Source organism: Patella vulgata, chromosome 5 (genome assembly GCF_932274485.2).
Source record: "Patella vulgata chromosome 5, xgPatVulg1.2, whole genome shotgun sequence".
NCBI classification, from domain to species: Eukaryota; Metazoa; Mollusca; class Gastropoda; family Patellidae; genus Patella; species Patella vulgata.
The window spans coordinates 73,722,917-73,795,005 of NC_065883.2; the positions used below are offsets into that span (position 1 = coordinate 73,722,917).

Genomic DNA, 72,089 nt, shown 5'->3' on the forward strand with positions numbered 1-72,089 from the left:
AATTTTTTTTAATTTATCAATTTCAATTTTTAAATCAATAAGCTATGTTTTAATGCCTGGTAAATGAAAAAAAAAAACAAATATTTATTTAATCAAAAAAAAAATAAGGGGGGAATTCATATTAATTATATTCATCTGTGCACTGTCTTTATAGAAATTACTCGGTGATAGATGTCGGTTATGTTTCTTTTAAAGTTTGGAGTACTTTGTTTGAAGTTGGCGTCACATGGTGAACTTGATTCAAATTGTGTACTACTACTAGTTTATGTGGTGAATGATATAATGGGAGTAATTCCTTAGGCCTGGGGGGTTTCAGAAGCTAATGGAAGATTGTCGCTGGGGATATTATATAGATCTTTACTAAATTTTTGCTTGATAGAACTTTGATATGATGATTAGAACTTAGCCTTAGGTTCCCTAGTGTAAAAATCAGATAATGACAGATGATTTTAATTAAACTAATGGTTGATAAGTGGCAGTGCAGTTCTCCTTGATCTTGGAAATACCTCCTCCAGCCTACTGTTGTTCATGTTAAACTGAAATGAACCTTTCCTGATTCTACTCCTAGTCAGGAGTAAGACAAGCTTAAAGGGACAATAACACTCTTGCTGGCTCGACAGCTCCAGAAAATAAAAAATAGCCTTATTCTAAGTACTCGATGTGTTAGTGTCCTACCTGTTGTGTAAATTATCCATTAAATCCTATTTTACTTGTCCAAATCATTTAGTTGAATTTTTCCAATTTTTTAAATTAGGTGAATAGGTGTGTTAAGATGAAATTTGTTTTGTATCATCAATTAATTGGAATATTGGAAAATAGTACAATTTGTTGACCAGAATAAAGATTGGGACATATTATTCAGTTACAACAAGAGTGGTATTGAGCCTTTAAGAATAAGAGTCTCTAGCTAACTGAGAAATTGAAATGAAATTGGGTTTAACATCCTACTGTTCTGCTCCGACTGGGCTAATGAAGACGGACATACACCAAGGGATCTTTTACGTGCATGCCAATGTACACGGGACCTTGAACAATTATACGTTGTCCCTTGCCAGGCCCTCTGTCTGTCCCGCACCACTGACATAATTAGTGACGTGGGGAACACGCCTGAAAATCTTGATCAACTTTCTCGGCCAATGCTGGGATTGAATAGGACCTACACGACCCCCAGGCTTCCGAGCCAGCGTCTTACCCGCTGAACCGCCGTGGCTCCCTTCTCTAGCTAACTGAATGATTTAGAAGCATTAGGGCGGCCTAGGTAGAATATTTTGAAAACTTAAATTTTAGATTATAATGAGGTCACTACCTGAAGTGCTGCTAAGGCAGCTGTTTGCATTCTCAATCCAGGAAAATGTGTTTCAGTAATATCTTTTACCAATCTCTGGAATGGTAATTTTTTAATCAGCAATTTTGTACTTCTTTGGTTAGCTCTAATTTCTTTAATAGCTCTGACCCCGGGTCGATAGCGTTTTGTTTTCTTTCTAGCTTTTATTTCAACATCTGACCTTCTTTTGTTGTGGGACTTAATCTTTGAAGCAAATATTTTCTGAACTAGATTCTCAGGAGTATGCGCATTTCTGTAAGGAGCTTGCTTTGTTCTGGCCATGACGGTTGTTTGTAACGTCTGTCAAAAATTCAGCGTCTTGGACTTGTCCTGGTTGGTCCCACGAGAGCTGTCAAAAGACACGCGTCGTCTGCTAAAAGATGTCTTGTTTTACCAGACGTGTATAATTCACGGGAGTAATCTCCCTTGCTATATAACCACATGACAAACGAGACTACAAGTACCTGTTAAAGGAAGTGACGTCAAAATGTAAACATTTGATTTGCTCCCGACTGAGAGTTTTAAAGAACGCAAGAAAGTTTATGAATTTTGACATAGTTGAGATGGATGAATTGCAACTTTTAAAAGACGAATTGTCAAAAAGAAATGCAGAAATCGCAAAACTGAAAATGACTTTGCAGGAAAAGGTATAAATCTCATTTTATTTAGCCATTAAATTTAAAAAGGAGGCATTCTGATTCATTTAATCATTACTGTCTGATTCATCGTAAATTTTAAACGGATTTCTTCGATTATGAACAAACTACTTAACGTTGGTTATTATAAACTTACCTGTGTGTTTGTAATGAACTCCCGTTCGATAAAATCCATTGCACAACTAATTATCACAACGATGAAAACAAGTTCTCTCTTGAAAAATTGAAATATCACAAACTTTTCCCAGAGAAAAATACCAATATGGAAGATGGTTACGTCACTCTGCGGAAGATATCATTTCGTATTAGGGGTGACAGTATAGGAAATTCAAGTACAATTACGACAAGAATCCATGACCACTCGGACCAAAGATCACTCGGTTCAAGACCAGTCGGACCAAGTGATAGACCACTCAGCCCAAACAAATAGACTACTCGGACCATACAAAAAGACTATTCGGACCCAACAGAAAGACGACTCGGACCAATAATAAAATGTTGTTTTAATAAATTGATAATTGCGTTTGTTTTAATATAATTACTCGAACCAATAATAAAGTGTTATTTTAATAAATTGATAATTGTGTTTATTTTAATATGACTACTCGAACCAATAATAAAGTGTTATTTGAATAAATTGATAATTGTGTGTGTTTTAATATGACTACTCGAACTAATAATAACGTGTTGTTTGAATAAATTGATAATTGTATTCAAAATCGCAAAATATCGAGAACCACACTTGTAGTCACGATTAAAAAGGGGCATATAAACGTCCGGTCTTCGTATTATTATGTGCTGTTTATATTAACGCATCAAGGGCGGATAACTTGAAAACGTGTCTCCACCCCCCCCCCCCCATATATAGTAACCCAGGGGTTAGTGGGGTAGAACGGAATGAAACCACTGGGGATACCGCGAATGTGGAAAAAGTAAAATTAGGCTATCAGACAAGAACAGTATACCCGTATATGTAGAAACTGTCAAAAGTCTGGAAATACCGAGTCTCATTGCAAGAGTAAAGAAAAATTAGATTGATATTTTTTTTTTGCACCATTATTAATTAATTTTAAAACTAATCGTTGATTTATTTACGTACACAAAATTGAACCAAACAACTCTAAATATAAGAATTCCGTATAAGAATTATTTGCTTCTTTGTATTGTGATTTAATAATAAATAAATAGCATATTGTCTAGCCTTATAATATAATTTAATTGGTCCGACTGGTCTTGTTTTGGTCCGACTGGTCTTAGTCCGAGTAGTCTTTGGTCCGAGTGGTCTGGATACCTACGACAATTGGCATTGAGTTTGAGCGTTCGCACACATAACTAACCGCATTCCTGTATTTAGTTACCGTCTTTTACATTCTAGTAAAATCTCTGCAAATTTTATAGCTTTACTTTTTGAAATATTTTGTTCTAATTATTTGATTAGCGACTCGGATGGGATTATTTACTTTTGAACACGCATGCCGCACAAACACAACTATACATTCGTTTTACGGGCTTTATCACACTTCGGTCAAAACTGTCGAATCGAGAATTAATGTTCCGCTTCTTACGGGGTCATACGGGCTTAGTAGCATTATATACCCACCCGGGCACCCAATACGGCAATAGACACGCTGAGGGCTGCCGCAACACGCTTAAAGATGTTACTGAAGCGGTTATTATTCGATCGAAAGAATGCGTATAAAATTAAAAATACACTCAGAGAATTCGGAGGTAAGCTTCATGATCCTTGTTAAATTATTTATAACATAAAGAAGATAGGATATTTATAGTTTATTCATGACTTTATTTTTACGAGTATCCGTGCAATCAGTGATATTTTAATTGTGAAGAAAATTTGATAGACTGGCGATCAATGGTTTCCATATAAATCTCCTATGTAATTGCCTTCAATTGATATTTTTCGTCGCCCAAACCCATATACGATCAAAATGATCGCGCTGTCAAACTATCTTTCAATGTTAACCAACCCCCGCAACAGGTATATTGGATTCGACCAATACGTCACGAAGACATTGTTGACATCGCCTCTGTCGAAATTACAAGTAAATTTTCAAATTTTTCAAAAGAGAAATTGTTCTCATCGTTGTGATAATTAGTTGTGCAATGGATTTTATCGAACGGGAGTTCATTACAAACACACAGGTAAGTTTATAATAACCAAAGTTAAGTAGTTTGTTCATAATCGAAGAAATCCGTTTAAAATTTACGATGAATCAGACAGTAGTCATAATTATGAACTTAAAATAATTTCAATTTGTTTCATGTACTGTAGTCTACGTGATCAAAATAATCCTAAATTCAGTCAATCGAAAATCCAAGAACTCTCTGGATATTGCTTTTTTTCATGACCAAATGACAAACATGCTGTTACTTTACAAGGATTTAATTTTTACTTTTTGTTCAGCTGCATGTTTGGTGGGGCTGGATGGCCGAATGGTTAGCTTGTGTTGCATCAAGCCTTCAAGGTCTGTCATTGAGTCAACTGGCGTGGTTTCGATTCCCCAGTTGTATGTGACAAGGTGTAGAGTCGCCTTCCAAACTCGTGGGTTTTCTCCGGGTCTTCAGGTTTCCTCCCACTGCCATAAAGACCTCTAGCACAAGCGAATTATTGAAATAAAATTGAACCAAATGTTAGTCCCAAAATTACCTTGTTTGTGTCGAGTGGACGTTAAACCGTATTCCTCTCTCTCTCTTAGATTAAGAAGGCCCATGTTTGATTTAACAAATATCTTGGAAGATTTGTAAAATGCCCAGAGGAGCCTCCGAGTGGAAAGAGGTTGTGAACCATTGTTATATAGCGTTAAAGTCTGTCTAGATCAATGGAATATAAAATACATTATGGTCAAAGGAAAGGGGTCAAGTGTGATCTGACCAAAGGGAGAGAGAGAGAGAGAGAGAGACTTATTAGTTAGAGCCGGAACAACCGATATGTATATGCTTGACAGTTGCAATTCTAAGAAGAAAAAAAATGTTACCATAGAAGAAAAACAATCATGTATATTGTCTTGAAATGTCTTAAAATGAGTGATAATTACATAAAATCAGATTTCGTTCCATGCTTAAATCTTTTCTTTTCCCGCCAGGAAAAACAACTGTCATTAAGAACTGACATTACAAAAGAGGCCTTAAAACCTTTAGATAAAGTAAACAAGTTATCCAATGAAAGTATCAGTAGATATAGTCGACAATTGATATTACCAGAATTAGGTGTTACAGGTGAGTTGGTATAAATCTCACTCGCCATTTTATTTTGTTTGTTATCAATGTTTCTTTCCACAACCTTACTGCAGCAAGTGCTGGCACAGAAAACGTAATTGTACACATTGACAGTTGGAATTCGATAAAAAAGAGTAGACAAAATTTCTCTCATAACACACAGCATCTTTAATACAGGTTTTCTATATTCTGTATTGATTGAAATGGACCAATATTGAATTTTAATCGTGTTTTTAATTTTGAATTTTATGCCATTGGATGATATATGTATCATTTTGCCATCAGATTTAAAGATGAAGATCAGTGTTATATTTTCTACTAAAGGGTCACATGTAAATGTTAATACAAGTTTTTTATATTTTGTATTTTAAGGTCAAGTGAAGTTAACTAACAGTAGCGTATTGATAGTTGGAGCAGGAGGATTGGGTTGTCCGTCTGCTGTTTATTTAGCGGCTGCTGGCATAGGTTAGTTTAACATTTTTTTTTTTCTGTGGTCTTTAAATAACTCTCATAATCCTAACCCTAACCTTGAAAATGGTTTTTGGATAGTTGCAATATTTTACTTTCTACCTGATAGAAGCCTGGAAATAAACCTCCAGTCACAGACAATATCAGGAACTAAGAGAGACGGAGAGAGAGAGAAATGGGTTTAAGTCCACTCGACACAAACTAGGTCATTTCGGGACTAACATGTTTTTAAAAAAAAAAAATTTATTTCAATAATTCGCTTGCGCGTAGGGGTCTTTAGCAGTGGGAGGAAACCGGAAGACCCGGAGAAAACCCACGAGGTTGGACAGGCGACCCTACTTCTTTTCACATACGACCGGGGAGTTGAAACCACGCCAGTTGACTCAATGACAGGCCTTATGATACAGCGCGCGCACGTGCTAACCATTCGGCCATCCACCCCCCCCCCTATCAGGAACAAATGCAGGTACATTTCCACTGTTACCTGTCATTTGTCTTTTTATACCTACATTTTCAGTTTCGCATTCCTCTCGCACTGCACACATTTGTGAGGCTAGGTTTTAACTTTTCTACTGAACAATAAGTGACAAATGTATTCAACACACCTGTAATTAACTACATGTAATAGAAAATCAGGTACAATCCCACTGTTGTCTGTCATTTGTCTGCCACATATTTGTCTGTTTATACACCACCATTTTCATTTTTCGATTCCTCACTCTCTATTTTTATCTGGATTCACATTTTCCTGTGGACGTATCATGTAGTCACCCATGTAGCTACTTGTGTATTGAGTTATATTTTCCTGTGGACGTATCATGTAGTCACCCATGTTGCTACCTGTGTATTGCGTTATATTTTCAGGTAGGCTAGGTATTGTAGATTATGATGAAGTAGAATTAAGTAATCTACATCGTCAGATACTTCATACAGAAGATCGTGTAGGAATGTCTAAATCACAATCAATTGCCACTTCTTGTCACAGGTAGGACAACTCAAATAGCCAGCTTGAAAAAGAGAGAGAGAGAGAGAAATGGGGTTTAACTTCCACTCGACACAAACTAGGTCATTTCGGGACTAACATATGGTTTAATTTTATTTACATAATTCGCTTGCGCGTAGGGGTCTTTAGCAGTGGGAGGAAACCGGAGGACCCAGAGAAAACCCACGAGGTTGGACAGGCAGCTTGAAAAAGAATTGGATATTAATACCTTGAGGAATGCCATGTGATTTAAAGAAGAAATCATCATTAACAACTCAAGGGACCTCTGCACCCCATATATGGACTGGGCAACTAATTTGACACCGGTGAGCCACGGTGGCTAAGTGGGTAAGACGCTGGCTTGGTAGTCTGGAGGTTGCCTGTTCGATCCCTGCATTGGCTGAGAAAGTGAATCATGGTTTTCCGACGTGGTTTCCCTTGTCAGTGGTGCCGGACGGAGGGTCTGACAAGGACAGCTGTCTAGTCGTTCAGATGGGACGGAAAACCAAGGGCACGTGTTTACATTGGTGTGCACGTAAAAGATCCCTTGGTAGTTGGAATTTGATATAAAAGTAGGCCATAGTGCCGCTGCCCGGGCAAAATTTCACGCATAGCACACTGTATGGCATATGCCCGTCTTCATTAGTCCAGTATAGGAGCAGAACAGTAGGACGTTAAACCCCATTTCATTTTATTTCATTTTGACACCATCTAGATAATTACCACCCTTGAATCAACTGACAGAATTTGTTTCAAATGAAGCGAGTCATTTAGAAGACGTCGAAGATATCCCAAAATTAAAATTTGCCCAACTATCTGACCATGACAAATTGGATTCAATCGTATTAAAAAGAGCCTCATCAAAATAATTGGTCACTTGGCAAGAACTTGTCTGTGTTTTTTGAATCATGGTGTTTTCAAACATTAAGTTTATTTAATATCATTTATTGTATAATATGTGGGATATGATTATAATTTTAGTATATTCCGTATAAAATTGTAGCTATAATTCTCAAAATTGTAGCTATAATTATCAAAATTGTAGCTATAATCATCAAAATTGTAGCTATAATTATCAAATTTGTGAAATGAAATGAAATGAAATGAGGTTTAACGTCCTACTGTTTTGCTCCGAACTGGGCTAATGAAGACGGGCATACGCCATACAGTGTGCTATGAGGGAAATTTTGCCTGGACAGCGGCACTACGGCCTACTCTTATATCGAATTCCAACAGTCAAGGGATCTTTTACATGCACGCCAATGTGTACACGGGACCTCGGTTTTTCGTCTCATCCGAATGACTAGACAGCTATCCTTGTCAGGCCCTCCGTCCTGCATCCCTGACAAGGGGGAACCACGCCGGAAAATCGGGATGAACTTTCTCACCCAACACCCGACCTCCAGGCTAGCGAGCCAGCGCCTTACCCACTAAGCCACCGTGATCCCCCTATCAAATTTGTAGCTATAATTATAGAAGTATGGTTAGAATATAGAAGTATAGTTATGAATATATTAGAATGATATAAACTAATATTTATTACATGTATAGTGTTTTAATAATGATGTATATCAGGTATTTGTGAGGTAGGCAGAAAAGCTTTGTAAGTGAATTCACTTGTCTTTCATCCCTTTAATGATTTATGATCAATAACATATGTTTAAATTTAAAATATGATTATAATGACTATGTTTCAGGTTAAATTCTGGTGTGGAATATGTACCTTATCACCTAGCTTTAAACAGTTCTAATGCTCTACCTATAATATCACAGTATCCTTTTTATATCATTATCTTTTAACTAAAATCTTAGTTAGATCCCCTCTGACAAAAATCATTCTTTATCCTCTAGTCTTATCAATCAAACATGTGCTGTTTGACATGTTTATTGGAAAAGGTAATCCTTACTATAGAGTATAAGCCTTATATTGGTGGTTTTGGTCCTCTAGTAAATGAACCTTAGCAAGCCATAATAATTTGTTTTCATAAACCATACAAATTGTTGAATATGAATATCAATTCCCAAACTGTAAACTGTATTTTCAGTATTCTCTGACAATGACCATTTTTCTTCTCTTAAACATACATTATGCAATAGCTAAATTTGGCTATTACAGGTCTTTCTTTAGGCCTGAAATGTTATATAAACTATTAATTAGACATTAATTAACTTATCCAGACCATAATCAACTATGATGGCATTGGATACTTGAGATTTTAACTAGATTAGAATGGTTCGCCATTTAAAAATGGGAAAGCGAGGCCAAGTCTTGAATATACCAGTTCTCTGGTTACCACAATGCACACATCTTGTCAACACTACAAACGGTGATAACCTGGCTCAGAATGAAGTAATTTAAATGAAATTTTCAATATTTTCATTATCTATTTTCGAACTATTATAGTAAGAATGATCAGCTCTTTATCTAAATCTTAACTAATGTTTCTTTAATTAGGTCACTTACTTTTAATAAATGTTAATTTCATTTCCATCTAAGTTAAATGTTATTTTGAACTTTTTAGCTTGCATAAATGCTACCTAAATAAAAGGGAATGGGTCAATCTCTTTTTATTTAATGTTACCCTACTAGGTAGGGTTGAAAAAATTGTCTATAGACTCATTAAATTGTTCCTCCCCACGGAAATCTTTAGTAAAAGGCGAAAGATTTACTCGATATATGAGGAGAAACCAGAGTAAAAATAAAAAGTCATGAGATGGTATACTATTTTTAGTATGTTGTTTTATCAGCGAGTTTTCTGGCCAAGGTTTTTGAATTTTATAAAATGCATTTTCCATTAAATTTTCTGTCTGCGAATACATGTTAATTGAGTATTAGAATTTGTACAATTTGATTAAAATGTTTAAAATGAAAATTGTAAAAATAAAAACTTATTTGCAAAAGTCATTGAAACATATGAGGCAACTGTGGACAGGAGTTCCTTCCCCTTAAATTTTAAATACCTACACTGTTGTTAGTGACCTAGTTTTTCTGAGGACAGTGAGTAAAGTGGGTCAAACAGCTTGAGGGTATATTAGCTAGAATGAATGTATGAGCTCTGGTGTTAGGTCACTTACTCTACAACCTTACTTTTTGTCATTATAAGTTGCTGTTCATCTTTGGCATCATATTTCTTGTTAAAATGTACTCATTGGATTTAATTGGATTAAAACGACCTTTATCAAAAGATTTCATATAGCTACCAGTAATCATATGTGTTGATACTGCATCCTAAATATTGTCTGCAGAAGTTTTGAGAGAGAGAGAGAGAAATGGGGTTTAACGTCCACTCAACACAAACTAGGTCATTTCGGGACTAACATATGGTTTAATTTTATTTACATAATTCGCTTGCGCGTAGGGGTCTTTAGCAGTGGGAGGAAACCGGAGGACCCGGAAAAAAAACCACGAGGTTGGACAGGCGACCAGAAGTTTTGATTAAAATATATATATTAATAATGTTGTTTAAAGAAGACAAATAAATAGTAATTTAGACAATTACAACAAAAAATAACAGTATCAAACAACTGTACACTAGTCTTGAATCTTTTATATTATTCGGACAATTAATACCTAAATTTCAAGGTTTCTACCTGAAATATACTCAAATTGATTATTTAACATTTAATTAAGAAAACAAATCTCCCGGCTTTGATTTAAACAAATTAAGAAGCTGCTCTTCGAATGATTTCAGGGAAAATTATAGGTGTTGCTATCTGATTTTGGCCATATCTTATTATATATCGTGCAAGGATGGCAAACTTTGACATATAATCAATTCAACATAACCTTTTTTTAATGAATGGAATTGAATGACTTTTGAACTGACATTTCTTTTGAGTTCAACTTTTAATAACGGTGTTTAATCCTTTTAAACAGACAGAGGTTAATGGGATGTAACGTACATTTCAATAATTCGTCTGCACATGGTTGATCAGGCAACCCTTCTCCTTGTGGGGGGTAGGATGGCTGAATGGTTAGAGTCTGTCATTAAGTCGACTGGCGTAGTTTCGAATCCCCGGTTGTGCGTGACAAGGAGTAGGGTCGTCTGTCCAACCTTGTGGGTTTTCTCCGGGTCCTCCGGTTTCCTCCCACTGCTAAAGACCCCTATGCGCAAGGGAATTATTGAAATAAAATTAAACCATATGTTAGTCCCGAAATGACCTAGTTTGTGTCGAGTGGACGTTAAACCCCATTTCTCTCTCTCTCTCCCTCCTCCTTGTGGGGAATGAAAACCATGTCACTTGACTCAATGACAGACCTTATGATCTAAAATGCGCTCGTTAAACCATTCAGCTACTCAACCCCCATAAGACCCTTACCCCTTTTATACAGCAATCAATATATTTGATCCTTAATACCTGACTAGATATGATATAGTATTAGATGCTACAGATAATGTGGCTACCAGGTATTTACTCAATGATGCTTGTGTTATAGCAGGTAAAACTCTCGTCTCAGGTAGTGCTCTTAGATTCGAGGGACAGGTAGGAACATTAATAGATTACTAAAACTTTCAGAATTAATACATCTCACAGAATTTTAATTATATTTCAAGAAAGAGATTGTAGTAAAGGAATTAAGGAGATATTGTAAGTTGACAAATCAATTGATGAAGACAATATAGCGATAATATTGTAAACAGTCTCGATTCCGAGAGACTGTGTCGCTACTTCAGTGAAGAGTCTACAATGGAGACATATCCAAAAATACATGTCTGATTTAAACAGATACCAATGTACTGTGGACAAGTAACTGAGTATGAAGACATTGCATCCATCTTGGAATTGTGACGTGCAATGAGTAGCGCTTCAACTTGAGGCCCAGTTCATGGTAAAATAAACAGATATTGCGTTCTGTTATTTATTTCTATCTTTATAAATTGGTTTAACTATGTTTGTGTAAGATTGGTAAAAATGTTGTTTATGTATTACAGTTAATTGTACATAATTATGAGAATGTAACGGTATATAATTATGAGAATGGACCATGTTATTTTTCAGTTAACTGTATATAATTATGAGAATGGACCATGTTATAGATGTTTGTATCCTAAACCCCCTCCACCCCAAACTGTTACAAATTGTTCTGATGGTGGAGTCGTAGGTGTAGGTAAGTTTAAATTATGATAATGATATTTGTATTGCAAAAACTATTCCATCCACTAGGGAATGCTCAAGACCCCAACTTTTAGAACACTTTTGAACCACTTCTGGAAATTTTCTGCAATGCAATCTGAATACAGCTATGGTTAAAGAGAGAGAGAAATGGGGTTTAACATCCACTCGACACAGACTAGATCATTTCGGGACTAACATATGGTTTAATTTTATTTCAATAATTAGCTTGCGGGTAGGTGTCTTTAGCAGTGGGAGGAAATAGGAGGACCCAGAGAAAACCCACGAGGTTGGAGAGGCAACCCTACCCCTTGTCACGTACAACTGGGGATTCGAAACCATGCCAGTTGACTCAATGACAGGCCTCATGATAAAGCGTGCACACATGCTAACCATTCGTCCATCCAACTCCCCAACTATTGTTAAAGATACAGAACACGATTTTCTTTATGCTCTTAGTTTAGAGATTCCCTGGTTGTACGTGGCAAGGAATAGGGTTGCCTGTCCAACCTCGTGAGTTTTCTCTGGGTCCTCCAGTTTCCTCCCACTGCTAAAGACCCCCTACGTGAATTATTGAAATAAAACTGAACCGTGTGTTAGTCCCGAAATGACCTAGTTTGTGTTGAGTGGATGTTAAACTCTATTTCTCTCTGTCTCTCTCTTAGTTTAGAAAAGTACCATGGCTGTCTAAAGTCACTGGTGCTGATGGTCAATTTTTAGGACAATGTCTATTTTTATATGCCTTAGTCCACGCTAAAATGTACTCGGATTGATTATTTGACATTTAATTAAGGAAGGAAAATCAAAATATCAAAGAGAGCTTATCTCGCAGCTTGGATTCAATTGAATTAGAAAGAGGCTCATCAACAGATTTTAGCCATTACTTATAGGTGGCACTGGCTTGTTTATATCATCTGCAGAGATTGCCGAGTATAGGGCTGTTTTCAAATCATCATAATATCATGGCACTGTTACCATTCCCTATCACAGTCCCTAACAGCTCTTACAGCGGGGGATGGCCGAATGGTTAGCATGTGTGCGCTATATCATAAGGACTGTCATTGAGTCACCTGGCGTGGTTTCGATTCCTCGGTTGTACATGACAAGTTGTAGGGTCACCTGTCTAACCTTGTAGGTTTTCTCCGGGTCCTACAGTTTCCTCCCACTGCTAAAGACCCCTATGCGCAAGCGATTAAATGAAATAAAATTGAACCATGTGCTAGTCCCGAAATGACCTAGTTTGTGTCGAGTGGAAGTTAAACCCCATTTCTCTCTCTCCTACAGGTGTTGATAATTTCTCTAAAAACATTAATTTTATTGGATGATATGGTGACAGGTCTGTTGCGTGTGATTTAAAAAATCATAGTTGTTAAATGAGGACAGAAATATTGCAAATATGTTTGGATATTTAATTTCTTTATTTCAGTGCCAGGAATAATTGGATGTATGCAGGCATTAGAAGCAATTAAAATAGCATCTGGAATAAAATGTATCCTTCTGTTGATGTAAACATTTCTATAAATATTTTAAAGGGGCATTATGGTAGATAAGATAAAGAGCTGACAGTTCTCACTATAATAGTTAAAAACTAGATAATGTGAAGGGAATTTGCTGAAAATTTCAGTCACATTGCTCCACTCTGAAGCGAGATATTAGCAGTTGAATAATAGGCCTATCCTTGATCATCATTACTAAAGTCGGTATGATAAAAAAACATAGTTTCAATTATTTATTTTTGGATTTAATAATCAATGAGCATTGAGCAGCAAATCGGATTCAAATCCATTGAAAATCTGACACATAAGATCACATCTAGAGTTGATTATGGTCTGGATAGGTTAATTAATGTCAAATTAATAACATTTCAGGCCTAAAGAAAGACTTGCAATAGGCAGATTTAGCTCTTGCATAATGTATGATTAATAGAATCTGAAAACTTTTCACTAAGCATACATCTATTGATTCCCCTATTTTAACAGTAATAGGTCTATTTAAAGTTGGTCCCCTGCTTAGGTCATTGTGTACCACTGTTGAAAATATTAAGTTAATTAAGTTATATTTATAGCACAGCTTTCATGAGTTAACAGGTTTAACCAGAGGCGTGCTATAAATGACTTGTAACATTGGCACCTGCTCAACATGCTTGTTGTTATTGCATAGGGAACCCACCCCACTTCTCTATATGATTTCTACTAAAACTAGTGTAAACCAGCAAAAGAGTGCAATAACATTGAACATGTCTAGTTATTGCACGGTTAAGCTCCACCCAATCTACTAGAGGGAAAACAATCTGCTTATTCAACGAAAAGAACAAAGGAAGATCTCCCGTCCATGTTACAATATAAATTATACCTTATTATAAATTAGCATCGTTTGGTCAGAGAATGTTGTTATTTGATGCTATAGACGGAACATTCCGATGTGTGAAACTACGAGGAAGGCAGCCATCTTGTCCAGTCTGTGGTGATGCACCAACTATAACTCAGTTAATAGATTATGAACAATTCTGTGGAGCAAAGGCATCAGATAAGGTAGGCCCTTTTTTTCAAACATGGACCAGAAACTGAGTATGACATCATAAAAGCCATCTTGGAATTGTAACGTCATATAAGAAATCGAAGTCTGTCAGTCAATGCAAAATTATCCAAGGAAAAACCCTGCCAAGTTTCATGTTGATCGTACTTGTAATAGGTGGTGTGTTTTTGTATGAAATATATTTCTCATAAGAATTTACTCAACTTTCAATCACTGTTTATGAGAAATATCTTTGATCCAGAAACATAGAACTTTGTACATAGTTTCTTATTGATGTATTCGATACATTAAAACAACAAAAGTTTTATATAGGGTTATATTTTAGTTAAAATAAGGCGAACAATTTTGAGTAAAATCATAACTTAAGTCTGAGAATGTTTTGAGTAAAAGTGTAGGAATGTGCACTTTTTGGAAGCTTTTGAATTGATGTTTGAATTTATGATTTTTAGGATAAAGCTATGAATATTTTAGAGAAAGAACAAAGAATGTCTGCTAAGGTTAGTTCACAATTTACTTCTTTCAACACAGCTTTTCTCTTTTCATGATTGGGAGCCATGGGTCTTTAATGTGTATGACACTGGCTCACTAATTAGGGGGTATGGGTTCGACCCCAGTGTTTGTCCAGAAAGTTCTTCCATATTATCCAGACTGATTTCCTGTAGGATGGAGAGCTTGGCAAGGAAAAAGTGTCTTGTTGTTTGGAAGGGACAAAAAAACGAGATCCATCTTTTTAATTGTTGGCATGTACCCTTGGAATTTGTTGAAGAGTAGTTGAAAATACTGCTGCCGTGGCAAAATTTCTCACATGCATAGCGTATGCCAGTCTTCATTAGCCCAGTTGGTGCACAGATCTTAAACCCCATTTCATTTAATTTAATTTTATTTCGGGGGTTGGATGGCCGAATGGTTAGCACGTGAGTGCTGTATCATAAGGCCTGTCATTGAGTCAACTGGCGTGGTTTCGAATCCCCGGTTGTACGTGACATGGAGTAGCGTCGCCTGTCCAATCTCGTGGGTTTTCTCCGGGTCCTCCGGTTTCCTCCCACTGCTAAAGACCCCTAAGCACAAGCAAATTATTGAAATAAAATTAAACCATATGTTAGTCCCGGAATGACCTAGTTTGTGTCGAGTAGACGTTAATCCCCATTTCTCTCTCTCTCTCTCTTAATTTTATTTTATTTAACTTTTCATAATTGACATATATTTACACTATTTCCCAGCTCCACACAACACTTTTCATTATTTTAAAAATACTAGTACTCTTAAAGTTGTGCAGACGTTTAATTTATTATATGTCTATTTTCAGGAATATAAAAGTATGTTAGAAGAAAAGAAACCTCATATATTAGTAGATGTACGACAACCTGTAGAATTAGAAATATGTCAACTACCAAATACACAAACTATCAGTATCCTTTAACAAAATATGGCTTATATTTTTAAACTAGCCATCCCAGATTTCATAGGATTTATTTTCATACAAATACGGTAGTCAATACGATTAAACTGACAATTGTAATTCATCAGCTTCTTGATATAATAATCCCCTTCATCGACCCCATACAAATACAGAACAGTCCAGTACACTGGATAGTATTCCGTGGATTCTCCATATGATAAACTTCCTGCCGTATTTTTCGGTGTATTAGGCGCATGCATAGATAAGGCGCAGGGCAACTTTGGCAGGTGTTTAAGGTAAAAGTGCATGGTTTAGGCCACCCTTCTCCAGCGCCTTGTGAAACACGTGCCATACCATACACCTGCGATCTCCAGTAACTGGGCCAAACTCTATTGTTTACAGTTATATTAATTACCGATATTTAGCCGTCCTCGCTTGCTGTAGTCAGTGAACGGTGGTTACGTTTGTTTTGAGTGTTTGTTACTTACTTGATTATTTGAAGTCCCTCTTCAAAAAAGCCACAAATCACCCAGCCTTGTTACATACTGGTCAACTGGTGTGGTTTCGATTCCCCAGTTGTACATGACATGGAGTAGCATCACCTGGCCAACCTCATGGGTTTTCTCTGGGTCCCTCGGTTTTCTCCTACACTGCTAAAAAACCCTACGCGCAAGCAAACTATTGAAATAAAATTGAACCATATGTTAGTCCTGAAATGACCTAGTTTGCGTCGAGTGGATGTTAAACCCCATCTCTCTTTCTCTCCCTCTCTGTGCTACATACTGCTCAATAAACCAGCAATTGTACAAGTAGGCCTAATCATCATTATTAGCATTACTTTTCCCTATTGTGTCAGCGATGTCATGGATTTGGTAGGCATATTCTATTATTACGGTTCGTTACCGAATACAAAAGGAAAACATAATTAGCTTAAGTAGGCTTATTGGAATAAGAAAACAAGAGTTTATTTTATTTAACCAATATTTAGACATTCCAGTTTCTTCACTTCAAAAAGAAGAAAAAATATCAGAAGTAAAAGACAGAATTAATCAGTTGAAATCAAATGGTGATGATAAAGTGCCAATTGTTGTTGTTTGTCGCCGTGGTAATGACTCTCAGTCAGCAGTTAATACATTAAAGCAACAGCTATTGGACAATAATATTGAAATTAAAGATATAAATGGAGGATTACATTCATGGAGTAAAAATGTTGATCATAATTTTCCTCAGTATTAATAAAATTTCATTTGTAAAAGTAGAGTGTGTCTGGGAGTTAGTTGTATTTTACGTTGGCTTCCACCGGTGTGGTTTCGAATCCCTGGTTGTACGTGACAAGGAATAGGGTCGCTTGTCCAACCTCATGGGTTTTCTCCTAGTCTTCCTGTTTCTTCCCACTGCTAAAGACCCCTACGCGCAAGCGAACTATTGAAATGAAATTAAACCATGTTAGTCCAATGTACAAATTGGCGTGCAAGTAGAAGAACCCTTGTTGGTTGCATTTCGATATAGGAGTAAGCAGTAGCACCGCTGTTTGGGTAAAATTTCCCTCATATCACACTGTATGGAGTATGCCCGTCTTCATTAGCCCAGTCGGAGCATAACAGTAGGATGTTAAACCCCATTCCCTCATAGGAATAATGGAGGCAGTGTCAGAAAAACATACCCCTTATTGTGGACACTACATGACAAAATTATGTTGGGGAGGGGTAACGACCTAAAGGCCAGGATGTTAGGATCACATGGACAGTTAGCTAAGCTGATACACATCTGTCCAGGGAATGTTCCACTAGGTGATGCGCATTGCAAGGTAGGCATAAAAATATCAGAATGCAAATGTTTTCTAACAACATTAAAATTTTATTTCGAGTTAAAATAAAAAACTTAAAAAATATATACATTATATAAGTTGAATAAAATGTGGTCTGTGTATATTTTAAATAAACTTCATAAAATATGCTCTTTTTATATCATTAGTTACATTTTAAAACATCCATACATACCGGTAAATTACATTTTATAACATCCATAAACAAGTTTCAAGAACATAAATAAATTTTCAAAACTTGCAAAATAAATTTCATAAACAAACTTTTAAAATGTCCATAAACAACAACCATGTATTTTTCACCAAACCATAAAAAGCAGCCAGGCCAGCACACACAAAATATTTCAACTAATATCAATACTGTCCTTTACTGTACTACAACAAGACCACATCTGTATTTTGAAATTGGTTATCAACTGGTTTATAAGTTATAATTCTTCGGTCTGTTTGTTTGTGGCTAATTATAAACTTCTTGGACAAATCAAACTGTAGTAGGCCTACTATATAGTTTATGAGTCATTATTCTACGACCTGTGTATGTTTGTCACTAATTATAAACATCTTGGACAACATCAAACGTGTAGTAGGCCTACTATAAATTATAAACATGTTGGACAACATCAAACTGAAGTAGGCCTACTATAAATTATAAACATCTTGGACAACATCAAACGTGTAGTAGGCCTACTATAAATTATAAACATCTTGGACAACATCAAACATGTAGTAGGACTACTATAAATTATAAACATGTTGGACAACATCAAACTGAAGTAGGCCTACTATAAATTATAAACATGTTGGATAACATCAAACGTGAAGTAGGCCTACTATAAATTATAAACATCTTGGATAACATCACAAACTGTAGTAGGCCTACTATAAATTATAAACATCTTGGAAACATCAAACGTGTAGTAGGCCTACTATAAATTATAAACATGTTGGATAACATCAAACTGAAGTAGGCCTACTATAAATTATAAACATCTTGGATAACATCAAACTGTAGTAGGCCTACTATAAATTATAAACATTTTGGATAACATCAAACTGAAGTAGGCCTACTATAAATTATAAACATGTTGGATAACATCAAACTGAAGTAGGCCTACTATAAATTATAAACATGTTGGACAACAAACTGAAGTAGGCCTACTATAAATTATAAACATCTTGGATAACAAACTGAAGTAGGCCTACTATATAGTAGTGTAGCTTCAAATGTTCAGTACCAGTATATTATAAGAAGCACCTTGATAACACAACATATACAGCAATCGTTGGCATTTTGGCCCTTTGAACATAGGTCTCTTGAAGTTCCTCTCTTTTGATCTCATAATTTCCTAAGAGTACTTAACATTACTTATCGTTAATAGAATTTATACTGAACGCTGGGCTGGTCTGTGAACGACCAAAACCTAGTTTATGAAAGAACGAATTTCCTTGCACTGTAGCTTTATTATGGACAATAACTGTATTAGTCTTGTCACTGGCACTAGAGTTATCTTCCCCTGAATCAACTGAGTTGCAATCAGAACTTTCACTAGGTGTCTCTGGTATGTCTAACCAACTGTTCGATAGCGAATTACCGTATCTAGAAAGTCCTCCGGAATGGTTTGAATCTGGTGATAAGGTGTCGTCTCCGTCGGAACCTCCTAAATACTTTAGCTGATGTGGACAAGATGTCGATATGTGTAGTTGGCTGGAAAAATAAAATAAATATTTATTAAACAAACTTTCAGGGTTTCACGAGTTTCTGATTATCCACTAAATACCTCTGTAATAGTAAGAGCAGAAGAACCATACTGCATACAAAAATATAGGTTGCCAGGCAACGAAACATACCTACACCCACAGCAGTTAAATAGTCTGGGCGCTCGACAATGGTTGTCGCATATTTCTTCTTTTGTAGGTTATGGAAGGCAATTTCATACAGTACAGATCATATTATAATTTTCGCTAAAGGCCATACTAAAAGTAAATATTTACAATAAGGGAGGTAACCCAGGTAAAGGCTAATTAGCTTTCAAGAGTGCCCAATTTCCTGTCACTGCCTACTACGCCTACATATAGATTCCCCTATATCAACATCATATTAAACATTTGTAGTTACCTTCCATGGCTATTTTTTTTGCCGCTCATTAACCAGACTTGATTGAGATCGTCTTCCGACAAGTCCCCGTTTAAATAACTGTCTATATCTTCTGTCGTTAAACTTGTTTGTACAAACAGATGAAAGGTCACGTCTGATAAGTATAACATCTCATTCTGTAATCTATAAATAAATACAAATATTTCATATTATATTAAGTTGTAATTTATATAAATGTCTCTACAAGGTTTAAACATTAAAATTAAACTATTATACATACAGCACCCTCTTGTATCTCAAAAGCAGTGGACACACTGAGAAAACTCATCGGCCATTTTGAATATCACATGATTTATCCTTCTGTCGGTTGCTTCATAAAGATGCAAAATGGTGGCTTAAACTCGTGTTTCTTCAGAAATTTCACGTTTTTAGCCGAATCACTTGCTTTTTTCGCTATGAATGAACTTTTGATGTCAAGATGTGGAAAATGTTCCAAGGATCATTAATATATAACTCATGCAACAAATCGATGTACACATGTACACATTGGCGTGCACGTAAAAGATCCCTTGGCAGTTGGAATTCGATATAAGAGTAGGCCGTAGTGCCGCTGTTCGGGCAAAATTTCCCTCATAGCACACTGTATGGCGTATGCCCGTCTTCATTAGCCCAGTTCGGAGAAAAACAGTAGGCCGTTAAACCCCATTTTATTTCATTTCATTTAATTGTCTAGAAATTGGCAGATTTCATTCTAACAAATCCTGCCAATCAGTAGCCACTGGAGGCGGGGCTTAGGAACCGAATTCACACTGATTAATGGCCGGTAAGTTTTACAAGAGATAAACGAAGGGTAAAGTTATCTCTGTGATCGAGATTGATGAGTTTTTTAATTCTGTCTTCAAATATCATAATGTCATATGTGGGTTAGGGTAAGGGTTAGGACCTGCAGATTTCGTCAAAGTCTTAAGATGTTAACAGGGCTAGAGAGAGAGAGAAATGGGGTTTAACGTCCACTCGACACAAACTAGGTCATTTCGGGACTAACATATGGTTTTAATTTTATTTCAATAATTTGCTTGCACGTAGAGTCTTTAGCAGTGGGAGGAAACCGGAGGACCCGGAGAAAACCCATGGGGTTGGACAGTCGACCCTACTCCTTGTCACGTACAACCGGGGATTCGAAACCATGCCAGTTGGCTCAAGTAAAGAGGGCTAGCGCTAATCCTATAACTGGACCAATACAGTGAACAATAAAATACCTACTCATTTAAATAATCTTCAAGACCCTTTCTTCTATCTTCCAGGAACTCTCGACCAAATGTATTCCAGAAATATCGCTTAGGTGGTAACGGAGGACATTTTCTGGAAGTAAAAGAATTTGTATAAATATAAATTTATTTATCAGAGAAAATGAACAAATATTGATATTATAACATTGATTTACAGTCCAGTTTAGGACAAAAAGCTTTGGGGTTTAAAATCCACTTGACAAAAACTCGACTAATTTAGGACTAACATATGGTTTAATTTTATTTCAATAATTCTCTTGTGAGTAGGGGTCTTTAGCTGTGGGAGAATATACCAATTTTTAGAATTGTTCCAAGTTTTAAAATATATTGTACAAGTACATGATGGCTCCCATATATACATACTTTAAGCTATATTGTACAAGGCAGAGATATAAAACAATAATTAATCATAAGAGTACTACTATATTAAAATTTTATGTTAACATTTATTATAAGGGTGACAAAAAACAAATACATTATTTTATTATTTTATTAAAGGAGCTAAATCGCTAATATTTTGGACCTAGGAATTGACCCAAATGGGTCGCAACGCATATAATAATGTAATATGAATGTATATAAACTGATTTACATTCAATCATTTTATTTTTACTATAATTTCAAATCAGTTAATTATGTACGGCGAAATAAGCCAAAAGTCTCAATCGAATGGCTATCTCTAGCGTCTGCTTATTCCAGTCTACACCGATAGTATTTATTGCGCATGCTCTCCAGATAAGAATATGATGTCACCGTTTGACACGACAGGTTGAATATGTCCAGCCTCGTTCTTCGAGTCCTTTGTTACCAATGGTAAAATGTTTATTTTGTCTTAAATATTGGATATCAGAAGCCCATCTTTTTCCGGTAAGGTCACAACATAAATGTTGATTTAAATTGACAAATAATTTGTGTTTTCATTATTGAAGACTTTGGATGATATTGAGTTAGAGACTTAGCTACTTTAAAATCATGCAGGCTTACAATCACATGGCTCCCTTATAATATAAGGAGATATAATAAAAGTTGTATAATAAAATTTAGGTTTACATTTATCATAACTTCATAAGGGTGACAAAATTAATTAGATTATTAAAACCATGTAGACCTACAATCATGTGGCTCCCGCATAAAGTATACATGTATAATAAAAGTTGTATCATAAAATTTATCAAAAGGGTTACAAAATGAATTATATTATTTTGATAAAATCGTGTACGTCTATAATCATGTGACTCCCACATAATGTTTTACGGTATATAATTTGTACCATGTGGAGATATAATAAAATTGATAGTAAGTGTACAATATTAAAATAAGTACATGCTTAATAATATGTACTTTGCAGACGTCATTTAAAAATAAGGTTATCAGTGAAATAACTTTTATCTGGGGTTACTTTGAATTTGGTCATGTTATCTAAGTTGGTTTGTAAGTGCATAAATTATCAGTGTTTTTAATAGAAAGAAATGAAATGAAATTGGGTATAATGTCGTACTGTTCTGCTCTGACTGGGCTAATGAAGACAGACTTACGCCATGCTGTGTGCTATGAGCGTAATTTTTCCCAGAAAGCAGGGCTACGGCCTACTCTGGTATCAAATTCCAAATGGCAAGGGATCTATTACATGCACGCTCAGTGTACACGGAACATCAGGTTTTTTTGTACCATCCGAGTGACCATCCGAGTGACCAGACATTTTGCCCGGACAGTGGCACTACGGCCATCTCTTTTTTCGAATTCTGTCAAGGTTTCTTTTACGTGCACCTTTTTGTTCTATACCTTGCCCTCCATCTTCCACTTCTGACAAAGGGGAAAGTCATCGGAAAATCCAGGATTCAATCAGATATTCTGGTTCCCTCCCACTGCTAAAGACCCTACACGCAAGCGCATTATTGAAATAAAATTGAACCATGTGTTAGTCCCGAAATGACCTAGTTTGTGTCGAGTGGATGTTAAACCCCATCTCTCTCTCTCTCTCCAATCAGATATACTTACACTGAGGGATGATGTGTTTTCAATTTTTTCCGTAACCATAAAAATTCAGAGTATCTTCTCGCACTACAGGATGTCTGAAGTCTGTAAGCATTGTTTTCCGTCTGAAACAAAATATAAATTTTATGTTGAAAAATAATGTTACAAAACATTGGGTGTTTTTTTATTGTAAGCAGGTTCACACAATATGGTCAATAATAGGTTCTCATCTGAATTTCATGTGTATAAAATGAACAAGGGGAATAACTCTGGGCTTCTTCGTTTAAAGAATCTAAACAATACATATCAATTTCAAGTAGACTGGATGAAAACTTCTGTCAAATGATATGGACAATAGGCTACATAGGGTTTTGTTGACTTTCGTGGAATCTATAAATTGAACAAGGGTAATGACTCGGGCAATATAGTAGGAGGTATGCTTCTTCATTTAAAGAATCTGAACAGTACATATCAATTTCAAATAGATTGGATGAGAACTGCTGTGACAAAGAGCAATAACATCTCACTAATGTAAGCAATCCATATAAATTTTAAACATATTGTAAACGTGTTAGCAAGAAAATGTGGAGGATGGTTGAAGGACAGATAGAGCACTGGATCGACGGACAGATGGGGGTGTCAGCAATATACCTGCTCAGCTACATAATTTCTTGGGTAAATCAACACTTTTTATGGGAAAAGTTTCTCTGCCGTGTGCTTTATCATCAGATGTTGGGACAGGATGGGCACTCAAAGCACGAGATAATGATATAGACATTATGTGATATCCCAATTAATGCTTTGCATCCATGAAATTGAATCACAATGACATTGTATTAATTCATAATAAAAATTGATGTCAAACGAGGTGTTGAATATCTCTTTTTAAGAAGCTCAATGTGTATGTATATACGCCAAAATGACGATAGAGACCATGCGGGAGGGGGGGGGGGGGGAGAGATACATTGTCTCAGGAATCTGACAAACCCCCTCCTGCAAAAATTCCTTGATCCACCCCTGCATCATGCTAATTATAAACATTGCATGTCACACCAAAAACATCAGATATTAATGAGGTCTCTATGGGTATTAGCATGAATATGTAAATGATGGATGGACATATGACGCCTGTATTAAATGACTAACATGCACGATTAATAGTAAATAGAAAATACCATACTATTAAATATATTTTGTATATGAAGTGTTCCTATTATAATTGTATTTGTAGTATATTTATTAAATAAGGAGACGAATTAATATAAGCCTTTGGCTTGTTTTTGAATCCTTACCTTTTGACAGTGTATGTAGGCCTATTTGAATAAATATTGTTTAAATCAAGTCAGATGTGCAGCCGTATAATGAAACTGACAATGATGACATACCTGTATATGAATATCGTAAGTTGCGTAACGACCCTCTTCCCACGTATTATGTGTCCGAGGATTCAATACTCTAATTTCTGGTAACATCTGAAAAAAAATGAAAATTACACCTGTTAATTTATAATTATACAAATTATAATTATTACCTGTACTGTCTATAATTAACCATTAAAATAGGACATAAAATAAATCCTGTTTCAATTCATTTTATACCAATTTTACATGTTCACTATATAAAATCTGTAATCAGTTCAACAAAGAAATCGGTTAACTTTTTAAAAAAATGAAAATAACAAAAGATAAGTATTTACTACTTATTGTTTAAATTACTTGAACAAATTATAAAGTTTTATAATAATTCATTAGTATATTAATATTAAAACAATGTACAATTTGATAGACAAACAATTACTGAGTTTAATACTAAGCGACGTTTCGAGAGTATACTCTTGTCTTTATCAAGAATTGTGTATCCATAAAATTGTACCAATTTGTCTTAATATGTTCAGTTACTAAATGTCAATAACAATACTGTATTGAGTAATATTGTCCTACTTTGGACTGGTATTTTAAAGTATGATTCATATTATATAAATACTGTATCATGACTAGGAAATCTATTTAATTGTATGTATGCTGCACTATTAAAGAGATAAGTAATAACAAAAGTATGTTGCAGTCAAATCAAGTCAAATTGAAAACTGCGTTTTTTTTACCAACAGCCAAAAGCCTCCAAACTTCAAAGCACTAATGTTGAAAAGAGACAATGCCATTGATAACTGCATATAACTGATCGAACATAAAAACAAAAAAAACCCATAATAATGCACCAGATGCTATCACTAAATACAAAGACAAGGTTAATTCAGAATTGGAAGTTGAATGACATTAAAGATACATTATGGGAGATTATATATATAAAGAGCTGGCAGTTCTCGCTATAATAGTTAAAGGGACTATCCCGATTTTAACATAGTCTCAAAACTAAAAGTCCGAGTACGTATGAAATTTAAGCGCCAAAATATAGAGGAATGGTATATTTACCCTATCTCAAAATTTAAGCTCAAAATATTCAGTCGTTTGGACGTGAACGACAAAACTGCTTATCCGGACAGGTAACACTTTTAAGATTTCAGGTCAATCTTTTCGTGGGTGACCTGATAATCGATTCCAATGAATGGCCCATGTGCTGTACTTGATAACAAAAGATAAATTTCACCTACGCACTATTGTTACAAAGTAAAAGTCTGGTTTTATCCAGACACCGCATAATACAGCTTGGGACACCGGTCTTCATTTCCAGATGAAGACTGACAGGTTTAAGTTGTTTGAAAACCAATCACATATATTGAGTTAGTTGCTCGGCCCTAAGGTAGAGGATTTTAAGACAAAATTAAGCAGTTTTATTCTCCAAAATATTATCGGGATTGGCCCTTTAAAAACTAGATAATGTAAATACAATTTGCTGAAAATTTCAGTCAAATTGATCCACTCTTAACTGAGAATTTAGCGATTTAGCCTAGCCTCGATCATCATTACTAAAGTCGATAAGATAAAAAACAGTCTTGATTATCCATTTCATGATTAAATTATGAATGGAAGTCGAACAGCAAATCGGAACCTAATCCAATAAACATCAGCGGCTAGCTATGCCATCGAGAGTTGATTATGGTCTGGATAAGTTAATTAATGTCTAATTAATAATTTATATAACATGTCAGCCTAAAGAAAGACCTGCAATAGGCAGGTTTAGCTCTTGCATAATGTTTAACATAGCATAACATCTTGATTCAGTTCCATCAGATAACCCTAGGCCCGACATTAACAGAGGATAACATCTTTATCCAGTTTCTTCAGATAACCCTAGGCTGACATTCCCATAGGATAACATCCTTTATTTAGTCCCCTTAGGTAACTCAATTGGCCTATACCTAGCAGATTTCATAAAAATGCACTTTCAGGATTAAATTACAAACAAGTTATAAGAAAGGACAAAATATAATTCTGATAAACTTACACCAAGGAATCTAACACGTTTTGTTTTGTACATGGCGTCCAGTTAATCTCCAAACGTTTTTTAAACTTATAACTCTATCCCAGTTAATCCCCACAGTTCTTAATTTTGTAACTGGGAACCCGTGTTCCTTTTTTCCGTTCAGTTAATCCCTACACAACTTGAAACTGGGAACCAGTGTCCTTTTTCCCCGTTCAGTTTATAGCTACACAACTTGAAACTGGGAATTCAGTGTTTCCTTTATCCGTCCAGTTTATCCCTACACAACTTGAAACTGGGAACCAGTGTTCCTTTTTCCTGACAGTTAATGGCTACGCAACTTGAAACTGGGAACTAGACTTGAGAATTGTTAACTAAAGTTTCTCTTTCCCAGATCTGTTAATCCCCTGCACAGATTCTAAACTTGTTACTGTAACTTGTAACTGTAACTTCCTCTTCCTCGTATGTGTAAATGACATGTGAACAACTATTTCTGGCATATGATCAGCAGTTATTCCCAACCCACCATTGACTCAAGAATATATACCTGATTTACCCTGGGGGGTTTTACCTGTACTCATGTCATCATACAGGTGTCAACAATCTAATTTGACCAATCGTTTTGCTCATTAATCACAGGTGGACATACATTATTTGAATAACTGAAATGTTCCTATTGTCCAGTAATGTTTTTACTAGGATTTTATAAAATGAGTTATTATTCAGTGCAAAATTATAATCCTTTAATTAATTAAAGGTGTTTTTTTGTCTCTTTAATCCTTGAATGGCATAATTTAACAATTATGAAATTCTAGCTTAATTGGTTACACAGAGTGAAGGTTGAATTATGATAACAATTAAAACTATTAATGAGTCGGCTGGGTGGCCAAGATTAATGGCTTTGTGTATAATTTGTATTAAAAGAAAGCTATTGAAATTTAAATAAGTTTTTAAAACAACACTTTGGACATTAAAATGAAGGAAAGAATTAATACAGGGATTAATGACTATATTATCATTATACTGCTACAAGTAAATGATTAAAAGATGATTGGTGAGAACTCTTACATAAAGACATTTAAGATATATAAATGAACATCAATGGGGCCCGGCTGACAGTCCTACCGACCAAAAAGGTCAGAGCATCTATGCACCCTATATCTAGGTCGGACAGGCGGCGGGCCCGACTGACCGTCAGACCAACCTACTTACCCAAATAACGATTGTAGCATTAATGGCCAAGCGGGCCAGATTGCGCCCGCTCGACCATCCTTCCTTTTCTACCCCAAAACTTTCTCCTGTCCTTTCGATGAGATTTTTAACTTGGGCATTCCCTGCTAAGAGACTAGAGACTATGTCTCAAATTAAACTGGACCAAGCCTAATCCCTACGGCTTCCTGCAGCAAGTTTCTTAGGAAACATCTTTGTCTACGATATCACCCTAGGTGGAAGTGGACGTTAAACTCCAGAAACAAACGAACGAACGAATGAAAGGGAGAAGATGACCCGCCCTCTCTTCTCACGACAGCGAATCTATAAGTGTGCTTTAAGAAACTTTGGAATCTGAGGAACTTTTTTTTTTCTTTTTTTTGTGTGTTTTTTAACAATTTTCAAGTGTAAATAATTTAATTAAATCAACCTGTCCATAATATCATATTCATTGTATTGGACGTTTAATCTGTAATAAACAACAACAACAATATCAATGGAACTACATATCAAGTTACGACGAAGGGAACTATTGTTGTAGGACAGTATGGCGGTTCAGCCTGCTGCATGATTTAATATAATAATATACTAAGGACTTTTTATTTTATGTTTTTACCAGTTTTAAGGTGACTTTTGATATACACAGATGTTTTTATTTTATGTTTCTACCAATTCTCAACCCATTATTTGTAAATAATTCAATTAAATCAACCTGTCCATGATATCATATTTCATGTATTGGACGTTAAATCTTTAATAAATAACAACAACAACATCAATGGAACTACATATCAAATAAAGAAAATAGTACATTGTTTCTTTGACATAGTATGTTTGCACTTTTGTTAAAGGAGCTAAATCGCTATTCTTTGGCACCTAGAAATAGACACAAATTGGTCGCAACACATATAATAATGTAATATGAATGTATATAAACTGATTTACATCCAATCGTTTCTGTTTTTATTGTCATTTCTAATCAGTAATGTTTGGCGAAATATGTAAAGAGTCGAAATTGAAAGGCAGTCTTTGGCGTCTGGTTATTCCAGTTTACACCAGTAGTATTCTCCTGTGGGGTATGTTTAGCCTCGTTCATTGTGTCGCTTCATTACAAATGCTGCTCGAAAGCAATCTGGTACGCAATTCATGTGCCAATTTTAAAATTTTCATTTTGTCTTAAATATTAAATATAACAAGCCCATCTTTTCACAGTTAGATAACAACATCAATGTTGATTTAAATTGACCAATAAGTACTAAATTCAATATCGATGACTGTTGATGATATTGAGTTAGAGACTTGCCTCCTTTAAATTGATAAATTAGTTTACTGATGCTTTTATTCATCATTTACAAATGAAATAACTTTTTGGTATTATCTCTGGAGGATCTTCAGCTGCCAACAATCCCTGGGCTAAAACCCCTAAAGCCGATGTTGCTTCACTTTGGATTTGACTAAATAATTTTGTACAATACATTGTATAATAAAATTTAGGAGACCCATCATCAGTGGTCGAATGGTTAGCATGTGCCCGTTGGATCATAAGGTCTGTCATTGAGTCAACTGGCGTGGTTTCGATTTCCCGGTTGTATGGCAGAATGGTTAGCATGTGCGCACTGTATCATGAGGTCTGTCATGTGACAAGGAGTAGTGTCGTCTGTCCAATCTCGTGGGTTTTCTCCAGATCCTCCGGTTTCCTCCCACTGCTAAAAACCCCTACACGCATGCGAATTATTGAAATAAAATTGAACCATGTGTTAGTCCCAAAATGATCTAGTTTGTGTCGAATGGATGTTAAACCCCATTTCTCTCTCTCTCTCTCCAGATAAAGATCTAAACAGCATACCAATATCTAATCACCCAGCATACCAATATATATCCCATAGAAATTAAGCAGCTTTTTATATTAAGTTGTTTTTATGTCATGAACTGTCAGTAATCTGTATGGATCATGAAAGTTATGTCTGTAATTTAGATGGTGGAATGTGTGTTGATCTATCTTGACCTAAAACATCAAAAAAGAGAGAATCCCCAGACTTCACAACACTGCTAGATGGTTTTTAAAAATTATATTCTAAGTCCAGTACATGTTTCGGGCTAATTGCCCTTCATCAGCCAGAGTTGAAAATGATATAACAAAAAATAATCCAAGTTATTTATACTAATTTTGGCGCATGCGCCTTACTCTAATAAAAAATAATCCCTGGACTGGGATTAAAAAAGTGAATGTTTTTTAAAAATAGATTAAACGCAAAAAAAACCTATACTGGGAATCTTCCGCCCTCCTTAAAGTATCTAGTGTGGGGGTTTTATCGTCCTCCACTTGGATTTTCTATTTTGACCTAAAACAGTTAATACAAGGACATATCTACTGGTCAGTATGTGGGTTACTGACCTGTCTTATCATATTAATTAACCGATGTTGTCATGTGACTTATATCAGAAGTCATGCCATCAATTGATGTCACTCTGTATAATCATGTATATATATTATGCAGATGAAACAGTAGCTAAAGACCAGAAAAAGATCCACAACTGACATTAAAGTGAGAGAGAGAAACATCCACTCGACACAAACTAGGTCATTTCGGGACTAATACATGGTTCCATTTTATTTCAATAATTTGTTTGCGCGTAGGGGTCTTTAGCAGTGGGAGGAAACCGGAGGACCCGGAGAAAACCCACGAGTAAAGTAGTTAGGTCTCTAACTCAATAACATCCACAGTCTTCAACATTAAAAACACAAATTATTTGTCAATTCAAATCAACATTGATGTTGTAATCTTACCAGGAAAAGATGGGCTTGATATCCAATATTTAAGACAAAATAAACATTTTACCATTAGTACACGAATGGTGTTCAGAATGCGTTTCAGCGCCATTTGTAACGAGGGACTCAAGAACGAAGCTAGACATTTTCCAAAGTCATGTCAAACAGTGACACCATATTTTTATCTGGAGAGCATGCGCAATAAATACTATTGGTGTAGACTGGACAGACACTAGAGACTGCCATTCGATTGAGACTTTTTGTGTATTTTGTGGAACATAAATAATTTGAAATTAGAGCAAAAACGGAAACGATTGACTGTAAATCAGTTTATATACATTCATATTACATTATTATATACATTGCGACCCATTTGTGTCAATTTCTAGGTCCCAAATATTAGCGATTTAGCTCCTTTAAACTAAAGAGAAAATCCAGGCACACACAAATTCTCTGCCATATTTGGGATATAGTGCTATTAAAGATACATTATGTCAGATTTAGATAAAGAACTAGCCATTCTTGCTATAATAGTTCGAAAGTAGATGATGTAAAATGAATAATTTGAAAATTTCATTCAAATTACTCTATTGCAAGCGAAGATATTAGCCTTTGAAGGTTTGACAGACGTGTGCAATAATTTCAACCACCGTACTGGTTGATCGAAGCAAAGTCTCGGTCCTCCATATTTGATTAAATCAAAGTATCGCTGAACCATTCTACTCTATTTAATATCGGAGAAATCTGATGCCATCAAGAGTTGATTAAGGCCTGGATCAGTTAATTAATGTCTAATTAATACTTTAGAAAACATTTCAGGCCTAAAGAAAGACCTGCAATAGGCAGATTTAGCTCTTGCATAATGTATGTTTAAGTGTTGGAAATAACTTTTAGAAAATAAAATGGATCCAAATATCTACACAAGGTATGATAGATGACGGAGAAACTCCTTTTGTTCAGGTTTTGATGACAAGAAACTCTTGGCACGTGCATTGTTTACATAAGATGTCGTAGAGTAAACTGTGGTCCGGGAAGAATGGTGCCTTTTACACTAAATAACAATCTGATTACAACACAGATCCTATTTCGTTTCGTTTTTATAGTTCAAAATTTCGTTTTACTTGTCTTTACTACACTAGGATCTGGAAGAATTGTTATCATTTACGTGTTCTGAATGATGTGAGGGAATAGTCAATGAAACGGTCTGTTACGGCAAGCTTTAGGCGTGTCTTGCACGGAACTGTGGGTAATCTACTAGTAACATGAATGCTGATTGGTTAATCAAAAGTCTGACGTCATGAGGTCAAAAGCTGCTCGTATGACCCCTGACCTGACCTATCGCAACAACCAGTCAGATACTCGTGTAATGTAGGCCATCGAAAGTATAAAAAAACGAAACGAAATATAGATCTGTATTTTAATCACATTGACTAAATAGGAAATATTTTTTATCCAGATATATTTCAAACACCTTTATTTAATTTTCTAATACTTCCAAAAAATATTCTAAAAGTTAATTTGCAAAAGGGAAATAGTTAATATGGATAGTTATTAATTAAACCAAGCCTGGAAATAAGGCACCTGTCACAGACAATGTCAGGCCCAGATTCAGGCAATGTCAGGCAGTAAACCTCTGGTGCCTGTAATTTTGTCCGGCACCAATTGCCTTTTTTATTGATATTATTAATACATGTCTGGCACTAAGTTGAAAATGTCAGGTACATCTATAACCGTTATTTCCTGGCCTGCTATTAACCCACATCGAATTGGCCGAGAAAGTTCATCCAGATTTTCCGGCGTGGTTCCCCCTTGTCAGTGATGCATGACAGAGGGCCTGACAAGGACAGCTGTCTAGTCCTTCGGATGAGACGAAAAACAGAGGTCCTGTGTATACATTGGAATGCACGTAAAAGATCCCTTCATTAGCCCAGTATAGGAGCAGAACAGTTGGATGTTAAACCCCATTTCATTTCTTTTCAACCCACATGTCATCCCTCCCAGTGACTGTAGTGGCCTAACGAATATTCACTGCTGATCAGTGTGCCTAATTTCATGTAATTCATAAATTAACAGCATTTCTTTTCTTGTTTAAAATGATTTAATAAAAGGCTTTGGACTTCCATTTTGACTTCCATTTTAAAATTTTAACGTAATTTTGACATCCATTTTAGAATTTTGACTTTCATTTTAGAATTTTGACTTCTATTTTAGAATTCTGACTCCCATTTTAAAATTTTGACATCCATTTTAAAAGTTTGACTTTTGTTTTAAAATAACAAAAAATTGCTCAATTTATTTTGTGATGCGTACATCAGTCATAAGACAAACATGTGATGTCAATGACTCATGTAAAATAATTCGAACAAAGATAAAAACAAAAACGAGGAAATATAATACGAGTTTAATATGAGGGTGTTAATATCATCACCTGTATTACTTCTTAATCTTTTCCCACCTGATCAACTCAATCAGCTGATAGGTGAGATAATGATTAACTGACATTACGCAGGTAACAGACAAGCATACCTCCACAATTCATTAGACAAAAAGATTATACATGTATTTATGGTTACCCCAAAAATTAATGTATTCTTTTAGCTAAAATTGCTAAATCGGAATCAGCATTATTTTCACGATTATTCCAAGAACACTGTGGCACACACATTTATGAGAGTTAAAACGAGAGGGATGGGGTTTAACGTCCACTCAACACAAACTAGGTCATTTCGGGACGAAAAACATGGTTCAATTTTATTTCTATAATTCGCTTGCGCGTAGGGGTCTTTAGCAATGGGAGGAAACCGGAGGACCCAGAGAAAACCCATGAGATTAGACAGGTGACCCTACTCCTTGTCACGTACAACCAGGGATTTGAAACCACGTCAGTTGACTCAAATACAGCCCTTATGATACAACGCACACCTGCTACTAACCATTCGGCCATTCACTGTCCATATTTCCAAAGAGACAGTTTAACCTCCACTCGACACAAACCAGGTCATTTCGGGACTAACACAAATAAGAAGAGGTACTAGGTGTTCTAGAAAGATTATGCATACCTACAGGTCAATCCTAATGGCTAAATGGAGCAATAATTAGGATCCAGGTATCAGGAGTCAAAAACATTGTCATTAAATTTTACATTTGTCATTTATAATATTACTAACAGGATACCCAGCTTCGCCCGGGGCTCAAATTGGCCTGGGACTAAATACGCCAGGGTAAAAATTTTGCACAGGGTCAAATTCGCCCAGGGCGAAATTTGTTTGGGAGCCCAAATTGGTACTGGGTCAAATTTGCCAGGGCTCAAATTTGATGGTCTCAAACATTCACAGGGCTGGTTAATTTTTACCAAAAATATGGGGGTGGATCGCGGTGACGAAGTATGTTTGGCGAACACGCACACAGATATCTGTGATTCTATTTATGTAGATTAATAATCCCTTCCTTCCTTAACGTCATGAGTCACATAATTGTTTTTGGGGAAAAGAGTCAAACAAAAGCAAGCTTTGATAATAAATGAAATGGGGTTATACTTCCTATTGTTCTGCACTGACTGGGTTAATGAAGGCAGTTTTAAAGATACATTGTCACGAAAGTATTTATCAAGTGGTTATTTCCAATAAAAGTATGGCAAATTTGGTATATATGGATTACCCGAAAAACACCCATGGGACAAGTACAATGTATAGGGTAAAAATGTCAGGGTATCACTAACTGCCAACCCGACAGCTTGTGTAACGGCTTATGGTATGCTAGCTTGATTGTGGGAGTGGTTGTTATTTCTTGATCGAATGGTTAGGCGGTTTTGGGAACATTGAGGGATGTATAACATATAACAGATTCTCCAAATATATGGCAGAAAAAGCAGTTGACAGAAAATAATTCAAGAATTTACTTAGGCCTCAATATGTATGCTAAAAGGACAGTAAGTAATGACAAATACATTCTGAAAAATGGACCCCCCCCCCCCCTCAATCAAGTTAGGTGACAAACATGGCTTCTAAAAACAGATTTTTTTTTATAGCTTGGGGTACCTCCTCGCAATGCACAGTTTTGAGAGGGATTTGAAGCAAATTTTTGATAAATTAATTAGTTTGAATATGTTTTTAGACCAAATACAAATGTATATCATCAAATCACACAGGTTGTATGTGGGAAAGTATCTTTAAATAATTAAACTAAATTAGCAAAAAATTGTAATTTGTATCAATTCAGTAAGTCACTGCCCTGACGATTTTTCTATAGGACTACCGGTATATATTTGAATAATTCAGTAATGCCACTGCCCTGATGATTTTTCTACAGGGCTGTATTTGAATATTACCAAAATGTAGTTACGTTACACACATATAAAAAAATTATATTTTAAACATACATTATGCAAGAGCTAAATCTGTCTATCGTAGGTCTTTCTTTAGGCCTGAAATGTTATCTAAATTATTAATTAGACATTAATTAACTTAACCAGACCATAATCAACTCTAGATGGCATCGCTAGCCTGCGATCTTAAGTGGATTGTGATCCGATTTACTGCATAACTTTCCTTCTCGATTAAACGATTAAATGGATAATCGAGACTATGCTGTTTAACGTACTGACTTTAGTAATGATGACCGAGGCCAGGCAGAAATTTTATTCGCTTAGTTCTCGGTTTATAGTGGATCAATTTGAATGTAATTTTCAGCAAATTGCCTTTACGTTATCTAGATTTTAATTATTATAGTGAGAACTGCCGACTTGTTATCGAATCTCCCATAATGTATCTTTAAATATCGCCTTGCTATAAATAAAATGAAATGAGGTTTTAATGTCCTACATTTCTGCTCCAGGTGGGCTAATTACTCACTAAAAATATCTTGGAGCAACATAATATTCAGAGAGTGTTAAAGAAACTAAATCGCTAATATTTCGGACCTAGAAATTGACAAAAATGGGTCGCAACGCATATAATAATGTAATCTGATTGTATATGAACTGATTTACATTTAATTGTTTCTGTTTTTACTGTAATTTCTAATCAGTTATGTTCGGCGAAATATGCCACAAGTCTCGTGTGAATGGCAATCTTTAGCGCCTGGTTTTTCCAGTCTACACCGATGGTATTTATTGTGCACGCTCTCCAGATAACAATATAGCGTCCCCATTTGACATGACTTGTGGAATATGTCTAGCCCTGTTCTTTGAGTCCCTTGTTCCAAATGGCGCTGAAACGCATTATGGTACACGATTCGTGTACCAATGGTAAAATGTTTATTTTGTCTTGAAGATCACAAGACCAATGTTGATTTGAATTGACAAATAATTTGTGTTTTCAATATCGAAGATTTTTGATGATATTGAGTTAGAGACTTAGCTATACTTTAACCAATCAGGGGCGTGGTCACCTATGATTTTGCACAAGGAACAATTAAAGATCGTGTTCCAGCCCCCAAAAAACAATATATGTGTGTGAAGGAGGAGTCTAATATACTTTGCACCATTTAAAGAATATGGAATTTGTTTAAAGTCTGTTTGGTGGAACTGATAAATTGCCACTGCATCAGTAACCACCACACCCTAAATAAAGAGAAAACAAAAGTGACAACAGTTACTACAATCCAAAATTGCTTGCAAAATGAATCTTTTGTTACTATTAAGGGGGGGTTGGATGGTCGAATGGTTAGCATGTGTACGCTGTATCATAAGGTCTGTCATTGAGTCAACTGGCGTGGTTTTGATTTCCCGCTTGTCGTGACAAAGCGTAGGGTTGCCTGTCCAACCTCGTGGGTTTTCTCTGGATCCTCCGGTTTCCTCCCACTGCTATTAAAGACCCCTATGTGCAAGGGAATTATTGAAATAAAATTGAACCATATATATGTTAGTTCCGAAATGACCTGGTTTGTGTGAGTGGACCTTAAACCTCATCTCTCTCTCTCTCTCTCTCTTGTTACTATTAAACATCTGTTAGTATCAATATAATATACGGTACAAAGGGATGCAATAAATCTATCGACCACATTAGATCAAAGCTACTTTGATTTTAAAAATAAAATGAATACGTAAGAAAACTAACATTTAACTGTCTTAAATGATGCAATGTCATATTTGATATTTTGGCTGGTTTAGACCAGCTTGGTTGTAAACAAAACTGAAATAATTACTAGTTTCTTTTTAATAATTCGTTGCGTATATGCCGTATCTCAACAATATATAGTACATATAGGGCATGGGCTACATTAAAATGTGTCCAAACTCACCTCTGTCATCATGGTGCTCCCCCCTCTTATAGCTGGATTTCCAATCATTATCATAAATTCTTTAAAACCCTTTCCTGTCCGTAATTTCCTAGAAGACGTGTAGACGTTAAATCTACTATGAAGTCTAGCGCCCAGGTTTCTTTATTTGACAAGTGGTTGATCTATCTTTCACGTGATGAGTCTAAAAATAGAAATCATTGATAATGCACGGCAATAACCCATGGTTCTTGATTAACCAGACGTGATTGACTGATGATTTGATCATGGACAGTTCTCGGTTGACAGGACGCATGGTTTTCCCGATTTTATGAGTGCATGTATTAGGTTTTTCCAATTCAGCGATGAAGGCCGTCAAATCGAATTACCTTTTTTTAAGAAAATATAAAGAAAGCACCAAGTTGGGTTAAACCAACGCCTACACATGTCTTTATATAATATCACTTTAACACGAAAACGGAAATTAAACCCCCTTTTACAAATTCCCCAACCGTACACAGCCCCACCCTGAATGATCTATGGTTTCACACTGCATTCGTCTTTATTATTATTTGAACAGTTGCTGACCTAAAGATAAAATCCAATTTTAGTAGATACTTCAATTTTGATTGGCTAAGCACTAAAATCAATCTAATATTATCCAATCAAATTACTAAAATTTGGATTTTAGCTTAGTTAAATGGGCTCAGTGAAACGAGAAGGTCCGATTCGATCCCAGTGTTTCCCCGTTGTTTCCCCGAGAATTAATTTTGCAGGACGGTTTATCTTACAAAGAGAACGAGAGAAAGAGAGAGAGAGAATTAGAGAGGGAGAGAGGGGCTATATATATATATAGAGGGGGGGGGGGGGGTAGCGGCCACTCGACACAAACTAGGTCGTTTCGGGACTAACATATGGTTCAATTTTATTTCAATAATTCGCTTACACGTAGCTAGGGGTCTTTAGCAGTGGGAGGAAATCGGGGGACCCGGAGAAATCCAAGAGGTTGGACAGGCGACCCTACTCTTTGCCACGAAGAACCGGGAAATCGAAACCACGCCACTTGACTCAATGACAGACCTTATGATACAACGCGCACCTGCTAACCATTCGGCCATCCAACCTACCGACAAGGAAAAAGATAACTATAAACCGAGACCCATTCGTAAGATTAGACCCCTTCATGCAGTTGGAATTCGTGTACATGTCGGTGTGCACGTAAAAGAGCAGCAAAGTACGACGATAAAGCTCAATTACTGTCCATCGTGTGTTGATAATAAGTCACAAAGGTCGCCATGATGCAGCAATAATTGGTATTATAAGTTAAGGTCTGATCACATCATACACCTGTCACAAGACTATATTTTATATCAACTAGTATCACGTCCTCTCATTTCTAGACATACCTGTATTATAGGTTAATATAGATAGATAATATATACCTTGGTCATTTCCAGGTCTTATATAATAAGTACATGACAATATACCCCCCTACCCAGCCCACCCCCACACACGCGCCCAATATACCCCCCTACCCAGTCACACATCCACCCCCCCCCCCCCCACACACACACACACAAACGCACACGCCCTCCAAAATAAAAAAAAATAAAACAAACATAATATATACATATAAAAAATACCCGTCCCCCGTCTAAATTTTAAAAAAAAATTCGATATAACGCCGCTGCCCGGGCAAAATTTCCCTCATAGAACACTCTATGGCGTATGCCCGTCTTCATTATCCCGGTTAATGGAGATACGTGAGACATTTAGCTCCCATTCTACACACAAGAGAACTATCTACTCTACTTCGAATATAGATCTCTGCCCTAGATGGCCGCCATATCCAACAACTGTTTTTGTAATGCGGCCCTACTCCGGTTCACAAAAAGACTCTGTTTTAACCTGTTCAATTTTATCAAATGAAAGCATTCTCGAAATATACTTTCGACTAAAATCGTCGATTTAGGACTAAAATGTCTGTCAACTAGCTTAGTGTCTGTTCTCAAGCGGAGCTCATTGTAGACAGACAGTGTAGGTTTAGTATGATTTAAAGTTGCAATTGCAAATTTTCAAGTTATATTTTTAAAATGTATTAAAATAAAGCCTTAGAATAGATGATATCCTAATCCTATTAATCCTATAATTCGCTATTGCCAGCTGAGAAATTGGCAAAAATATCATTTTTAACTTCAAATTCCAACGTTGGAAAATGGCTGTCCCATGTTGTCAATAGCAAAACAGGGGAGGTAATTGTGTTGTTATTTTCTGTGTCAAATGTTTAAGGGTGGGAAATAATGCCCATGGTCGTATAATAGTGATTTGATAACCTATTGAGCAAAAGACATAGAAATAATTATGTTTTGACTTTCTTAGAAAATTTGAAATTCTCGCTTTAACTCCATCCATTTCATTCGTAATGTCAAGAGAAAGGAAGGAAATTGATACTTAAAATTAAAATGTGATTATATACATGTGTTAGGTTTTTCCAATTCAGCGATGAAGGCCGTCAAATCGAATTACTTTTTTAAAGAAAATATAAAGAAAGCACCAAGCTGGGTTAACCAACGCCTACACATGCCTTTATATAATATCACTTTAACACGAAAACGGAAATTAAACCCCCTTTTACAAATTCCCCAACCGTACACAGCCCCACCCTGAATGATCTATGGTTTCACACTGCATTCGTCTTTATTATTATTTGAACAGTTGCTGACCTGCTAACTTTCCCAAAATTAATAAAATATTAAATTCTAATTAAATAAATTGTGGAGTTATCTTTATAAATTTTTAAATTATAAAATGTGCCCTTCAATCGGGAGCAACAATGGGTCAGGGCTATTAAGGCTCTGGGCCCTGTTTCTCGAAATTTTAACTACAGATAAAATCCAATTTTAGTAGATACTTCAATTTTGATTGGCTAAGCACTAAATCAATCTAATATTATCCAATCAAATTACTAAAATTTGGATTTTAGCTTAGTTACTTAAAATTAAAATGTGATTATATATACCGGAATAAAAGTCAAATAGTCTTAATACTTAATAATATAGACATCATACTTCCGATGGGGAACTGACCGCCCCCCCCCCCCCCTTCCGAACAGATCACCCTGGACCCGCCCCCTTGTTGCTAAATAGCATTATAAAAATTTTACATGGCAAGCATATTTCTTTTCAACTGTCTACGAGTCTATTACGTTTGACCTCCCTTATTTCATTTAACTGTTTATGATCTAGCCAGACTAGACCCCCCCCCCCCTCTCTCTCTCTCTCTCTCTCTCTCGGGATTCCCCCACAGGTAAGTGACAAATATTGCATTAGCATAAGATTATTGAAAAGGTCTTCGGGCAATATCCGTTCACTATATATAACTAAATAATTATCTCCAGACATTGTTATCTAAAGCAATGGGACGTTAAACCCCATTTCATTGTTTTTATCTCAAGATAGGGCGGTTAAGTGGCCGAATGGTTAGCACGTGCGCGCTGTATCATAAGGCGTGTCATTGACTCAACTGGCGTGGTTTAGAATCCCTGGTTGTACGTGACAAGGAGTAGGGTCGCCCGTCCATCCTCGTGGGTTTTCTCTGGGTCCTCCGGTTTCCTCCCATAGCTAAAGACTCCTATGCTCAAGCGAATTATTGAAATAAAAAACTAAAACCATATGTTAGTCCCGAAATGACCTAGTTTGTGTAGAGTGGACGTTAAACCCCATTTCTCTCTCTCTCTTATCTCGGGATGATCTTACCTTTAACAATAATTAAACTTGATGAACTCTGAACTAGACAATGGTATCTGAAGGAAATCACGAACAAGACATTTATATAACACAATATTTCCTTGAAAGGTACATGTAATGTAATAGATCTATTTAAATACAAACAAACGAATAAATAAAATTAGAGAACAAAACAAATAAAATGTATGTTTTACAAAATAAATTAAGTGTCCATTTTTTGCCACTTCCTGAGTTATTTTTCGAATTTTATTTTTAAGTTCTAAAAACATGACGATGGCGATTTCAAGACATGTTCTTGGTGTGTGTCTAATGTTGTACAACGATATTGGTGGTATAATATTCAAGACCCGGAGAAAACCCACGAGGTTGACTCAATGACAGACCTTATGATACAACGCGCGCGTGCTTACCTTACCATTCGGCCATCCAACTCCCGCATATAATATTCAAATGAATTTGGATGTCTAATACAAGGGAAGACGGGAGTCGCGGTGGCTCAGTGGGTATGGCATTTGTTCGCTAACTTGGACGTACCGTGTTCAATTACAGTATTGGCCGAGAAAGTTTTTCCGGCGTGGTTTCTCCTTGTCGGCGTTGCAGGACAGTGGGCCTGACAAGGGACAACGTATAGTCGGTCGGATGGGCCGTAAAAGAATCGTTGACATTTAGATTTCGATATAAAGTTTCCTCACAGCACACACTGTATGGTGTATTAGCCCAGGTGCAGAAGACAAGGCGTTCGTTCGTCCGTGGGTGTTTGGCGTCTGCTTCCTAAGAAACTTGCCAGAAAGAGCCAAAAAGTAGGCTTAGACCAGCTTGACGACAATAGGACATTAAACCCCATTTCATTTCATTTCTAGAAACAGTACATTACTGCTAAGGAGCCACGGTGGCTAAGTGGGTAAGACGCTGGCTTGTTAGTCCGGAGGTTGCGTGTTCGATCCCTGCATTGGCCGAGAAAGTTCATTGGGATTTTCCGGCGTGGTTTCTGACAAGGCCACAGCTGTCTTATCGTTCTGATGATATGAAAAACCGAGAAACCGTGGATACGATAGCAATTGGAATTTGATATAAGAGTATGCCATGGTGCCACTGTCTGGACAAAATTCCCCTCATAGCACAATGCATGGCGTATGCCCGTCTTCATTAGCCCAGTCGGAGTAGAACTGTAGTACGTTAAAGCCCATTCCATTTCACATTACTGATGGTGAACAAGATATGTAAAAGTTAAGTTTGGGGTGAACAAATCATTACATATTTAAAATGAAACAGAAATGAAACAGGGATTAATTTCTTCTGCATCAACTTGGATAATCATCACGGACACTATAATTCAAGGGACATATCGTTTATCTATTGTAATGACGTTCTTTATCTACATCAAAACAGTTCACATTTACAAAGTTTGATTAAAAAATTATCTTTAAAAAAGAGAGATTTCCCTATGTCAGTTTTAAGGAGAGAGAGAGAGAGAGAGAGAGAGAGTAACTTCTACTTTACGATTAGATGAAATGTAATAACAACTTGAAACAACGTGTAAACGTAATCTCTTTTAAAAATGCATTAAACACCTTTTTAAATGTCCTTACAAATAAATAAAACTTGATTTAATGAACGCCCTCTCGTATTGAGATACAGGTAATTCAATAGATCAATACAACCATTACCTGGAGTGTCAGGTGATTATCAGGTCATGAAACCATCTAAATCACAAAAACCGCTGTCTTTGATTAATCCTCAGTTTTTCTAAAGCAATGGACTTTTAAATAGCTAATTACGACAGGTGTAATCAAATCACAGCTTACCTTTGTGACACGGTTATCCAGCACTTCATAACAGTTAATTAGTCAATGGCCGCCATGACAGTCTGGTTAATCAAAGCGATGTTGATAGGCTTTTGGCGGTATATTTGAGTAGTGTTTAGACAATCATAAAGTAAGCATTAGTTTTTTGAAGCCACGTGAGTAAACGTTGATTATTTTAGTTAGTGAAAGAGTATATAAGGCGAAAAACAGAGTTCCAGTTATATATCTACTTGCAGTCCTACAAAGCGCTTCAAGAGAATTAAATACAACGTTTTATTTATAGTTATACCTACTTCAGAACACAAAGGAATATACACATTTAATTGTGATAAAGGATTATTTGTTGTTGAAACATGGAGATCTTGCCCACACATCGTCCTCGAAATAAAGGTATGTTTAATTTCAAACTTCTGTGTTTCAGGATATTGCCATAGATCTATTTTGTTCATAATATTCTCATAGATTAATTGAATAATTCCCTTTGACTAATTAAATCTTTTATAACTTGTTTTATACAGATATCTGTATATGGATATTCAAATGTGGCATGGTAATAAAGTAGTAAATCTGTTGGGTTTTTTAAATTATTATTGATAAACTAAGTTCGTTCGTTCATTATTCACCCAGGGACGTAAGAATAACTGTCTCAACTAGACATGTTAGATCTTTGATTTCGCTATTCGAATGTCAATATTCGAAATTTCTATCGAATATTCTATTTAAGTTTTGGGTCTTTTTCAGATTTGTAGAATTTTTGCATTATCCATATATTGTTATTTTTGAATATTATTGATTATTATTACTCCATACAACAAAACTGATCAATACCACTATTGATTAGATTTTCCCTTGTCAGTGATGCAGGACGGAGGGCCAGCTGTCTATAGTTGTTCGGATGGGACGAAAAACAGGGGTCCCGTGTACACATTGGCGTGCACGTAAAAAATCCCTTGGCAGTTGGAATTCGATGATATAAGAGTAAGTCGTAGTGCCACTGTCCGGGCAAAATTCCCCTCATAGCACACTGTATGGCGTATACCCGTCTTCATTAGCCTAGTATAGGAGCAGAACAGTAGGACGTTAAACCCCATTTCATTTCTATTGATCAGATTGAATAGCCTTGTAGAACCACTCGAATGCAAATGGAAGTTTATTTTGTGTTTTATGATTTATGTTGAATATATATTTTCAGTTGAAACGATGAGTATATTGAAAAGATTATCAATAATTGTTGGCGTATTGGTGTTAAGTTTCCTATTTATGACGTCACTGATATATTTTACATCTTCAACTGTTCTATTGGGAGAAAATTCAACAGGTACGTTTTTAAAGCTTGTTTTTAACATTTATCATTCCACTTTTATTGCTTCGGCTAGGTAGATGGGCTGCAAAAGGTAATTTGTATTGTTGTCTCACATTGCTTTTTGCCAAGGCAAAATTAATTGAATCTATTTGAAAATTCAAACTCATTAATTGAATCTATTTGAAAATTCAAACGATCGATTTGGATTTATGGGATTTTCTATTGTTTGAATTACCATGGAATATTGAAAAGCTTTTCATATTCGAATATTTGAACGGGTACAAAAATTCAATACGGAAATACATCCGTGAAATACATCCTTGAAATGTGATATACATCCTTGAAATTTACAATTGTTCAATTTTTATTTTTCAGATTATATTTTATTATGGAGACCTGATATTTTATGTAATCCTATCACCACATTGATGGTTGGTATCCTGGCGTCATCAATATTACAGAATCAACAAGTTACTTTGTTTATCATAATAACCATGGTTACAGATAATAGTAAGTTATCATTCTTTCTAACATTAAGAATGGGGGTTCTAACGTTTGTACTTTAGACCACAAGATCTGTCTCTGGGTCGTTCTATTCCAAGCTTGCATTTGACACAAAGTAGGATCACCTCAAACTTCCATCGCGATCACGCGAAGAGTCCTACCAAAATCCACCATATACATTTTGTCTTGCAGAACACACCGTTAATAATGGGATAGGTCCAGGGTTAGGGTTGGGATTAGCACTAGCCCTGTTTCTATCTCGTGGCCTTTGACCAAACTTGAAGTTAGCCTTATGAAATAGATGCAACCCGTCAACAGCCATATCGTTAGTATTGGTACACCCTAACAAATTCTTCTGTTTTTTTCAGTTATTCACCTGTCTGCAGCCATACCGTTAATAATGGGGATGAATATTGGTTCTAGTTTGACACCAGCACTGACGGCCATGTTTTTAGTCAATAAGAGATGTAGATTTAGTCAGGCTGTATGTAGTGTTTTATTATCACACCTGGTTCACTGGTTTACGACGATAATATTACTACCATTAGAATTGGCTACAGGTAAATTAACAACCTTATTTCTTGTTATCCATCCTCGATTACCTGGTATCATATACCAGACACTCGCCATTTGCTAAAAAGAGGGATGACCCGGTGTCCATCATAGAACACCGTATGGCATACGCTCCTCTTAATTATCCCAGTCGGTGCAGAACAGTAGGACGTTCAACCCCATTTCAGGCCCTTCCTTGCATATCCCATCTTATCAGGCCCGTTATCCCATTAATGATACCACCCATCTAGGTAATCTGTGCTAATTTATTGATACCTTACACACTTTGTATTTTCAGGTTTTTTGGTGCATGTATCTGCGTGGATATTTTATGAAGATTTTCCTGTTATCGCTACCTATCAACAATATGGTTTATTACAAGGTGTATTAAAACCAATCACCGGTTATATTCTACAGGTAAATATTTCACCTGTTGATTCTTGGCATTTTAGATTATCATTACGTAACTGGTAAATCAGCTGTCTGGGAAACATTCACCCCATGACCGTCTTCACTACCACGACTGTCGATAGTCGATAAAAAGAATATATATGGACACGGAATCCCGTCAATTGCCGCAAAATTGTCAAAGGAACAAGCATGTCAAGTTTTATGTCGATTTTACTTAAGAGTTTTCGCTTGGGGACCGTACAATGTAGACCTTTCTAAACAATATTTATTAATAAATATGTTGATTATATTTACAGCTTCAGCTTAATGACACCACATATGATACATACGAAACAGTCTCACTTAACAGAACCATTCAATGTAAGTAATAATTTATACATTGTGACATGTTTCCAAGAAAATAATCAGGGTGTTTTTAAGAAAGGGTCAGATTAGGGATGGAACCGGGCGTAGGCCTTCTGAAATATTTCAACCGGTCTTCACTTTTGAGCAGCGACGACTGTGCCTCAAACAAGGGACATTGAAGCTTGAGGGGTCTACATATACTTGTGTACGAGCAAGACATTCGTAATCTTTCACCAGATATGACTTCTCTATCATAACTAAACGTGGTTATTAAAGTTATTAGCATACCACTTTTTCTTTTATGTTTTAGGTAGAGGAATATTATGTGAAAGCGGATTAAGCACAGTGACAATAGGATTACTACTGATGATAACCAGCTTGATAGGTTGTATAGTCTTCACCATCCTCACCAGCAAGCTCGTATCAAGGAAAGATAACTCTACCTATTCTATGTCTACCAACGTACCCAAAGACTACTGTTCATACCTGAAGGGACTTGGTCTGGTTGCTGTCGGATGTGCCGTTACTATGTTAGTACAGGATAATATTTTGATCCAGTGTGCCGCGTTACCTATCATCGGTGCTGGGTTCCTGAATACAGAGAAAGTCTATCCGTTGATAGTTGGATCCAATACTGGAGCAGCAGTTTCCATCCTCTTGCAAGCTATGTCCGATCCGATGACGTCTGCCGCGGGTCTCCGGATTCTCAGCAGTCATCTAATGTTTAATATATGTGGCCTGGTTTTGTTCTACTGCATTCCCTACAGCAGCAGGATACCTATACACTTTGCAGAGTCTCTGAGCGAGAAGATCCGGGAATATCGATGGGTTATGGTTGCTGTGATCACCTTGGCGTTTTTCCTGTTGCCTCTTGCCATCTTCGGATTCGCCTTAGCCGGACCACATTATGTTATCATTTTCATCTCCTTCCTGCTGTTTATGGTACTAGTCATCACGACCATCAGCTTGATGCAGAACTTCTGTCCAGATTATCTGACCCCTGCCATGAGATCCTGGGAATTTTTACCGCCATTTTTAGAACCGTACAACAGATGCGCCAAGAACATCGCCAATCGTGCAGGATCCATCAGATGTACCAGATCATCCCAAAGCTTTAGCCCAGATCAATCAAATATCAGAGCTTCCAGGTGTTCCGTTATTCCCAAAGATGTTCAAGTTTCAGTTCCCACGAAATCTTCATGCTGCTGTTGCCCATGGTTAGTGTCCAGCTTTACCACGAAGTACAGTCTTTCTGTTCCACCTCAGACCTCCACACCAAAAGTACCAGAATTCCCAAAGCGAACACCACTCCTTCTCAGTTTTAAACCCGACAGCGCCCGCGAACTCCTCGAATGTTCTTATTCCAAGTATGATCCTAAAGAAGCTCTGAATTTCGGTACCTTAGGTTTTGAAGATGAAACATTTTCCAGTGACTCAGATGACTCATCCGAAGATCCAACCGACTACACAAGGAGCTCGTCCACCTCGTCCTACGCCTCGATATCTGATGATGACGAACAGTTACTTCTATTTAATGCCTTCTAGACATTTTGATAATAAAAATAAAAGGTTAGTGCCAAGAAAAAAGAGAAGAATACCCTGTGCTTAGTGAACATTTTCTTGCAACCAAGTCTTCCGGGACACAATGACTCGACGCATTGTTTCATTCCATGTGTTGTACGTGCATAGACTCCAGTGCTTAGTGTTAGTGCGATAGAGTGACTTTATATTGCAAATCTTCCAAAACACAGTAACACTTTTGGGAGTAAATGTTTTATTGGATTTTCCACAAATAAAAATAATACCACAATGCCAAGGGTACGTGCAACTGTTTAACATCAGTCGTCAGTCAGGACACAATGACACTGTTGTTTTATTCCATGTATTATTGTTTTTGTAACAACTTATATTTTATTTTAATCCGATTGTTGTTTTATTTGAGACCTGATACGGGTTATTTTATATAGTGTGTGATTGAAGAAATGTGACATTGAACTGAATGACGGCGATACGATGTTTTATTATCAACTAGTAGGATACCCGGTTTTGTCAGGGGCCCCAATTCGCCCTAGGCCAATTCGCACCGTACCCAAATTCGCACCGGGGCCAAAATTGGACAGTCATGCTGGTTAATTTGATACAACATATGTGATGTGGGGATGGAGCATGCTCACAAGTTTATTCAACGTTAATTTCTCCGGTGTTGGCCGAAAAAGTTCCTTCGATTTCCCCTTGTCAGTGGTGCAGGGGGTAGTGTCTGGGAAGGGCAGCGCCTAGTCATTCGAGTGGGACGGAAAACCGAAGTCCTGTTTGCGTGAATAGTACGTAGCGCCAATGTTCGGGCAAAATGTTCCTGATGGGACACTGCATAGCGTATGCAGACAGGTCGGACGTTAAACAACATTTCATTTCAATTTTGAACAATATTTTTCAACGAAACAGTCATTTTAAATATATTTACGAATTATGTGACATTTTATTCGATCTTCGATCTATAAATGGTCATTTTATACGATCTGTAAATGGTCATTTTATACGATCTGTAAATGATGATTTACAAAGGTAATATAATTTTACAATTTTATTAAGACCGGGAACCAAACGGTCATTTTAACTTTATTTACAAATAATGAGACATTTTACAAGGTATCTGTAAAAATATATAGATATGTAAATGACTTGATACGAGTGGTCATTTTAAATATATTTACAAACAGTTTATAGGGAAATATATTTCTGGAAATGTAATACTTGATATGTGCTATGTTGTGTTGATATTTTTTGTATGCTGATTATATAATTGAATTGTTATGAATAAAGTTTTCTAAATATTATACAGAGTTGTCTGACCCTGACACGATGAGCGTGGAATGGTAATATACCATGTATATGGACTCCAGCAATTGGGATATTAATTTATTAATTCCAGCAATTGGGATCGAGATGTGGCTGGCTTTATTTTCTGATTTGGTCTCTATTCCGTCATCAGCTTCACAAATTCTGAAATAGAAAAAAAAGCATGACGTGGCCAGATCGTAACATATTTCTGGAACATCGGTATTCACGGTCAGTGGATGGTAAATGGGACATGTCGAAATTATACACATTCGATTGCAACTATCCAAAGAACTAAAGGTTGAATGGCGGATCGATGGAAACTTTCTCTGTTGTACGAAAATGTTCATTAATTGATAAGTATAGTATGCTCAAACATTTGAAAACATGATTCATCTTCTGATGATTTGACCTGTATATTGCTTATTGCCACCGCCCCTGGGGCGTCCCCCCCCCCCCTGAATTATGTTGAATATGTTTTATTTCTTATCGATTGTATTTTCTCGCCAAATTTGCAAAACAATCGCGTCAACAAGGTTTTCGGGAAAGGGTCGTGGGTGTGGGGTCCATCAGGTTAACAAGGTTTCCGGAAAAGGGCGGGAGAGGGGGTGGGGGTTACTCCAGAACGAAATGTCGCGGAACAATGAATTTCGATAACAATTAGTCACCTGTATAATTTATTTGTCCATCTCCATCCATGTCGGCTTCTCTGATCATTTCATCCACTTCTTCATCAGTTAACCTTTCACCCAGATTCGTCATCACGTGACGTAATTCACGAGCACTAATGAAACCATTATTATCTTTATCGAAGACAGCAAAGGCTTCTAACACAGTGTCCGGTGATTCCTTCTTAGATAACGTTTTAGCCATATAGGTTAAAAACTCTGGAAAGTCGATTAAATTATTTTCTGGAAACAGAGAGAGAGAGAGAGAATGTTGTTTAACGTCCACTCAGCATAAACTATGTCATTTCGGGACTAACATATGATAAATAATTCTTAAATAACCCGCTTGTGTGCAGCGGTCTAATTTCTAACCCTCAGTCTGAAAACAGAATAAATGACTGAATGAATGAATGGGTTAATAGCCATAAATGTCTACAATCTCTGGTAAAATTCGCCGGTCATTAATCGACGTGAATTCAGTTGTTTAGCTCCGCCCCCCGTGGCTACCGATAGGCAGGATTTGTTAAAATGAAATGCTGCCGATTTCAAAATGGACGGCGAGTTTTACCAGAGATCAACGAAGGGTAAAGTCATCTCTGGGAGCGAGATTGAATTGTCTATCCTTCAAAATCTGGCTGGGTACTCAGTCATGTCGGATTGCGATTTGACTTCTTGACCCACCCAAAGGGCGTGGTAGCCGAATACAACAAAAAGTTATTGGAAGAACAAGAATGCCCCTGTGATACTGAACACATGTTTTCCTGTCCTGATAATGGTAACACAGTCAGCTCTAAATCACAGGGGGGGGGGGGTGCAGCAGCCCTTAATAAAGTTATGGATGAACTACAGAACTAGCAGTGGGAGGAAACCGGAGGACCCGGAGAAATTCCACGAGGATGGACAGGCGAACTCCTTGTCACGTACAACCAGGGAATCAAAACCACGCCAGTTGACTCAGTGACAGGGAGATGCTAATTGTAGGCCGGCTGGAGAGTTCCACAATGGCCGCTTTATATAAATGAGTATTTTGGGGAATACTAACTCTAACCCTTTTTAGAAGACTGAACTTGGATCCAAATTACCTTTTACCCATCTTGAAAGGATTAGGGTTATTACTAGTATTCCCCAAAATATTCAGTTATATAAAGAGACCATTGTGGACTCTGGAGATTCCCGAACTTCCCCAACCGGCCTACAATTAGCTTTCACTAAATGTTTAACGTAATACTTTTCTGTACGAACCGGGATATTGAAGATGATCATGCATTTCTCCAGACTCTTTAACAAATGAAATGAAGTGAAATGGGGTTTAACGTCCTACTGTTCTGTTCCGATCTGGGCTAATGAAGACGGCCATACGCCATACAGTGTGCTATGAGGGAAATTCTGCCCGGGCAGCGGCACTACAGCCTACTCTTATATCGAATTCCAACAGCCAATGGATCTTTTACGTGCACGCCAATGTGTACACGGGACCTCGGTTTTTCATACCATCCGAATGACTACACAGCTGTCCTTGTCAGGCCCCTCTTTAACAGCATTCACTGGATAGAAGTTTAATTTTTAGTACAGAATGTGTATATTCTACTCACTATCAGTATCTACGGATGCCACCATTTCATTTAATTCAGCATCAGTGATTGTTCCACCTAAAGCTCTCATAACAGTTCCAAGTTCATCAGCCGACACGAACCCGTCGCCATCTTTATCAAATAATGTAAAAGCTTCACGGAATTCTACAATAAAACACTGATTTGATAAATAGATTTATAGGGATGGGAGAGGGGGTGACCGAATGATTGAAAGGGTGCGCGTTAGATGCTAAGGTCCGTCATTGACACAAGTGGTGTGGTTTTGATTTCCCTGGTATGGCCACCTGTAAAACCTCGTGGCACTTCTCTGGGTTTTGCCCAGTTTTCTCCCACTACTAAAGACCCCTACACGCAAGCGAATTATGCTGTCATCTGAACTATTCGCTTTCGCTTGACTTATGGGTTCTAATAAAATGCAGGCAGTATAAGACATGTTCTATCCATTTGCGTTCTTTTATGATTTTCTTGTTTATTGTTTATTCGCTCTAACAGCTCCCAGTTTGACCATCTTATGCCTGACAGTTCTGAGACAGGAGCAGGCGAACACCTTCAGATTACTTTCAGTAATCATCACATGATTAGCTAAGGGGAGATAACTACAATGAATGAACCAATGGAATGACCCGTTCTGCACTAACTGTGCTCACGAAGACGATATACGTCGCTTTTCACACGTGAGAAGTGAAATACAAATTACCATTTTAGTCTGAAAATGACCAAGGAATTGACTTGGCGCCCGCGGGACATTTAATTCCATTCCATTAAACTAGTACACATGGAGAAAGTTACCACAACCGAATCAAATTGAATAACTGATCTCGACTATGAACTTTTTATAGGCTTTTATAAACAACAAAACAAATGTAATATTCCAATCTGATTAAAACACAGATCCTATTTCGTTTCGTTTATTATAGTTCAAAATTTCATTTTACTTGTCTTTACTTCACAGGGATCTGGAATAGTTGTTATATAACATGCGCTCTGGATGGCGTGAGGTATTAGCCAATGCAACTATCTGCTACGGCGACTTCTTATCGTGCCATGCACGGAACTGTGGGTAAACCACTAGAAACGCCAACGCTGATTGATTAATCAATGTCTGACGCCATAAGGTCAAAGGTCGCTCGCACGACCCCTGACGCGACCTTTCAGTAAAACTGGTCAGATATTCATGTAGTGAAGGCCATCGAAAGCCAAAAAAAAAAAAAAAGAAAAAAAAAGGGAAACGAAATATAGATCTGTATTATAATCAGATTGGTACATATTCTATTGTAATTTCACGAAAATGTTTCCTTACCGGATATTTTCTCGTCTGTAAAGTGTGGTTGTGCCTATAAAACAAATATACAATACATATTGACTCCAACAACATATTATAAAACATCTGAAAATATGTAGGGGGGGGGGGGGAAGCGAATGGTTAGCACGTACGCGCTGTATCATAAGGCCTGTCATTGAGTCAACTGGCCTCTCTCTCTTCGAATCCCCGGCTGTACGTAACAAGGAGTAGGGATACCTGTCCTACCTCATGGGTTTTCTCTGGGTCATCCGGTTTCCTCCCACTGCTAAAGACCCCTACGCGCAAGCGAATTATTGAAATAAAATTGAACCATGTGTTAGTCCTGAAATGACCTAGTTTATGTCGAATGGGCGTTAACCCCCCCCCCCTCTCTCTCTCTCTCTCTCTCTCTCTCAAACACCCAGGGTCAATTTTAATGTTTGATAGACCTTAATAAGAACTAACGGCCATTTTGCTGCGCACAATAATAAAAGAGATATTTTAATGGGTGTGATCTTTCTTAGCCAATTTACTAATTCGGTCTTAATTCATCGCACGTGGAAGCCCTCTATAGACCAAAATTCGCTTAATTGAATTAGTTTGTTTATTATATAATTGAATTACAGATATATATATACAAAAGTAACCTTCCTACCATGTTTTATAGATATATCTTCAAGTTCTTCATATATTCTTCAATTTAATTCATGGTTATCCTATATGGATGTGTTATCAGTTTAACTTATTTACCAAGGGTATCAGTTCAATTGGTATATATTACATCTTCACTTATAAATAGATAAGCTGGATTGGATGACCGAATGGTTAGCAAGTGCGCGCTGTATAATAAGGTCTGTCATTGAGTCAACTTGCCTGGTTTCGATTCACCGGTTGTACCTGACAAGGAGTAAGGTCGCCTGTCCAACCTCGTGAGTTTTCTCCGGGTCTTCTGGTTTCCTCCCACTGCTAAAGACCCCTAAGCTTTAGCGCATTATTGAACCATCTGTTAGTCCCAAAATGACCTAGTCTATGTCGTGTGGACGTTAAACCACATCTCTCTCTCTCTCTCTCTCTCTCTCTCTCTCTCACACACACACATGTAATATATTCTATTGATTGGCATACATCCATGATGTTATAATCAATGATTTACTCAACCTTTCTGATTAATTTCTTATTGATATAAAATCACTTGAAGCGGGATGGATGAACCCAACCAATATCCAATAGGGGGAGTAGAGTCGACATAGTTTATAGTAAGTATATCAATTTCTGTCTGCGATATTACCATCGCTTGAAGCGGACTTTAAGGTCTACATATCAACCAACCAGTATGTATATTGGAAATGAAATGAAATGGGGTTTGACGTCCTACTGTTCTGATCCGACTGGGCTATTGATGACGGGTTTACCCCATGCAGTGTGCTATGAGGGAAATTTTGCCCGGACAGCGGCGCTACGGCCTACTCTTAAATCAAATTCTAACTGCCAAGGGATCTTTTACGTGCACGCCAATGTGTACATGAGACTTCGGTTTTCGTCCTCTTCGAATGACTAGACAGCTTTTCTGCACCACTGACAAGGGGAAACCACGTCGGAAAATCCCTATGAACTTTCTCGGCCAACACCTGGATCGAACCCTACATATCAATCAACCAGTATGTATATTGTTGGTGTATGACTTGTGAAACGTAAGAGGTGATGACGACCACACCCATCTTATTATAAATTGATTAACCATTTTCTTCCACGCTATGTACAGATCGGATAAACAACACTTTGAAGCGACTATTCACCCAATCCTCTTACATTCATTCATTGATTTCTCTTTCTAAAGCAAAATTCCTCACTTGCTGTATCTCGTCTACCTGTGGTGAAATACAAGATTGATACGAGCTAATTTCAATAGCGAAGCGGACACAGAATATTTGGTTAGAGGGGTTCCGGGGGGGGGGGGGGGTCCCCCGAGTAAACATTCAATTGAATTTAAAACAACCATAAGAAATCTAAAGAACAACAAATCCAGCGGACCAGACTTGATAATCAATGAAATGATTAAACATTCTTCTAGTATTCTTATTGACCACTACCTCAGGTTCTTTAATCTCCAGGTAGTTGGATGGCTGAATGGTTAGCGTGCCCGCGCTGTATCATACAGTCTGTCATTGAGTCGACTGGCGTGGTTTCGAATCCCCGGTTGTACGTGACAAGGAGTAGGGTCGCCTGTCCAACCTCGTTGGTTTTCTCCGGGTCCTCCCACTGCTAAAGACCCCTACGCGCAAGCGAATTATTGAAATAAAATTAAACCATATGTTAGTCCCGAAATTACCTAGTTTGTGTCGAGTGGACGTTAAACCCCATCTCTCTCTCTCTCTCTCTCTCTCTCTCTCTCTCTCTTTAATCTCCAATCTGATTAAAACACAGATCCAATTTCGTTTCGTTTTTATAGTTCAAAATTTCGGTAGGCCATCGAAAGTATAAAATAACGAAACGAAATATAGATCCACCCATTCTCTCGTCTGGACATTTCATTAGCTACATCACCCCAACCAACAATAAGTTCAAATTAACACGTTCCACAGCAACAGAATAATAACTGATTTATTTATTCGGTCATATAGTGCGTGTGTTTGGCGGGAGAGGGGCGGGGGGCTCCACCTAGACCCGCCTCTAGCTATTTCGATACTAAATCCGGCATTTTTAACACATAAAGATACATTATTAAAGAGCTAAATCTCCCTATTGTAGGTCTTTCTTTAGGCCTTAAATGTTATATACGTTATTATAAGTTATTGATTAGACATTTATTAACTTGCCAAGACAATAATCAACTCAAGATGCCATCGGATGCTTTTGATTTTCAACGGATTTAAACACGATTGGCGGTTAATGATTTAATTAAAAAATGGATAATCGAGACTTTGTTTACTATCGCAGCAACAGTAGCAATGACAATCGAGACTACTCCGTTCTTCAAATAGCCTTAACGTCGCTCAGACTGAAGTAAATTTACTGACATTTTCAACATATTCCCTTTTCATTATCTACTGGGGGGGGGTTGGATGGCTGAATGGTTAGCATGCGCGCGCTGTATCATACGGTCTGTCATTGAGTCAACTGGCGGGGTTTCGATTCCCCGGTTGTACGTGACAAGGAGTAGGGTTGGCTGTCCAACCTCGTGGGTTTTCTCCGGGTCCTCCGGTTTCCTCCCACTGCTAAAGACCCCTACGCGCAAGCGAATTATAGAAATAAAATTGAACCATATGTTAATCCTGAAATGACCTAGTTTGTGTCTAGTGGACGTTAAACCCCATTTCTCTCTCTCTCTTTATCTAAATCTTACATAACGTATCTTTAAGACCTTTCAGACCTATGACGTCGAATACGTGATATTTTATACTGTCATTCAGGGTGTGGGGGATCCTAGGACCTCTACCTGGATCCGCCACTGGCTAATTTGATACCAGATACTCTCCCGCGTACTTTCATCATATAATATCATCAATAATTAAAATAAATAATACACGAGGATTCCATCATAACACCGATACATCATACCTAGAGCGTGCGCTGCTTGATTATCAGGCGTGAAATGAAATGAAATGAAATGGGGTTTAACGTCCATCTTGACTTGTATAGGACTTCTTATACTGGGGGTGCATAGCTAATACATCGAAACACAGCGGTCTCATAATATTTATTATTCAAGGAGCTTTAATCTATAAGAAACATAAGTACTAATTATTTGACGTCGAACTGGGTTCATTCGTGTATTAAGTTATAATACATACAGCCTGTAAGACTGTATACATTGTGAGGATTTAGTTTTAATCAGAGAAGACCGGTGTATGGAAGATGGCGGTACATATATAAACATCATTAGGGTTATATTAAAGGTAAGACTGAATGAATGGAAATGGGGTTTAGCGTCCCACTTTTATGCACCAACCGGGATAATGAAGACGGGATACGCCAGGAGGGAAATTATACTATAGATTATATACAGTGTGTGGATTTAGTTATATACCAAGGTTCTTATATTATAGATTTATACAGTGTGTGAATTTAGTTATAATCAGAGAAGACCAGTGCGTGGATGATCACATTGTACAGATAAAAACATTAAAGGTAAGAATGAATGAATGAAAATGGGGTATAACGTCCTATTTGTCTGGTGGCTAAGCGGGTAAGACGCCGACTCGCTAGCCTGGAGGTCTGTGTTCGCTCCCTGCATTGGCCGAGAAAGTTCATCCAGATTTTCCGGCGTGGTTCCCCCTTGTCAGTGATGCAGGACGGAGGGCCTGACAAGGACAGATGTCTAGTCGTTCGGATTGTACGAAAACCCAAGGTCCCGTGTACACATTGGCGTGCACGTAAAAGATTCATTGAAAGTTGGAATTCGATATAAGAGTAGGCCACAGTGCCGCTCTCCGGGCAAAATTTCCCTCATAGCACACTGTATGGCGTATGCCCGTCTTCATTAGCCCAGTTCGGAGCAGAACAGTGGACGTTAAACCCCATTTCATTTTCTATTTGTCTGCACCGTTCGAGCTAAATGAAGACGGGTGTGTTATAAGAGGAATTTTGCCCGGACAGCAATTTAATTCCAACTGTCAAGGGTTCTTTAACGTTTGCGTCAAACTGTACACTGCATATGGTTCCTTGACAAAGGGGTGAGACAATAGACGATTAAATATATTATTATTCCAATTACGCAAATCATAATCGATTACTGTATTGGTGAATCGTGTTTGGAGCAGTCGGTGCAATTTACTGGATATTGGTATAGCGACGGTTCGATAATTGAGCATCAATCCACAATGTTATATGTTTGACATTTGAACGATAGGTTGAGCAGAATCTAAGCAGAACCATACATAGTGACTGTGAATTAAACAGAGCTTTCACATCTGGGGTGGTGGGTGGGGAGGGGGCGAATGGTTAACGCATGTGCGTTGCATTATAAGGTATGTCATTGAGACAAGTGTACGTGCGCGGAGTAGAGCCTCCTTTCCAACCTCGTGGGTTTTCTCCGGGTCCTCCGGTTTCCTCCCACTGCTAAAGACCCTTAAGCTCAAGCGAATTATTGGAATAAAATTGAACCATATGTTAGTCTTGAAATGACCTAGTTTGTGTCAAGTGGACGTAAGACCCCATTTCTCCCCCCCACCCCTCTCGCTTTCACATCTGTAGTAAGCAGACATGGCAGTTGTGTGCTAATAGAGTTAGAAACTATTTTGAAACCATTTGATTTTTTTCCTTTCGAGAGGGATCGCAATAAATCTAACCCATGACGCTCCCTTCTTTTGACATAAACCTCGTCTTCCCGACTTCCCAAATTTCACCTTTTTGGGCAGTGGCTCAACACTTCGAAGCACAACGTCACTGGTATATGCAGCGAGGTGGCATTTAAGTTTCGATTTATAATATCTTAATACAAATTAGACAACATATTAATAAATACATTTCCGCCTACTAACAAAATCGTAACAAAAGAAAAAAACCCAAAAACCAGCTAACAAGGTCGTCACTTCAAAATTGTATTAAAAAAAACAAATCAAGGCATGTCAATCGAGTATATATCATCCCTTTATTTAGTTTTTCCAGTGATGTTAATTCATGTAGATCACGTAGTTATTTATTATCTTTATTCATGGGCTAAACAAATGAAAAGTGACCTAAATAAAAGCCGTAAGACGGGCTTGTTAAAACTATAGACACGTTTCATCGTTTCATGGAGGCTATATGTAGGTGATGTGTTTTCATTCATGAAGCTTATGACAACAAATTGAATTCGTCCAGAGATCCGTGGGTTAGTATTGACTGTCTTATATACAAGAATACCTGTTTGTAATTCATCAATACAGGTATGAAATGCATTTAGTTTTATTACAAAATATCTCCATTTTGTTGGTGTTTACACCTGGCTGTGTCAGTAATTTTATTAATCCGAATGTAAATTTAACAGGTAAAATAGGACACAGGTGAAAATAAGCCATATTTTTTGTAAAATTCGTGATGTGGTCCATCACACTTGTACGTCCACACCTGTTGGTTTGAGTTTTTATAAATCATGTTTTATTATAGAGATTGTTGAATATTGAATGTAAAGAGAATGGAATGAACCAGCGATATTGTTTTAATAACAAATCACATCTATTAATATATCAGATCATAAATACACAACTTTTAATGGCGTTTTTGATATACGTATGCTGTGTGTATACTGTGTGTAATACGTATACTGTGTGTATACTTTTGCATTTGTTTTTGTTTTCATTGCTTACTGGACTTGATTAGATATGTCTTGAATATATATGGCTTCATTGCATTGTTTAATATTGGGGGGGGGGGGGATCGGTCGCCGAATGGTTAACGCGTGTGCGTTTGATCACGAGGTCTGTCATTGAGCCAAGCGGCGTGGTTTCCATTCAAACCTCGTGGGTTTCCTCCCACCGCTAAAGACCCCTACTTTGTGTATACTTTTGCATTTGTTTTTTTTATTGCCTACTGGTGTTCGGTTAGATATGTCTTGAATAATTATGGCTTCATTTTTTAATATTGAAATAAAATGAAATGGGGTTTAACGTCCTACTGTTCTGCTCCTATACTGGTCTAATGAAGATGGGCATACGCCATGCTATGGGTGAAATTTTACCAGGGTAGCGGCATCATGGCCTACTCTTATATTGAATTCCAACTGACAAGGGATCTTTAACGTGCACGCCAATGTATACAAAGGCTTTGGTTTTTCGTCCCATCCGAATGACTAGACAGTAGTCCTTGTCAGGCTTAATGGCGTCTTAGATATACGTATGCTGTGTATACTATGTGTTTACTTCGCATTTGTTTTGTTTTTTTTGCCTACTGGGCCTATTTAGATATTTATTGAATAATAATAATGACTTCATTGTTTAATATTGAATTGAAATGAGGTTAAAGGAGCTAAGTCTCTAACTCAATATTTTCCATAATATTTGAAATTAAAAACACGAATTAGTATTCAATATTGGTGAATTTCAATCAATATTGATTTGTTATCTTGTAGTTAAACTATAGGACTCTAATATCAAATATTTAAGACACAATTAACATTTTATAATCAGTACACGGGTCGTGTACCTATGGTTTCGGGTGCCATTTTGTAATGAAGAAATAAAAACATATTCTACAACATAATACGGAAGCAACTAGTAAAGACTGATTCACAAAATAATAATTTAAAAACGTGTAGAATTGCCTAAGCGGGCGTAAACGACTGCCGTTCAATTTGAACTGTTTGCGTATTTCACCGAACATAATTGAGTAGAAATCTTGATATTTTTTTCTCAAAAATTAAATATAAATCACTGTACATATTATATAAATATGTGCTTTTACAAACATGTTGGTCTATTTCAAAGTTTCAAAAAATAGAGCCATACGCCCTTTAACTATATACATACAAAAAAATAAAAAAAGAATAAAAGAAAAGTACAAATATTCCGGACCAGGTGTCTATGCAGTCGGATTGTCCATTGTATAAATCTGAAAACAAATTATTTATCCCACATAATCCATGGACGTGAAGATAATCCACTGATCATGGTTTTTGTTGAATAATTAACTTAATAAATATTCAATAAGCTTATTGTTGATTTCTGAAGAGATTAATTGGTTTAACATTCAATTCCATTCTTCATTGTGTGATATACGTATATTCGTTCATTTTATCTTCAATATATACATTTATATACAAACATATCATCATCAATGCAAGGAGTAGGGTCGCTTGCCTAACTGCGTGGGTTTTCTCACCCCCCCCCCCCTCCCCAACCGGTTTCCTTTCAGTGTTAACGACCACTCCCCACTGCTAAAAACCTCTTCGCGCAATCGAATTATTGAAATAAAATTGAACAATATGTTAGTCCCGAAATGACCTAGTTTGTGTTGAGTGGGCGTTTACCCCCCTCTCTCTCTCTCTGTCTCTCTCTCTCTTCGTGTGTGTGTCCTCCAGTTTCCTCCCGCTGCTAAAGACCCCTTCGCGCACTCGAATTATTGAAATAAAATTAAACTATATGTTAGTCCCGAAATGACCTAGTTTGTGTTGAGTGGGCGTTAAACCCCATCACCCCCTCTCTGTCCCCCCCTCTCTCTCTCTCTTCGTGTGTGTGTCCTCTAGTTTCCTCCCACTGCTAAAATTGAACCATATGTTAGTCCTGAAATGATCTAGTTTGTGTTGAGCGGACTTTAAACGCCATTCTCCCTCTCTCTCCTTTCCATGTTTTATTTATGCAATCACCTTGAATACAAAGCTGCCAAGACTATTTATAGATCACGGCGCCCTTGTTTATATTTAGTATATGAAGTAATTAATGTAGATATTACGTCTACCAGTCGAGATAATTGAAAGGTTAAATAGATTACACATACTGTATATATTTTACTTATTACATATATACACACAATAGGATACAATAGAGTCTGGGTGTTACTTGATATAATCTGTTATATACATACAATATGGTGCAGTAAAACATGGCAGTAAGTATATAGGTCTTTTATATTTCTATCTAAAACGTCTCATCACCATTTTTTGACTTAGTTCCTCGGGGTTTCTCGGTCTCGTTTTATAAGTGGGGTGGGGTGGGGTGGGGGAGGGCGTCCATTCGTGAGGATGAGACGATTAATAACAGTTGACAGTTAGAATTCGAGGGAGGGAAGACTAAAGCATCGATGTCCGGCAATATTTCCTTCGTTGTAACCTGCATCACATATGTCCGCGATCCTTTTTCATGGGTGGCGGGGCGGGGCGGGGGTGGGGGCGTTCATTTGTGCGGACAAGACGATTAAATAACAGTTGACAGTTAGAATTCGAGGGAGTGAAGACTGAAGCATCGATGTACGGCAATATTTCCCTCGTTGTAACCTGCAACACATATGCCCGGGATCCTGTTTCCTGGGTGGTAGGGAGGGCGTCCATTCGTACGGACAAGACGATTAAATAACCCTTGATAGTTGGAATTCGAGGAAGGGAAGACTGAAGCGGCGCTGCCCGACAGTAAACTGCATCGTATATCCCCATGATCGAGCCTTACTAATTGAGTAACCGTGCATTTTGGCAGTAATCTAGGTTTGTTTTGTTTATCTATTGCCAATTAATAGTGAATTTATAATGATATAACTTATTACGTAGTAAGCAACTAGATATCTACATTTATAACTGTTTATCTAAGATAATAAACGTGAGTATCGGTGCATGTTTAGACGTTTATATACGGTCTAGTAAGTAGTAAGTAAGTTTATTGCATAAAAACGCCCACGGGGAGTAGCATACAATTACAAAATGAAAGAATAATCACATTAGAACAAACATACATAAGCATAGATAAACGCTTCCTTGTTCACTACTGATTCAAGGGCGATGTGTAAAGATGTCTTAATCGAACAAAATACCTAATTCAATCTTATAATGTAGTTAGGTGAGAAGGGAGTAAGGCGTGGGGTGGGGTGCACAGGTTTGGTTAACAGAATATATCTATTTTTGCCTGAATTACATGATTTAGCTGAATATAGCAAAGCCTGGCTCAATGACAGGCCTTATTATCTAAGCGCACGCGTTAGACCCCCCCCCCACCATTTAAAATAGTGTGGGGGTTGGATGGCCGAATGGTTAGCACGTGCGCGCTATATCATGAGGTCTGTCATTGAGTCAACTGGCATGGTTTCGATTCCCCTGTTGTACGTGACAAGGAGTAGGATCGCCTGTCCAACCTCGTGGGTTTCCTCCGGGTTCTCCGGTTTCCTCCCACTGCTAAATACCCCTACGCGCAAGCGACTTATTGAAATAAAATTGAAACATATGTTAGTCCCTAATATCTCTCTCTATCTCTCTCTCTCTCTCTCTCTCTCTCTCTCTCTCTCTCTCTGTCTTAAATTAGTGTTAGGACTATGTATATTTATATATATATATCTATATATTTCAGATATTTTGAAGTATCCGTGATACGTATAAACTTGCTGATGTTATAGATGTCCTTGTAGATAAAGCCCTATATTGTCTTACATCCTATTCAACCTATAATAGTATACAACATTCAACATGGTAAGTATCATTAAATTCTTTTCTTTTATTAAGGATTATAGATTATTAAAGATACATTATGGGAGATTAGATAAAGAGCTGGCAGTTCTCACTATAATAGTTACAAACTAGATACTGTAAAGGGAATTTGCCGAAAATTTCATTCAAATTGATCCACTCCGAACCGAGATATTAGCGTTTGAATTTTAGGCTAACCTCGATCATCATTACTGAAGTCGGTACGATAAAAAAAACACAAAGTCTCGATTAAATCATGAATGAAAGTTGAGCAGCAAAGCGGATCCTAATCCAGTAAATATCTCAGGCTAGCGATGACATTGAGAGTTGATTATGTTCTGGATAAGTTAATTAATGTCTAATTAATAATTTAGATAACATTGCAGGCCTAAAGAAAGACCTGCAATAGGCAGATTTAGCTCTTGCATAATGTATGTTTAATATGATTAATACAATGACATCATTATTAATATGACGTCATAATGTATGTTTAACAAAGTCTCAATCATCCATTTTTGCGTTTAATCATCAACGGATTCAAATCCATTGAAAATCGAACACATAAGTTGGCATCTAGTGTTGATTATGGTCTTTTCATGTTATTAAATGTCTAATCGTTCGGACGGGACGAAAAACCGAGGACCCGTGTATGCATTGACGTGCACGTAAAAGATCCACTGGCCAGTAGAAATCAAAATAAGAGTAGACAGTAACGCCATTGCCAGGGTCAATTGCCCCCCCCCCCCCCCATAGCACACTACATGGCGTGTATCCTTTTTTTTATTAGCCCTGCAGTAGATCTAGAGAAGTAGGACGTTAAACACTATTTCATTTCATTTCAATTGGTTTACCTCATAATTTATTATATATTTCAGAGTTCAGGAGATAAGGTAGCAGGTATGTACACACACTTGAATAATATGGGTTTAATACAATCTGTAATACAATATTAGTCATTTGTAATATAACCCTAACGGTATATTTGTGATATACCGGTAACCCTAATGGTATATGCAAATTAAACACCAACTTGTAAAGGATATATCCACTGTCATGTCATGGGTACATGAAATTATTTGATTTAGACAAGGAGGGGCGGATTGGCTCCGTCCGAATATGCTATAACGTGACTTCTAGAGTTTTTAGAAAGTTATGAATAATTATACTATTACAATCTGATTAAAACACAGATCTTCGTGAAGTGGAGGCCATCGAAATTATTGAAATAAAATTCAAATAAGATCGACCATATGTTAGTCCCGAAATGACCTAGTTTGTGTCGAGTGGTCGTTACCCCCCCCCCCCTCTCTCTCTCTCTCTCTGTCTTTTAATCCGGTCCTTCTTTTCACTACTATTATATGATTGTAGAGCAAGAGTCTCGCCACTTCAGTACAACTAAAATATGTCAAGCAATGTGAACTAGAATAACTTGTTGGTTGTTCCCCTCCGGGATTAGGAGCCCTAAAGCTCAAGTTTTATTAGTATCATAGCAATCTGTTTCACAGAGGATTACGAAAGTCTTCTAATATCTCTGTAAAAGATGACTACCTTTAACACGTGACGTCTCATCACGCGGCGTCAATCATTGGCTTAATGGCGCGTGCATTGTTTACATAAGACGTTCTAGTTCGGGCAGAATGGAGACTTTTACTCATTTTAATAACCATTTGCACTAAATAGGAAATAATTTTGTTTACCTACAAATACGTCAAACGCCTTTATTTATTTTTCTAATACATGAAAAAAATGTTTTAGAATTTAACTTGTCGCAGGAAAAAAGTTAATATTTGTGGCTCATTAAGTCGCATCGATGTCATCCTTATCAGTGATTGTAGCGGCCTAGCGAAAATTCACCGCTGATCATTGTGGTATCATAGTAGACAACCTAGAGTTGATCTATCTGATTAAAATACAGATGTATATTTCGTTTCGTTTTTTTTATACTTTCGATGGCCTACACTACATGAAAATCTGACCGATTGTACTGGACAGTCGTGTCAGGGGTCGTACGAGCTGCTTGTGACCCTATGACGTCAGGCATTGATTAATCAATCAGCGTTGACATTTCTAGTGGTTTACCCACAGTTCCGTGCATCGCACGCCAAGAACTTGCCGTAACAAACCGTTTCATTGGCTAATCCCTCGCTTCAACCAGAACGCCGGTAATATAAAAACTCTTTCCAGATCCTAGTGTTGTGAAGAGAGGTAAAACGAAATTTTGAACTATAAAAACGAAACGAAATAGGATCTGTGTTTTAATCAGATTGTATCATAATAGACAGCCTAGGGTTGATAAAATTTATATAATAATAATATTAACATTATCTTGTATATTATTTTATGAACAGAAGCGTTTCGATTATTTGATCAACGTGGAAGTGGTTATATACCTATAGAAGAAATTGGTACAGCAGTCCGTGCTCTGGGTCATATCATCACTGACGCAGAGTTAAATGTCATGTTACAGCGATTAGGTGTCGGTAGTAAGTATTTAAACCAGGCTACAATTTATAGTTTTTACCCGTGGTGCTAACAACACCATATGGTCTAGTCGTTCGGATGGTACAAAAAAACGAGTTCCTGTGTACACATACAGGGACTAAGTGAGAGGGACGCAATGACGAGCTTTGTGTCATGGTTTTAAGTTTTTGCGTCCCCTTGTTTTTGTGCCCCCTCGCAAATGGCAAAAAACACGCGGTTTCTATGTGGTTTCAATTATAATCATAATGCTTAACCAGTGTCATACATATACCATGGGTCAGATATCCTACAAATCGACTCTAGCATGTTCCACACAGCCTAATATTACCCGGTGGCACTGGGAGGGACTGTCACCCCCCCTCCCCCGTACACATACAAAAATTGTTTTTGTGGGGACCGGATGGGATCTTGTTCCTCGTGCAAAAGCCTGGTTCACCACGCCCCTGTGTACACTTTGGTGTGTACGTAAAAGGACCATAACAGTTGGAAGTCATTGCTGTTCCGGAAATCATTGTCCCATAGGAATATGTCCGTCTTCAATATCGCGTTTGGAGCAGAAGAGTAGGACGATAAGCCCTATTAGATTCATTCATTCATAGTGTTTCTCTTCCCGCGTCTCTTATCTTCTTTAGGATCCACGCTGGCTCAATGAGTAGAACGTTGACTCGGGAGGTCTCGTTTTCGATCCTTGCGTTGGTCGAGAAAGTTCATCGGGTTTTTCCGGCTTGGTTCCCCCTTGTCAGAAGTGCAGGAATGGGGTGGGGGGGGGCTGGCAAGGGACAACAAATCGTTGTTCGGATGGGACGACAAACCGAGGTCCCGTGTACACATTGGCGTGCACATAAAAGAACCCTTGGCAGTTGGAAGTTGGAATTCAAAATAAAAGTAGGTCATAGCGCCGCTGTCCGGGCAAAATTTCCCTCATAGGACAATGCATGGTGTATGTCTGTCTTCATTAGCCCAGTATAGGAGCAGAACAGTAGGATGTTAAACCCCATTTCATCTCTTATCTTCTTTTCCGGAATCAGTTGTTTGTGACCGGAATCAGCCTTTCGTGACCGGAATCAGCCGTTCGTGACCAGAATCAGCCGTTCATGACCGGAGCTTGACGAAACTCGCTGGAAACTAATGAGACTGGAAATCTTTGGGTTGTTCTAGCCATAAACGAACTTGTTTATTATACAGAAGTTGTCCCCCGTCGGACGGGAGCTTTAGATTTCTTTTTGGGAAAGCAGCATGGGGAATATGTATCAATTTATCCTAAAAGACAATGCGAGTAAACTGAATAGCGACACAGAGAATTACAATGTATTTACCGGGCAGGAAAACAAAGTATCAAAGCTAGATAATCTCCCAACATGAAAACAATCGGATTGAAAACAGACGAGCAGGGACTTAACTCAGTTATTCAGTTTGGCAGCTTTTTATCCCTCATAATCCGACAATTTGCGTTTTAATAGTTTTTATAAAGCAACGACACGGTATTGGCAATTTCCGCTAAAATATCAAATTTCCCACATCTAAATCCATCTGAATAATATTATTTAACATTATTGCACCATTCTTAAACTGTTATTCCTATTTGAGATTTATCTTTCACAAGTGATTCTATCGCGCTAAAATAACTCATCGGGACGTTAGTTAACAGTTCATGTTGTTATGGCGCGACATTTTCCTAACTCTGTGTCCTCCGGTTTCCCCCCTTGCTAAAGACCCCTACGCGCAAGGGAATTATTGGCATAAAATCGAACCATATGTTAGTCCCGAAATGACCTAGCCAATTTGTAGTTAGAACAAACGAAATAGGTGTTTAACGTCCTATGGGCTAACGACGACGGGCATACACCATATCATGTGCTTTGAGGGTAAATTTTCCCGGACAGCGGCGCTACGAACTACTCTTAATTCGAATTTCAACTGCCAAGAGTTCTTTTACGTACACGCCAATGAGTACAAGGGTATAGTTAAAACAAAAGTAGTGATTCGTGGATATAGGGTTTCAATGGGGATCATTCAAGTTTACGTACACGCCAATGTGTACACAGGACCTTCAATGGTGATCATTCGATTTAGCGTGTTATATATTTGGAGGATGAAATCTTTCAAGAATAAGATATTGTACAAAACTTTTGCGTATTAATTCTTGTTCGCAATTCGGCCAATAATACGCAATTAAAGGAGGCAAGTCGCTAACTCAATATCATCTACAGTCTGCGACATTGCAAACACGACTTATTGGTCAATTTAAATCAACCTTGAAAAGATGCGCTTCTGATATCCAATATTTAAAACAAAATGAAAATTTTAAAATTGGCACACGAATCGCGTGCCAGAATGCTTTAGAGCACCATTTGTAATGATGCGACTCGATGAACGAGGCCAAACATACCCCACAGGAGAATACTACCAGTGTAGACTGGAATAACCAAATACTGACATTCAATTTGCACTCTTCGCCGAACATAGTTGAATATAAATCAGTTTATATACACATTCATATTACACTATCATATGCGCTGCGACATATCTGTGTCCATTTCTATGTGCCAAAAAATAGGGATATAGCTCCTTTAACTAGTTGCAACGTTGTGTATTTTTCAGGTAAAGGTGTTGACCTTAACAAATATCGTAAATTGGTGGAACCACTCCAGGGAACAAACTACGCCAAACAGTTGAGAGAAGCGTTCGCTACTATCGACCGGGAGGCAAGTGGTTACGTCAGTGCTCTAGAATTAAGACGAATGTTGACGAATCTGGGAGATAAACTAACCGATGAGGAGTTTGAGATTCTCTTACAAGAATTGGAGGTTGATGGAAATGGCAGAATCAGATGTGATGGTACGATTGATTGATTATTTATTTGATTTTTTCACGCGACTCTTCGCCCCTTAGGTTCCCACTTTCACGATTCGTGCTACCACTGAAATCGTGGTGATCCTAGATCGTATCGAGACGTATCCGAACGTATCTTCACGTACCAAATCGTGGACTCAAAAGGGACACTCCATCGCACGACAGTGGGAAACTAGCATTACTAAGCGCAATGTCTGTTGAGTATTTATCGGCCACCGCCCGCTTTTCATTTTTAAAAAGCTGACCTAGATGTGATATCATGGGGTTTTCCCGCCCCTCTTACTATTTCCGACCTCAAAGACCAAGAGTCAATTTTGTTTATCAATACCAGCCGTTTACAGATAATCTTTTCAATTATAACGGCAATTTGTAAGTTTGCGTGGGTGGTATGAATATCACAATATTACAAACAATTATAGTTCTTGCTCGTATTTCATCTGGTCGACTACCAAAGATACAGGAACGGACTTCGCCGTTTTTAGCCATATCAAATTCTTAGAATAAAAGTAAAGAGCAAGCATTCGATTTAAAAAAATATACAATTCCAGCTGAAATACGCGATTTCTAAATTTTCAGTTACACATGAATAATGAACTTTTATAACATTTAAATAGCAATTGTCGGAGTTATGGTCCTTTCATCACCGTTTCTTTTTGCCTCATGAGGGATTGTGTGGGCTGCCCAGTCGCGTGTCCAGGTCATACCCCCTCCCACCACCCCGACACATGTGGAGCCTATACATTTAAACGAGTATATTTCCTTCAGTTGCACGGAAAACGACTTCAAACTTTCAAAATTTTCGACTGTTACGTCGGTAGCGACCCCCCCCCCCCCGCCACTGAAATACTAATGTGATATACGCTATTTATCTTTACCCATATATTTTCATCTTTGTTTTTTTTTTAATACAGATTTCATCCACGTTGTCTGCTCAGCTTCCAGATAGAAAGATCAAAATTATAATAACAGCATATCAAGCCACGCCCATTTTGTTGTCATAATTTAATATTTATACAATGTATGTTAACCATGATTTACTTATCTGATATATATTAACCTATATTCAATATATTGTTACATTGTTCACTGTGTTATAAATTTTATACGTATGGGTGGAGCCACAGTGGCTAAGTGAGTAAGATGCTGGCTCAGCCTGGAGGTCGAGGGTTCGATTCTGGTGTTGGCCGATTCAGGATTTTCCGACATGGTTTCCCCCTTTTCAGTGGTGCAGGGCAGAGGGCATGACAAGGACAGCTGTCTGGCTGTTCGGATGGGACAAAAAAACCAAGGTTCCATGTACACAGAGGGTGCAAGACAGAGGGCCTGGCAAGGACAGCTGTCTAGTCGTTCAGATGGGTAGAAAAACTGAGGTCCTGTGTACATATTGGCGTGCACGTAAAAGATCCCTTGGCAGTTGGAATTCGATATAAGAGTAGGCCGTAGTGCCGCTGTCCGGGCAAAATTTCCCTCATAGCACACTGTATGGCCTATGCCCGTCTTCATTAGCCCAGGTTAGGAGCAGAACAGTAGGACGTTAAACTCCATTTCATTTCTGCTGTCTGGGCAAAATTTCCCTCATCACACATTGTATGGCGTATGCCCGTCTCCACTAGCCAAGTTGGAGCAGAACATTAGGACCTTAAACCCCATTTAATTTCATTTTATTGTGAAAATTTGATCAGGGGCGGACAGGCTATAGCTATGGGCCATTTGGCTTCCTTTGGTCCCCATCTGTTACATGAGCTTGATTCACCTTTCCCACACCCCCCCCATAGATCATTTTCTCCTCAGATTTAGGACATATTGTTGGGATGCCAAGATGATTCAAGGTGTGGTAGTTATATATATGTAAGTACAGAGTTGTATGCCAGGCTACAAATAATGCCCATAACTTGGTGGAGAGAGATGGGGTTTTATGTCCACATGACACATATTGGGTCATTTCGTGACTAACATATAGCACTAGTTGTCTTAAGCAGTGGGGGGGGAGGGGGGCCGAATGGTTATAAGGTCTGTCATTGAGTCAAGTTGTGTAGTTTCAAGTCCCCGCTTGTAAGTGACAAGGAGTAGGGTCCCCTGTCCCACTTCTGGGGTTCTCTCCGGTTTCCTGTTAAAGACCCCTACACGCTAGCATATTATTGAAATAAAATCGAACCATATGTTAGTCACGAATTGACACATTTGGTGCCGAGTTGACGTTAAACCCCATTCCTCTCTCTTTGGCAGTGGGATTAAAGTTTAACCCGGAAGACCCTAAGAAAACCCACAAGGATGGGCAGGCGACCCTACTCCCTTGTCACATACAACCTTGGGATCGCAACCATGCTACTGGATTCAATGACAGAGAGGGAAATGGGGTTTAACGTCCACTCGACACAAACTAGGTCATTTCGGGACTAACATATGGTTTAATTTTATTTCAATAATTTGCTTGCGCACGGGAGGAAACCGGAGGACCCGGAGAAAACCCACGAGGTTGGACAGGCGACCCTACTCCTTGTCACGTACAACAGGGGATTCAATAACAGGCCTTATGATCTAAAGCTCTACTATTCATAACATTCAGGATCTACATTAAGTTTTGATATGGTTTTATTAAACATGTATTTCATACAATGTACAGCATGAAAATTATATGTGATTTTCATTTAATTGATGCAAGAATTGTACATTCTCTGTATAAACTTAATGTTTCAGAAACAATACTATGAAAATGGAACAGCGTAAAATATCTTGGCAACACTATATTTTGATCATTTTGGGTCTAAAATATGGCCATTTTCATTACAAGGTTATGTGTACAATAAAAGGAGGTGGGGATACTATGCTCGGACAGTGTATTTTCTCCCTACACTTCTTTAAATTCCATCCAATTGCCAATGTTTCTACTTTTATGTTTAAGCCAATGTGTGCAATATTGGTAGATCTTGATTTGTTGTCCCATCTGAATGACTACATATAGGAGTCACCCCTGACAAGTGAGAATCAAGTTTGAAAAATCTTGGTGGTTCTTCTCTACATGAGCTGGATTTGAACCATAGGCATTCTTGTTTTCTGAGAAATAAACCCATTGAATTGTTAATCACTGCTCATTCAATGCATGTAACTCACCACTAAGTGAGAGTGGGGGACAGATTCTGGTAAGGGTGGTTGGGATGGCCTAGTGGTCTAGAGTGTTGCGCTTCGAGCTCTAGCTGGTAGGTCACCTCTGGCCTGCGGTCATGGTTTTGATCCCTGGTGTGAGCGTATGAGGCTTGGAGATATGCCTTCTCAACCATGTGGGTTTGCTCCGGGTCTCCACTAGGAAAGATAATAAAAATGAAAAAATTGACTTGTCTGCAATATCACCCTTGGTGGAAGTGGACGTTAAACACTATGAACAACAACAGATTCTGGTATTCAGTCAAATCTCAAACAATATCAATCACTAAACTATAACGCATACTTATGGTAAACAGCTGATAATTTTTGGGGTGAAAGTTTCAGAACATCGCCCAAATGAATTTGATTAAATGCAATGACACTTTTTATCAGTTTTTAAATTGTCTTTCACACTCTACTCATTAGCTCTTTAAGGAAAGTCAAGCACATGACACAATTTAGTGTATATCAATTATCATGACTTGACTTGACATGACTTGTGGAATATGTCTAGCTTCGTTCTTCGAGTCCCTCGTTACAAATGGCGCTGAAACACATTATGGTACAGCATTTGTGTATCAATGGTAAAATGTTTACTTTGTCTTTAATATTGGATATCAGAAGCCCATCTTTTCTGTAAGATCACAACATAGATGTTGATTTAAATTGACAAATAATTTGTGTTTTCAATGTCAAAGACTTTGGGATGATATTGGGTTCAAGACTTAACTACTTTAAGAATCTCTTTTTACCCTTTTTTTCGATATACTATAGCGTAATTTGTCCATATCCTTCAATATGAAACAGATCTCAACCACGCTGTTAGTTGACGTGTACAGTAGCCTACACATGTTATTGTTTAAAAATCTCTTTTTACCCTTTTTTTCGATATACTATAGCGTTATTTGTCCATATCCTTCAATATGAAACAGATCTCAACCACGCTGTTAGTTGACGTGTACAGTAGCCTACACATGTTATTGTTTAAAAATCTCTTTTTACCCTTTTTTTCGATATACTATAGCGTTATTTGTCCATATCCTTCAATATGAAACAGATCTCAACCACGCTGTTAGTTGACGTGTACAGTAGCCTACACATGTTATTGTTTAAGAATCTCTTTTTCTTTGTTTCGATATACTATAGCGTTATTTGTACATCCATTCATTCAACCCATTCCTCAGGATTTACGTCATAATCCTTCATTGCTTCCTCTGTGTAAATCCATCGTCCGAAAACACCAACATCTAAAATACTTTTATGAAACTGTGACCACCTAGGTTTAACATATTTACACTTTGCGGCATATAATCCTAAACTATTTCTATAATCTGTCAAATAAATTAACGAAAATAAACCAAGGCTGACGTAATGCACTCGACCATCTTTGTGATTGTTTATTAAATTTTGCATGTAATTGTCCGACGAGGTGTTTCGAATTGGGTCCCCAACTAATGCTAAGTCATTGGCACTTTCTACCATAAGTGTCCTAAAACTATTTTCTGAAGGGTTCGTCTTGAAAAGAACTGCGGAAGCTGCTAATATGGAGCAGTAAATGCTGGATTTCAGTGGCTTGGCTTTCATATCTTCGCCAAGTTCGATAAACACCATTTTGTAATCGGTATAAATATTGTGAAAATAATTCCCAATTTTCTCCATTCTTCCGCCTTTCAGTTTGTCAGGAATCTTAACTTTCTTGGTAAAGCTCTGTGCAAGCTGGGCACCATTAAATATTTTCGACATTCTGGAATTTCATCAACTGTCAAAGGAATGAAATAAAAAGTCACCTTGCCACAACACAAAAACAAACCAGCATGGCTAATTTAGACTCTGTTGTCCAGACTGTCGGGACAGTGGTTTCGTGCAAATTATACACCTGGAAATTACACTGAAACGAAAATGTTCACCATACGTCAGTGATTTTAGTGCTTGGTAAAAGTAAAGCTGGATAAGAAGAGGGAAAACTTTGTAATTCATTTATGGATCCACTCGGGACTTTCCCTTTGTAATGAGAATTTACT

At 37.3% G+C, this 72,089-nt stretch overlaps 5 protein-coding genes and 1 non-coding gene across 6 annotated transcripts; 2 read left to right on the forward strand and 4 right to left on the reverse strand.

Annotated features, from left to right (window-relative positions):
* Window positions 1-1,799: 1,799 nt before the first annotated feature.
* On the forward strand, window positions 1,800-16,971 carry LOC126822375 (adenylyltransferase and sulfurtransferase MOCS3). The gene is made up of 12 exons (XM_050551246.2): window positions 1,800-1,971; window positions 5,082-5,214; window positions 5,587-5,679; window positions 6,547-6,667; window positions 8,362-8,436; window positions 11,032-11,149; window positions 11,666-11,774; window positions 13,206-13,268; window positions 14,147-14,310; window positions 14,764-14,811; window positions 15,621-15,723; window positions 16,702-16,971. Exons 1-12 carry the CDS (start codon window positions 1,867-1,869, stop codon window positions 16,947-16,949), a joined length of 1,380 nt encoding a protein of 459 aa, XP_050407203.1. The 5' UTR covers window positions 1,800-1,866; the 3' UTR covers window positions 16,950-16,971.
* On the reverse strand, window positions 9,245-9,361 carry LOC126822822 (U5 spliceosomal RNA). Its single transcript, XR_007681033.1, has one exon. It is a non-coding gene; the product is annotated as a U5 spliceosomal RNA (small nuclear RNA).
* A 587-nt stretch (window positions 16,972-17,558) lies between the features above and the next one.
* On the reverse strand, window positions 17,559-36,674 carry LOC126822406 (uncharacterized). Its single transcript, XM_056101375.1, has 6 exons — window positions 36,494-36,674; window positions 24,282-24,368; window positions 22,921-23,021; window positions 20,897-20,995; window positions 19,655-19,816; window positions 17,559-19,243 (listed from the first exon to the last, which is right to left on the reverse strand). The coding sequence occupies exons 1-6, from the start codon at window positions 36,545-36,547 to the stop codon at window positions 18,901-18,903; spliced, it is 846 nt and encodes a 281-aa protein (XP_055957350.1). The 5' UTR covers window positions 36,548-36,674; the 3' UTR covers window positions 17,559-18,900.
* Window positions 36,675-41,855: 5,181 nt separating this feature from the next.
* LOC126822358 (sodium-dependent phosphate transport protein 2B) lies at window positions 41,856-47,319 on the forward strand. The gene is made up of 7 exons (XM_050551219.1): window positions 41,856-42,410; window positions 43,213-43,338; window positions 43,699-43,833; window positions 44,196-44,387; window positions 44,678-44,796; window positions 45,087-45,150; window positions 45,446-47,319. Exons 1-7 carry the CDS (start codon window positions 42,374-42,376, stop codon window positions 46,678-46,680), a joined length of 1,908 nt encoding a protein of 635 aa, XP_050407176.1. The 5' UTR covers window positions 41,856-42,373; the 3' UTR covers window positions 46,681-47,319.
* A 345-nt stretch (window positions 47,320-47,664) lies between these two features.
* On the reverse strand, window positions 47,665-52,264 carry LOC126822402 (calmodulin). The gene is made up of 5 exons (XM_050551301.2): window positions 52,168-52,264; window positions 51,531-51,564; window positions 50,231-50,374; window positions 48,639-48,881; window positions 47,665-48,135 (listed from the first exon to the last, which is right to left on the reverse strand). Exons 1-5 carry the CDS (start codon window positions 52,168-52,170, stop codon window positions 48,110-48,112), a joined length of 450 nt encoding a protein of 149 aa, XP_050407258.1. The 5' UTR covers window positions 52,171-52,264; the 3' UTR covers window positions 47,665-48,109.
* Window positions 52,265-69,501: 17,237 nt separating this feature from the next.
* LOC126822400 (mitochondrial import inner membrane translocase subunit Tim29) lies at window positions 69,502-71,922 on the reverse strand. Its single transcript, XM_050551299.2, has one exon. It carries the CDS (start codon window positions 71,809-71,811, stop codon window positions 71,233-71,235), a length of 579 nt encoding a protein of 192 aa, XP_050407256.1. The 5' UTR covers window positions 71,812-71,922; the 3' UTR covers window positions 69,502-71,232.
* Window positions 71,923-72,089: the final 167 nt, after the last annotated feature.

Bases quoted from the DNA above. Each gene is read 5' to 3' on its own strand.
- LOC126822375 (XM_050551246.2), top strand. From the start codon at position 1,867: ATGAATTTTGACATAGTTGAGATGGATGAATTGCAACTTTTAAAAGAC. The intron at 6,668-8,361 runs GTAGGACAACTC...ACTATGTTTCAG, and splicing joins ATTGCCACTTCTTGTCACAG to GTTAAATTCTGGTGTGGAAT. The intron at 11,150-11,665 runs GTAGGAACATTA...GTTATTTTTCAG, and splicing joins CTCTTAGATTCGAGGGACAG to TTAACTGTATATAATTATGA.
- LOC126822406 (XM_056101375.1), bottom strand. From the start codon at position 36,547: ATGATAATGATTGGAAATCCAGCTATAAGAGGGGGGAGCACCATGATG. The intron at 23,022-24,281 runs GTATGTCATCAT...ATTTTGTTTCAG, and splicing joins CTTACGATATTCATATACAG to ACGGAAAACAATGCTTACAG. The intron at 19,817-20,896 runs GTAGGTATTTTA...ATTTATTTATAG, and splicing joins CTTGAAGATTATTTAAATGA to ATTACAGAATGAGATGTTAT.
- LOC126822358 (XM_050551219.1), top strand. From the start codon at position 42,374: ATGGAGATCTTGCCCACACATCGTCCTCGAAATAAAG. The intron at 42,411-43,212 runs GTATGTTTAATT...ATATATTTTCAG, and splicing joins ACATCGTCCTCGAAATAAAG to TTGAAACGATGAGTATATTG. The intron at 43,339-43,698 runs GTACGTTTTTAA...TTTATTTTTCAG, and splicing joins ATTGGGAGAAAATTCAACAG to ATTATATTTTATTATGGAGA.
- LOC126822402 (XM_050551301.2), bottom strand. The intron at 50,375-51,530 runs GTAAGGAAACAT...GTTTTATTGTAG, and splicing joins TACAGACGAGAAAATATCCG to AATTCCGTGAAGCTTTTACA. The intron at 48,882-50,230 runs GTGAGTAGAATA...CTCTGTTTCCAG, and splicing joins GGCATCCGTAGATACTGATA to AAAATAATTTAATCGACTTT.
- LOC126822400 (XM_050551299.2), bottom strand. From the start codon at position 71,811: ATGTCGAAAATATTTAATGGTGCCCAGCTTGCACAGAGCTTTACCAAG.